The following is a 72,089-nucleotide window of genomic DNA, read 5'->3' as shown; positions in this document are numbered from 1 at the left end:
CCCACCTCATTCTTCTGGCCCGCCGTCCCACCGCATTTTTACGGCTGCTGCATGGGTCTCGGATCCCGCGCCCATCCATGGTCCTCCTCCGATTCTTCTGCTGTACCGAGGTGCGCGTGTGTTTAGGGCAGTGACAACTTGGGCTCAGGAGGGCTGGGAGTGTAAGGTGATGAGGCCTGTATGACGAGAGTGGTGTGCTGCAGGCAGTGGCAGGGGAGGAGGGTTGCAGTGACCGCACCTGCCGGGCTGTGTGTCTGTATACTGGGGTGATGCGTCCCGTTGGATACATGGTGCAGGGGCCTCTGATCATTTGTCACTGCTGTATGGGGACATAGGTGAGTGGCAGGCACTGATGTCACCCAGCGCCACTGTCCGTGCTGTATATGGTGGTCACTGCCTGGAGGCTGTACATGATCATGTAGGGAAGTGTAAACCCCCTGATCTCTGAGGAATGACCCCTGTCCCACCACCCCCAGCGTGTGTCCCCCGCCACCCCCAGCGTGTGTCCCGCTCCTCCCCGCCACCCCCAGGGTGCGTCTCGCTCCTCCCTGCCACCCCCAGAGTGCGCCCCGCTCCTCCCCGCCACCTCCAGCGTGCGTCCCGCTCCTCCCCGCCACCTCCAGCGTGCGTCCCACTCCTCCCCACCATCCCCAGTGTGCGTCCACCTCCTCCCCGCTACCCCCAGCGTGCGTCCCACTAATCCCCGCCACCCCAGCGTGCGTCTCCCTCCTTCCTGCCACCCCCAGCGTGCATCTCCCTCCTCCCCGCTACCCCCAGCGTGCGTCTCCCCCCTCCCCGCCACCCCCAGCTTGCATCTCCCACCTCCCCACCACCCCCACCACACATTGCCCCTCCGTGATACACTGAGATTCATCGGCCTGTGACATAATATAGGAACCATAATGCGCTGGACAGCGGGGTCCGATGCTGGTGTTTCTGTTTTTCATTTTTACCTGATAATTAACCTGCAGAGATTCCCTAATGATGAGCACTGTGACTGCAGGAGCTGTCAGCGGGGGGCGCCATCTGTATGGCCTGCACCTCAGCAGCCTGTGCGGCCAGGAACACTAGTGACACGTGAGGGGCGAGAATTGATCAGTGTCCTTGTACCTGGAGCCCTCATTATCATAGGAATATTTAACCCCTTAACGACCGCCGATATGCCTTTTAACGGCGGTAATTAAGGGTACTTAAATCACAGTGCTGTGAATTCATGGCGCTGTGGCGTAAGTAAATAGCGCCCCCTAGTGTCGAATTTTCTCCGGGATCTCGTCTGCAGGTGGTAGCCGAGACCCCAGAGAACATGTATCGGGTTGGTTATTACCGACCCCGCTATTGCGATCGCCGTTATTAACCCTATAACGGCGACCGCAAAAAAAGCCGCGATTTTGCATTTAATTTCTCTTTCCTCTGATATGATCGCGCAACAGAGTAGAGAGAAATAGGGTCCCTGATCCCCCCCGGTACCTCTCCGTGGTTCAGGGTCCCCTCCCAGTGGTCCTGCGTCCCCCCCGGCATCCTCCGGTGGGCACCACCAACTTGGATCTGGAAGAAAATGGCGGGCGCATGCGCAGTGCGCCCGCAAGGAATCTGCAGGCTCCGGCTGGCAGATTCCATTCATTCATTTTGATCATTATGATAAACTATCATAGTGATCAAAATAAAAAAATAGTAAATAACCCCCGCATTTATCACCCCCTCAGTTAGCAAACATAATGAAATAAAGAAAATATTTTTTTTCATTTTTCCATTAGGGTTACGGCTAGGGTTAGGGTTACGGCTAGGGTTAGGGCAAGGGTTAGGGCTAGGGTTAGGGCTAGAGCTAAGGTTAGGGCTAGGGTTAGAATTGAGGTTAGAATTAGGGTTAGGGCGAACTAAGATTAGGGTTAGAATAAGGATTAGGGATTAGGGTTGGGATTAGGGTTAGGGTTAAGGGTGTGTTGGGGTTAGGGGTGTGTTGAGGTTAGGGTTGGAGCAAGAATTGAGGCGTTTCCACTATTTACCAACTTTGGGGGTCTAAAAATTGTAGGCTAAAAAATCACTTTTGTGGAAATAAAAAAAGACTTTTTATTTTCACGGCTCTGGGTTATAAACTTCTGTGAAGTACTTGAAGGTTCAAAGTGATCACCACACATCTAGATAAGTTCCTTAAGGGGTCTAGTTTCCAAAATGGGGTCACTTGTGGGGAGTTTCCACTGTTTAGGAACATGAGGGGCTCTCCAAACGCAACATGGCATCCATCTCAATTCCAGCCAATTCTGCATTGAAAAAATCAAATGGTGCTCCTTCCCTTGCAGCTCTGCCGTGCGCTGAAAAAGTGGTTTACCCCCACATACGGGGTATCGGCATATTCAGGAGAAATTGCACAACAAATTTTTTGTTGATTTTCTCTTTTAACACTTGTGAAAATAAAAAAAATGGTTCTGAAGTAAATTTTTGGCAAAAAAAAGTTAAATGTTAATTTTTTCCTTCCACATTGCTTTGGTTCCTGTGAAGCACGTAAAGGGTTAATAATAGAGTTGAGCGACTTTTGGTTTTTTAGGGTCGCGTTTCGTTTCATGAAACCCGACTTTTCCAAAAGTCGGGTCGAGCAAGATCGTCCGATTATAGGGAAAAGTCGGGGTCGTCCCGAAACACGAAACCCAATGTAAGTCAATGGGGAATAAAAGTCGGCAGTGAGAGGAGGACAGGAAACACACCTACAGTGCCCATTTGAATGCCAAAAGCATCAATTCTTCTTACTTAAGCTTGTCAACCTTAATTAACTTCATAATACAAGTTACGCACTGAAAAATGGGGGTAAGGCTGGTTTCACATTTGCGTTTTTTAGCGCTGGAAAAAAACGCACACCTGCGCATGCGTTTTTTCCCCTATATTTAACATGGGTGCGCATACCTGCGCACTGGTCAGCGCATGTATGCGATTTTCATGCACTGCGTTTTTTTGGGGTGTGCGTTGGGATTTTCCAGACGCAGCATGTTGCATTTTTTGGCCCTGCAAAAAAGCGCATGCGCACATATGCGCACGTTTTGCGCTAAAAATGGCCATTATAGCCTATGGATGCGCATATGTGCGCACTGGCATGCTCATGTATGCGTTTTTTTGCATATGCGTTTTTTTTTTTAAACCATGGAATTTAGGGGTTTGGGTTAGAGTTAGGGTTAGTTAAGGGGGTTTAGGGTTAGGGTTATGGTCAGGGTTAGGGTTAGGGTCAGGGTTAGGGTTAAGTATGGTTTTGTTAAGGATTAGGGTCATGGTTAGGGTCAGGATTAGGGTTAAGTATGGTTTTGTTAAGGGTTAGGGTCAGGGTTAGGGTTAGGGTTAGGGTTAGGGTCAGGGTTAGGGTTAGGGTCAGGGTTAGGGTCAGGATTAGGGTTAAGTATGGTTTTGTTAAGGATTAGGGTCAGGGTTAGGGTCAGGATTAGGGTTAAGTATGGTTTTGTTAAGGGTTAGGGTCAGGGTTAGGGTTAGGGTTAGGGTTAGGGTCAGGGTTAGGGTTAGGGTTAGGGTCAGGGTTAGGGTCAGGATTAGGGTTAAGTATGGTTTTGTTAAGGATTAGGGTCAGGGTTAGGGTCAGGATTAGGGTTAAGTATGGTTTTGTTAAGGGTTAGGGTCAGGGTTAGGGTTAGGGTCAGGGTTAGGGTCAGGATTAGGGTTAAGTATGGTTTGGTTAAGGGTTAGGGTCAGGGTTAGGGTTAGGGTTAGGGTTAGGGTCAGGGTTAGGGTTAAGTATGGTTTTGTTAAGGGTTAGGGTCAGGGTTAGGGTTAGGGTTAGGGACAGGGTTAGGGTTAGGGTTAGGGTTAGGGTCAGGGTTAGGGTTAGGGTTAGGGTTAGGGTTAGTTAGGGTTTAGGGTTTGGGTTAGGGTTAAGTATGATTTGGTTAAGGGTTAGGGTCAGGGTTAGGGTTAGGGTTAGGGTCAGGGTTAGGGTTAGGGTTAGGGTCAGGGTTAGGGTTAGTAAAGTCATGGTTTGGGTAGTGTGAGGGGCCACCTAAAAATGTTGGAAAAAAACGCAAACGCGGTAAAAACGCGCTAAAAACGCATACAAACGCATAAAAACGCTGCGTTTTTTTCATGCATGCTCATAAAAATGCTTGAAAAAAACGCAGCAGTTGTATGCTTATGTATGCATTTTTTCAATGCGTTTTTTTGCGGGAAAAACGCGCTGCAAAAAAAAGCAAGTGTGAAACTAGCCTTATTTGGCTAAATTTGTGGGGGGGGAGGGCTGGCTGCAGGTTTTCATGTGCCCTGGGCGAAAGAGCGCCCCTTTAACACATACCACAACTCATCATGCTCCGATACGGCAGATAAATAGCGGTATAGTACAATGAAAAATACCTCACTTTTTACATCTCATGACGAGGCCCATCTATTTCTCCATACAAAATCATTGGTCCCATATAATGTTTGAAACAGTATATGATGAGATCCACATAATGCTACAGTATATGTTGGTCCCCATGGATGAAGCTCCACTGTCTTATGGGCCCAAATAATGCTCCAAACATAATGGGCCCCATTTCTAATGCTCTAGTGTATAATGGGCCCTGTAAATGCTGCTCCAGTGTCTGATGTCCACCTTTGGAATGTTCCAGTGTATGGTGGGCCCCATCTATCATTCTCCAGAGTATAGTGCTCCCCAAAAATTGCTGTCCCAACATTGAAAACAATCAAATAAGTCTCCTCGCTAGGGAATCCCTGTACTTGTCTGGACAGGTGCTGTAGCTTGCTTCACAGCTCGCCAGCCGTTCTCACGCCCAGTATGGATTGCACGTGATTGCACAAAGGTTAGAAAGGGTACCGTATCCCTGGATAACATGTATGGATAGCGTACACATTCAAAATATATGTCTATACAGCATGAGGCAGGCTCAGACGGTGTTAGGCCCAGTATGGATTGCACGTCATTGCACAAAGGTTAGAAAGGGTACCGTATCCCCGGATAACATGTATGGATAGCGTACACATTCAAAATATATGTCTATACAGCATGAGGCAGGCTCAGACGGTGTTAGGCCCAGTATGGATTGCACGTGATTGCACAAAGGTTAGAAAGGGTACCGTATCCCTGGATAACATGTATGGATAGCGTACACATTCAAAATATATGTCTATACAGCATGAGGCAGGCTCAGACGGTGTTAGGCCCAGTATTGATTGCACGTCATTGCACAAAGGTTAGAAAGGGTACCGTATCCCCGGATAACATGTATGGATAGCGTACACATTCAAAATATATGTCTATACAGCATGAGGCAGGCTCAGACGGTGTTAGGCCCAGTATGGATTGCACGTCATTGCACAAAGGTTAGAAGGGGTACCGTATCCCCGGATAACATGTATGGATAGCGTACACATTCAAAATATATGTCTATGCAGCATGAGGCAGGCTCAGACGGTGTTAGGCCCAGTATGGATTGCACGTCATTGCACAAAGGTTAGAAAGGGTACCGTATCCCTGGATAACATGTATGGATAGCGTACACATTCAAAATATATGTCTATACAGCATGAGGCAGGCTCAGACGGTATTAGGCCCAGTATGGATTGCACGTCATTGCACAAAGGTTAGAAAGGGTACCGTATCCCCGGATAACATGTATGGATAGCGTACACATTCAAAATATATGTCTATACAGCATGAGGCAGGCTCAGACGGTGTTAGGCCCAGTATGGATTGCACGTCATTGCACAAAGGTTAGAAGGGGTACCGTATCCCCGGATAACATGTATGGATAGCGTACACATTCAAAATATATGTCTATACAGCATGAGGCAGGCTCAGACGGTGTTAGGCCCAGTATGGATTGCACGTCATTGCACAAAGGTTAGAAAGGGTACCGTATCCCTGGATAACATGTATGGATAGCGTACACATTCAAAATATATGTCTATACAGCATGAGGCAGACTCAGACGGTGTTAGGCCCAGTATGGATTGCACGTCATTGCACAAAGGTTAGAAAGGGTACCGTATCCCCGGATAACATGTATGGATAGCGTACACATTCAAAATATATGTCTATACAGCATGAGGCAGGCTCAGACGGTGTTAGGCCCAGTATGGATTGCACGTGATTGCACAAAGGTTAGAAAGGGTACCGTATCCCTGGATAACATGTATGGATAGCGTACACATTCAAAATATATGTCTATACAGCATGAGGCAGGCTCAGACGGTGTTAGGCCCAGTATGGATTGCACGTCATTGCACAAAGGTTAGAAAGGGTACCGTATCCCCGGATAACATGTATGGATAGCGTACACATTCAAAATATATGTCTATACAGCATGAGGCAGGCTCAGACGGTGTTAGGCCCAGTATGGATTGCACGTCATTGCACAAAGGTTAGAAGGGGTACCGTATCCCCGGATAACATGTATGGATAGCGTACACATTCAAAATATATGTCTATACAGCATGAGGCAGGCTCAGACGGTGTTAGGCCCAGTATGGATTGCACGTCATTGCACAAAGGTTAGAAAGGGTACCGTATCCCTGGATAACATGTATGGATAGCGTACACATTCAAAATATATGTCTATACAGCATGAGGCAGGCTCAGACGGTGTTAGGCCCAGTATGGATTGCACGTCATTGCACAAAGGTTAGAAAGGGTACCGTATCCCCGGATAACATGTATGGATAGCGTACACATTCAAAATATATGTCTATACAGCATGAGGCAGGCTCAGACGGTGTTAGGCCCAGTATGGATTGCACGTCATTGCACAAAGGTTAGAAAGGGTACCGTGTCCCCGGATAACATGTATGGATAGCGTACACATTCAAAATATATGTTTATACAGCATGAGGCAGGCTCAGACGGTGTTAGGCCCAGTATGGATTGCACGTCATTGCACAAAGGTTAGAAAGGGTACCGTATCCCCGGATAACATGTATGGATAGCGTACACATTCAAAATATATGTCTATACAGCATGAGGCAGGCTCAGACGGTGTTAGGCCCAGTATGGATTGCACGTCATTGCACAAAGGTTAGAAGGGGTACCGTATCCCCGGATAACATGTATGGATAGCGTACACATTCAAAATATATGTCTATACAGCATGAGGCAGGCTCAGACGGTGTTAGGCCCAGTATGGATTGCACGTCATTGCACAAAGGTTAGAAAGGGTACCGTATCCCTGGATAACATATATGGATAGCGTACACATTCAAAATATCTCAGGAGGCAGGCTCAGACGGTGTCAGGCACAGTATGGATTTGACGGCCCAGATTACACAGCGGAGGAGCAGAGAGAGGTAAAGATTGCAAATGCTGGGGCCCTGGCCAAGCAAGGGGGGCCCACTCGTGGGCGTCGGTACTGGCACTGGGCCCCTCATAGTACAGCGGTGTGTCTGACAGCGGGTGTGCACCACCACCGTCAGAGACACTTGATTGCACTATGAGGGACCCTGTGCCAGTGCCCGCGCCCAAGAGTCGGCCTACCCACCTGTCCAGGGCAACGGCACTCGCACGGTGTCGTGCGGTAGGTGGTGACCCCGGCCATGGGGAGGGAGGCAGCACAGTTATGGAGTTTTAGAAAGTGGCATATGTTGATGTTGGACATTCAGCTGATGCAAAAGGAGAAATAGGTGAAGTACCAGGAAGAGGTGGACCAAAGCAAGCCATTTTTCTGTCACCCTATGTGTCATCAGGGGAAGGTGGGACAAAATCCTTGGAAACCCATGCGTGGTTCATTTTAATGAAGGTTAGATCATCCACATTTTGGGTTGACAGACGGGTCCTTTTTTCTGTCAGGATTGATCCAGCTGCACTGAAGACTCTTTCCGATAGCACACTTGCAGCTGGGCAAGCGAGCTCCTGTAAGGCATATTGGGCCAATTCAGGCCAGGTGTCCAGTTTAGCGGCCCAATAGTCAAAGGGGAATGACCTGTGTGGGAGAACATCGATATGGGAGGAAAAGTAGTTTGTAACCATAGTTGACAACTGCTGTCTCCTGTCACTTTCCATCGATGCAGTATTACCAGTTGTGTGAGCGGTATTTGAAAAATCAGTCCACAACATTGTCATGAAACCCCTGTCTCCAACGCCACTTCTGCTGTGTGCACCACAAACACCTCTGCCAAGCTGCCCCCGGCCCGTACGGCTCTTGTGAGAACCATCACCGCTGCTGTGTGCTGGGAATGCCTCAAGCAACCGATTTACCAGAGTTGCTTGTTTATTAGCCAATATTAGGTCAAGGTTCTCCTGTGGCATGATGTTTTGTAATTTGCCTTTATACCGTGGATCCAGGATGCTGGCCAACCAGTAGTCGTCATCGTTCATCATTTTGGCAATGCGGGGGTCCCTTTTTAGGATCCGCAAGGCATAATCTGACATGTGGGCCAATGTTCCCGGTGTCAATGATGCACTGCGAGTGCTGGGTGGAGGAGCACTTTCTGGCAAATCCACATCCCTCCAGTCACGCACAAACCCTGTACCAGACCTTGCCACGCCAACATTTTCACTTGCCCCACGAGATGCATCCTCCTCCCCTAAGTAATCATCCCCATCATCCTCCTCCTCCTCCTCCTCTTCTTCCTCCACCTCATCCAGGAGAGGTCCCTGAGCAGACAATGGCTGAATGTCATCAAGGATTCCCTCCTCCTCTTCCTCCTCATCAACATTGGCTGCAGACGCCTGCTCCTTAAGGTGCGTCAAAGTTTGCATGAGCAGACGCATAAGTGGGATGCTCATGCTTAGGATGGCGTTGTCTGCGCTTACCAGCCGTGTGCATTCCTCAAAACACTGAAGGACTTTACAAAGGTCTTTCAGCTTCGACCACTGCACGCCTGTCAACTCCATGTCTGCTCTCAAAGTGCCTGGCCGTGTATCCTCCCACAAATGCATTATGGCCTGCCTCTGCTCGCACAGCCGCTCCACCATGTGCAGGGTGGAGTTCCACCTTGTTGCAATGTCGATAATGAGGCGGTGGTTGGGAAGGTGGAGCAATCGCTGCAGCTTCTGCATACGAACGGAGTGTACAGGCGACCAGCGGATGTGCGCGCACAGTCTTCGCACCTTCTGGAGCAGGGCTGTTAACTCCGGATAATTTTTGAGGAAGCACTGCACCACCAGGTTCAAGGTGTGAGCCAAGCAAGGTATGTGGCTGAGTTTTGAAAGGGCTATGGCTGCCACAAAATTACGGCCGTTATCACTAACTACCTTGCCTGCCTCAAGATGTACACTGCCCAGCCATGACTCAGTTTGTCGCTTCAAGTACTCGGCCAGCACCTCGGCGGTGTGTCTGTCGAACAAACACATCATCTGCAACACAGCCTGCTGACGCTTTCCACTAGCTGCTCGATAGGGGGACACATCGTGTGCAACAGTGGCAGCTGCAGATGGAGTGCTCGTACGACTGCGCTCTGTGGACGAGCTTTCGCTTCTGGAGGAGGAGGAGGAGGAGGGTCGAACGCCTACAGCCAACTGTTTCCTATACCGTGGGCTAGGCAGCACTGTCCCACCACCGATGTCCCCTGTGGACCCTGCATCCACCACATTAACCCAGTGCGCAGTGATAGACACGTAACGGCCCTGGCCATGCCGACTGGACCATGCATCAGTTGTGAGGTGCACCTTTCCGCTCACTGACTGCTTGAGTGCATGGACAATGCGGTCTTTCACATGATGGTGGAGGGCTGGGATGGCTTTGCGAGAGAAGAAGTGGCGACTGGGTAGGTCATAGCGTGGTACTGCATAGGCCATGAGTTCGCGGAAAGCTGTGCTTTCCACCAACCGAAAGGGCATCATCTCAAACGAGATTAGTTTGGCAATGTGGGCGTTCAAACCCAGTGTACGCAGATGAGAGACTGAGTACTTTCTTGACCTACTCATAGTGTCTGGGAGGGTGAGCTGGACTTGAGAGCTGCATATGGTGGAAGTAGCGGTGGACAGGGCGGACTGAGAGAGGGTTGATGATGGTGATGGAGTTGGTGTTCTTTCTGATGGCCTAGAATCAGTCTTTCGTTGATATAACAGTGGGATTCCCTGACTGCTGTGGCCTTGCAACGACACCTCAACATTTGCTGCTGTGCTAACCAGTGGGCTTACAGTGGGGGAAACAATGTAGCGTTGCTGACTACCTTCGTTGTGATCAGTTGCACATGTGGCACTTGAGGTTTGGTGTTGTGTCCACGCTTGCAAGTGCATGCTGGTTAAGTGTCTAAGCATGCAACTGGTATTCAAATTTTTCAGATTTTTCCCTCGGCTAAAGGTCTTTGCGCACTTCTTACAGATAACCTTGGCCTGATCATGAGGATTTTGTTCAAAAAAGTGCCACACTGCACTCTTCCTACTTTGGCAGACATTTTGCGGCCTAGCACGCTGTGATCTTTTGACCCTCTGGACAAGCTGTCCAGCAACTCTTTTGATGTTTGGAACCTGTCTTTGCAGTGCTCCGGGCCTGCCAGATAACAGCTGTTGCGATGTCGATGTCTGCTGTGGATGCTCCTCATCTGAGCTATTGGAAGCAGCACCCTCTTCCCCCAATGGATGCCAATCTGGGTCAACAACTGGGTCATCCATCACCTCCTCTTCTATGTCATGTGCACCTTCCTCTGTGTCACCGTGTATGGTGGTATAGTGTGCGGGAAGGGGCACCTGAGTCTCATCAGGGTCAGAATCTGGCTCTGTACACTGCGAGGACAATGTAGTGCTCTGAGTGAATGTACCAGCAGAATCATCCATCAGCGGCTGTGCATCAGTGCACTCCATGTCAGATTCATCTTGGCCTGGGTAATTCACCATTTCACTTGATAATCCAGGCATGGTATGTGAAAACAGCTCCATGGAGTAATCAGTAGTATGGCCTGCGTCATCCTTCAATCTTGGTTGGGGTGAAGGACACAAGGAAAGGTGTGGTTCATGAACATGAGCCTCCAATGACGACTCAGTGCTTTTACTTTTTACAACTGAAGAAGAGGAGGCGATAGAGCTGGAGGCTGAGTCAGCAATGTAAGACAAAACTTTTTCCTGATGCTCTGCCTTTAAAAGCGGTTTGCCAACTCCTAGAAAACTAAGCGTTCGAGGCCTTATGTAGCCAGACGATGACGCAGGGTCTGCACCTCCTGCATTCGGTCCTATTTTGCTCTTGCCACTACCATCAGATCCACCACCAACACCATCATTACCAGCTGCCAACCCCCGCCCAATTCCAAGGCCTCTTCCACCAGCCTTCCTCATTTTTGGTAGAAATGTAGACAAAATCCAACAAACTATATAGTAATGTAAAACAAGGTACAAGGTGTCTATAGGACAGGGGAGTTTTAGAATTTCTGCACACACTTGTGGACAGTGGACACTTGTGGATTGTGTGAGGCCCACTGATATCTGAGCGCTATGTGACACGCTCGATGGCACAGCTGCCTGTGACCAAAGTGACGAGAGGATAATGGAGATTTTGAATCTCTGCGTACACTTTTGGACACTGGACACTTGTGGATGGTGTGAGGCCCACTGATATCTGAGCGCTATGTGACACGCTCGATGGCACAGCTGCCTGTGACCAAAGTGACGAGAGGATAATGGAGATTTTGAATCTCTGCGTACACTTTTGGACACTGGACACTTGTGGATTGTGTGAGGCCCACTGATATCTGAGCGCTATGTGACACGCTCGATGGCACAGCTGCCTGTGACCAAAGTGACGAGAGGATAATGGAGATTTTGAATCTCTGCGTACACTTTTGGACACTGGACACTTGTGGATGGTGTGAGGCCCACTGATATCTGAGCGCTATGTGACACGCTCGATGGCACAGCTGCCTGTGACCAAAGTGACGAGAGGATAATGGAGATTTTGAATCTCTGCGTACACTTTTGGACACTGGACACTTGTGGATGGTGTGAGGCCCACTGATATCTGAGCGCTATGTGACACGCTCGATGGCACAGCTGCCTGTGACCAAAGTGACGAGAGGATAATGGAGATTTTGAATCTCTGCGTACACTTTTGGACACTGGACACTTGTGGATGGTGTGAGGCCCACTGATATCTGAGCGCTATGTGACACGCTCGATGGCACAGCTGCCTGTGACCAAAGTGACGAGAGGATAAGGGAGATTGGATTGCTTTTAAAAAAGCATTTTGCGGAGCAGTGGGTAAACAGCAATGCCAGCGTGTCAGGAAGCCTTAAAAGGCAGCCCAACAACCAACACCACTGATACACCACAATATAGCCTCCCCTTGCACTGCACACACAGTGACTTGTGTGTTGTGCAGGCCAAATCGCTAGCAGCAGAAGCAGTTTTTTTGTCTTCTTCCCTGCCTAACGCTCTCCCTACAGAATCAGCAGCAACCTCTCCCTATACTAAGATCGGCAGAAGTAAGATGGCGGTCGGCGTGCACGCCCTTTTATACCCCCTGTGACGCCCACCAAAGCAAGCCAATCACTTGCATGCCCTTCTGAAAGATGGTGGTGACTAGAGTTGAGCGATACCGTCCGATACTTCAAAGTATCGGATCGGAATGGATCGGCCGATCTTAAAAAAAAGTATCGGTATCGCCGATTCCGATACCGGAAGTCCCATTCAAGTCTATGGGACTTCCGGTATCGGAATAAGAAAAATCCTGTTTTTCCCTTGTACAGCCTCTCTGGGGTCTGTACGGGCCTTTCGGGGGGCTGTGCCGGCCTGCCAGGGGGTCTGTGCAGGCTCCGGTGGTCTGTGCCGGCCTGCCGGGGGGCTGTGCAGGCTCCGGTGGGCTGTGCTGGCCTGCCGGGGGGCTGTGCCGGCCTGCCGGGGGGCTGTGCAGGCTCCGGGGGGCTGTGCCGGCCTGCCGGGGGGCTGTGCCGGCCTGCCGGGGGGCTGTGCAGGCATCGTCCGATGGGACTACAAGTCCCATCGGGCGATGCCTGCTACCATGACAGTGATTGACACATTAGCCAATGATGGGACAGTAGTAGTCCCATCATCCGGCTAATGTGTTGAATGTAAAAAAAAAAAAAAAATTACATGCTACATACATGCTACATACATACAACATGCATACTACATACATGCTACATTCATACTACATACTACATACATGCTACATTCATACTACATATATACTACATGCAACATACATACTACATATATACTACATGCATGCAACATGCATACTACATATATACTACATGCAACATACATACTACATATATACTACATGCAACATACATACTACATATATACTACATGCATGCAACATGCATACTACATATATACTACATGCTACATACATACTACATATATACTACATACATACTGCATGCTACATACATACTACATGCTACATACATACCACATATATACTACATACATAATACATGCATGCTACATGCTACATACATACCACATACATACTACATACATACATACTACATGATACATACATACTACATATATACTACATGCAACATACATACTACATATATACTACATGCATGCAACATGCATACTACATATATACTACATGCTACATACATACTACATATATGCTACATACATACTACATATATACTACATGCATGCTACATACATACTACATACATACTACATGCTACATACATACCACATATATACTACATACATACTACATACAATACATTCATACAATACATACATAGACATACAGTACATATAACATAGAGTAACATACTTACCAATACTTGTCACATTGTTCCCCGAAGCCATTGTCTTTTACGGAATAAATATTAACATAACAAACCACAAAAATACTCACCCACGATCCGAAGCAGTCCACGAGTGTGTCCCACGACGATCTTGGGTAGAGAACTGCAGCATCAGCTGTTGCTGCCGTTCTCTACGGGCTGCAGGAATCCAATGACGGAAGGTAGGTATCCTTCCGCACTGTATTCCTCCGCCACTTAAAAAAAAAAAGTCCCTAGTCTCACTTTATGCCATTGCTGTGTGGGAAATTCCCACGCAGCAATGGCATAAAGTGAGACTAGGGACTTTTTTTTTTTTAAGTGGCGGAGGAATACAGTGCGGAAGGATACCTACCTTCCGTCATTGGATTCCTGCAGCCCGTAGAGAACGGCAGCAACAGCTGATGCTGCAGTTCTCTACCCAAGATCGTCGTGGGACACACTCGTGGACTGCTTCGGATCGTGGGTGAGTATTTTTGTGGTTTGTTATGTTAATATTTATTCCGTAAAAGACAATGGCTTCGGGGAACAATGTGACAAGTATTGGTAAGTATGTTACTCTATGTTATATGTACTGTATGTCTATGTATGTATTGTATGAATGTATTGTATGTAGTATGTATGTAGTATATATGTGGTATGTATGTAGCATGTAGTATGTATGTAGTATGTATGTAGCATGCATGTAGCATGCAGTATGTATGTAGCATGCATGTAGTATATATGTAGTATGTATGTAGCATGTAGTATGTATGTAGTATGTATGTGGTATGTATGTAGCATGTAGTATGTATGTAGCATGCATGTAGTATGTATGTAGTATGTATGTAGTATATATGTAGTATGTATGTAGCATGTAGTATGTATGTAGCATGCATGTAGTATATATGTAGTATGTATGTATGTAGTATGTATGTAGTATATATGTAGCATGTAGTATGTATGTAGCATGCATGTAGTATATATGTGTTATGTATGTAGTATGTATGTAGTATGTATGTAGTATATATGTGGTATGTATGTGGTATGTATGTAGTATGTATGTGGTATGTATGTGGTATGTATGTAGTATGTATGTAGTATGTATGTAGCATGTAGTATGTATGTAGCATGCATGTAGTATGTATGTAGTATTTTTTTATTTTTTTTTAACATTTAACACATTAGCCGGATGATGGGACTACTACTGTCCCATCATTGGCTAATGTGTCAATCACTGTCATGGTAGCAGGCATCGCCAGATGGGACTTGTAGTCCCATCGGACGATGCTTGCACAGACCCGTGGACATCAGCACAGCCCCCCGGCAGGCCGGCACAGCCCCCCGGCAGGCCGGTACAGACCCCCACAGGGTGCACAGACCACCGGCAGGCCGGCACTGCCCCCCGGCAGGCCGGTACAGACCCCCACAGGGTGCACAGACCACCGGCAGGCCGGCACAGCCCCCCGGCAGGCCGGTACAGACCCCGGGCAGTCCACACAGCCCCCCGGCAGGCCGGCAGAGACCCCCGGAAGGCCCGAAATGACGGCGCATCATGATGCGCACACACCGCGCATCATGATGACGTCAGGCTGTCAATCAACTTTGAACTTCCGATTCCGATGCCGACTTCCGATATTGAAAAAATATCGGAAGTCGGTATCGGAATTCCGATACAGCCAGTATCGGCCGATATCCGATACTTGCGGTATCGGAATGCTCAACACTAGTGGTGACCCGTGCCTATGTCATCACGTTGCCCACAGTGTCCGTGGATCCTGATTGGCTGAAAAAGAGCGCAAAACAAACTTTTGAAACGCGACTTTGGCGCGTAAGTCGCCGACCTCGTGGCCGACCTCATCCTAGGGTCGGGTTTCGTTTCATGAAACCCGACTTTGCCAAAAGTCGGCGACTTTTGAATTTTTTAGACCCGTTTCGCTCAACTCTAGTTAATAAACTTCTTGAATGTGGTTTTGAGCACCTTGAGGGGTCTAGTTTTTAGAACAGTGTCAATTTTGGGTATTTTCTGTCATGCACACCCCTCAAAATGACTTTAAATATGATGTGGTCCCTTAAAAAAATGGTTTTGTAAATTTCTGTAAAAATGAGAAATCGCTGGTCAACTTTTAACCCTTATAACTTCCTAACAAAAAAAAATTTGTTCCAAAATTGTGCTGATGTAAAGTAGACATGTGGGAAATGTTATTTATTAAGAAAGTTGTGCGACACATCTCTCTGATTTAAGGGCATAAAAAGTTAAAGTTTTAAAATTGCAAAATTTTAAAAATTTTCGCCATATTTCCGTTTTTTTCATAAATAAACACAAGACATATTGAAGAAATTTTACCACTACCATGAAGTACAATATGTCATGAAAAAACGATCTCACAATCAGCAGGATCCATTAAAGCGTTCCAGAGTTATAACCTCATAAAGGGACAGTGGTCAGAATTGTAAAAATTGGCCTGGTCATTAAACTGCAAACTGGCTCTGTCACTAAGGGGTTAAGTTAATAAATTGTTTTTGTAAAGCTTAAAGGTAAGTTCACACAGGGCGCTTTTGCAGAGTTTTTTTGCTGCGTTTTTTATGCTATTTTTCAGCTGCTTTTTCCATTACCAGCAAAGCCTATGAGATTTCATAAATCTCATACACACATAGTTTTTTTGTCATCAGGATTTTATGCTTTGCTCTGTGTTTTTTGACATAGAGCATGTCACTTCTTTCAGTGTTTTTCCAGCGTGTTTCACCCATTGACTTGAATAGATGGTGAAAAATGCTTCAAATACGCTGGTTGTCTTTTTTTGCAGCGTATTTGAAAAACGCGATGAAAAACGCACCAAAAACGTACCTAAACCTGCGTTTTTGCTGCAGCTTCTTTCCTGTCAATACACTCTATAGTGTAGTTTTAGGTCAGAGAGGGAAGGTTAGGGATGAGCTAGCAAGGTGCAGGGACAGGTAGTGATGGCTACTTGCCGACATGTGCGGCACTCAGAGGCGTATCTGGGGGGGCAGCCGGCAGGGGGTCGCAGTCGGGCCGCCTAATGCTGTAGCCCGCAGTGTCACCCCTGGCGGCTGTGTTCTGCCGCCCCCCCCCCGGACTGGGAGTCGGCCGTTCTCTGCGCCGGCTGTCAAGAGAGTGAGGGGGTAAATATATGAGGAGACAGTATGGTGAACAGGTGGGATGTTAGAGGAGACAGTATGAGGAGGGAGGGGAATAGTGTGAGGTGACAGTATATTGCAGATATTATTATTTAGGGGCATTATAATGAGACTTCTATCTTTAAGGACATCATGTGGAGAGTTGGTGCAGAAGACCGGAGAAGATGGAAATCTGCAGAAACGAGATGTGGATGAGAAAACTCATCATGGGGTCTGGACAAGAAGAAGAAAGAAAGGAGGACGACTACAGAGACAACGTCATCTATAAGGTAACTAGATGTAAATATTATTTGTGATACTGACTTATTCTCTTGTTTTTATTTAGATTAGGAACATTAAAGAGGTTGTCTAGGTCTGTGATGAGTCTGCAGACATTCTATGTGACTGCAGACTTCTGAATTCTCACAGTGCTCACTGAACGCTGTTAGGATTCTCTCGTACCAATAATTTACATACATGCGGTCACATGCTGACTAGACATGTGTGGCTTCACTCAATGAAAATGAACGGAGCGAGGCCGGGCACATCTAGTAGGAATGTGGCCAGAAGTATATAAATCACACGCTTGTGCTGACATGACCGTGTACTTTTGCCACCGGTATGGGAGAATCCTAAAAGTGTGCAGTGCATTCATTGTGAGAATTCAGAAGCCTGCAATGTCAGGATTCAGCTCTGCAGGTTCCAGTAGTCATCACATGGACACCACCCATATGCGATTTTCATACTTATGGTCCTGTGACAACGAGCTTCTCTTCCTGCTTCTTTCAGTTTCTCACTGGATATTGAGAGCATTAGGGAGAGCAGCTCGTCGGTACATGACAAAGTGTGCAAATTGCATGTGTGCGGGGGGGGGCGCCGAACCGAGTTCTTGCCCCTGGTGCCAGAAGGCCTAGATACACCTCTGACGGCACTTGCAGTTTTGCACTTCCAATGAGACAAAAAAATACTGCTAGCAGCATTTTTTTTCGTTGCTGCAAGTACTGCATTTGCCAAATCGCAGCAAGTGCCGCACATGTCCGCAAGTCCCTTAGGGAATGAATGAGGACGAACGCAGTGTTGCCGTAAGTGATTCATTACGCGGCAGATGCGGAAAAACTGCCGGATCTGCCGCAAATGGCAAAAATCGCTGATGTGAAAGTAGCCTAAGTCACTGCTGACATTGTCTGCATTAGTCATGCTCGCCAATGGGGGGAGGCAGCACGAAAGGTGCCTAGGGCAGCACAAACTCTAAATATGGCCCTGCTGGTTGCATAAATATGTACAACTTTAAACTAATACTTTGTTGAAGTACTCTTTGAATTTATGACAGCATTCAGTCTTTTTGGCTAGAAGTAGAGATGAGTGAATATGTTTGGAACATGATCACCAATCATAAATTCAGCACGAATACGGTACATTCGGATTCGTGATCTGTAACACGAACATTTTTCTTAAAATCGGAAAAAGTCGGTAACATTCAGTAAAAGATGCAAAAAAAAATCCAGTAATTCATGTGCCGCATTCAGTAAAATCTCAGCGTGACAGGTTAGAATAGAAGAGATAGAATAGATGTACATTCGGATTCGTGATCTGTAACACGAACATTTTTCTTAAAATCGGAAAAAGTCGGTAACATTCAGTAAAAGATGCAAAAAAAAATCCAGTAATTCATGTGCCGCATTCAGTAAAATCTCAGCGTGACAGGTTAGAATAGAAGAGATAGAATAGATGTATATACATATGTATATTATGGGCGGACATATCGCCTGTGCAGCCTGTGCGGCTGCACCGGGGCCCAGAGGCTTCAGGGAGGGCAATCTGGCCAGATTGCCCTCATGTGAGGCGAGCAGGGAGTGATCCCAGCAGCTCCGCTGCCTACAAGAGAAAATAGCAGTGGAGTGGAGCTGCAGGGATTCCTCCTGCTTCCTGCTCGGTGCCAACGATTCCTGTCTCTGACACAGACAGCAGAGCCACTGGATGATGTCGCTGGATGACATCATCATTCAGCGGCCGGCTGTGCCAGAGAGAGGAAGCAGCCAGAGGCGGTGATGCTGTGGCTGCGGGAGAGCATTCAGACAGGTGAGAGGTGCTGTGTGTGTGTATTTTTTTGTATGTACGTGTGTTGTGTGTGTATGTAGAGATGAGTGGTGGTGGTGTGTGTGTGTGTGTGTGTGTGTGTGTGTGCATGCGTAGCCCTGTGGGAGGATGGGGCAGAAAGGTGAATGGTGCTGTGTGAGTCTGTGTAAGTGGAGGAGAAGGCAATGATGGGGGTGATGAGGAGAAAGAAATAATAGGGTTGATGGGGAGAAGACAATAATGGGGGTGATGGGGAGAAAGCAATGATGGGGTGATGTAGAAGGCAATGATGGGGGTGATGGGGAGATGGCAATGATGGGGTGATGGAGAAGGCAATGATGAGGGTGATGGGAAGAAGGCAATGATGGGGGTGATGGAGAGAAGGCAATGATGGGGATGGTGGTGGAGGAGGAAATGATGGAAGTGGTGGAATGGGCAATGATGGGGGTGGGGGAGAAGGCAATGATGGAGATGGGGAGAAGGGAATGACAGTGGTAGTGGAAAAAAGACAATGATGGAAGTGGTGGGGAAGGAGGCAATGATGGAGTGGTGGGGAGAAGGCGATGATGGAGGTGGTGGAAAGGGCAATGATAGGGTGGTAGGGGAGAATGCGATCATGGAGGTGGTGGAAAGGGCAATAATGGGGGTGGTGGGGGAGGAGAAAATGATGGAGGTGGTGGAATGGGCAATGATGGGAGTGGTGGGTGAAGAGACAGATGGTGGTGGGGAGGAGGAAATGATGGAGGTGGTGGAATGGGCAATGATGGGGTGGCAGGGGAGAAAGCAATGATAGTAGTGGGGGAAGGCAATGATGGAGATGGTTAAGAGGGCAATGATGGGGTGGAGGAGAGGACAATATTGGGATGCAGGGGGAAGAGGGCAATGAGGGGTGTGGGGGATTGGGATGGGAGGAAGGGGGAATTATAATTGACTTAGGAACAGGGGGAGGTGGAGGAAGACATTATTATCGCTTAATATGTCTAACACAGTCCCTTAGTATATAGTGTACGTACTTATGTATAACATAGTCCCTTAGTATATAGTGTACTCACTTATTATGTCTAACACAGTCCCTTAGTATATAGTGTACATACTTATTATGTATAAAACTGTCCCTTAGTATATAGTGTACTCACTAATTCTGTAGTCACAGTTTCCTCTTTTATTATGTATAGCACCATCCCTTGTTACGTACCATCCTCTCTAGTTATATATGGTGCCGTCCCTTATTATATAGCTTCCTCTGCTATTATGCACAGTGCTTTCTCTTACATAGTGTATTCTTGTTAATTTTGTTATTCACAGCGCCAAGTTTTATTACATAGTCCCCTCTCTTTTTAGATATAAAATGACTGCTGATGGAGCAGCCGGTGACTAGACTACCAGTCTATCAGCTCCTATATTAGAAAGGAAGCTTTCCCATGCTCCATCAGCCATCATTGCATTATACAGCTAACAAGAAAGTATGGTATGTAATAAAAAACAGGGCTCTATATAATCCAATATGTAAGGGAGGGTACTGTACACAACATGAGAGGCACTGTATAAGGGACAGCAATATACATAATAAAGGAAACTAGTATATATACATGTATGTGGCTATACTGTATATATATATACACAGTATATATATACGGTATATATACCGTATATACTCACGTATAAGCCTAGATTTTCAGCCCATTTTTTGGGGCTGGAAGTCCCCCTCTCGGCTTATACGCGAGTCATGTCAGTGACATTCAGTCAGCAGAGGGCGTGATGACATGGTTAGTGTGCGCTGCACTCTCTGCTGCGTGAGCATCACTGACAGAGGATGCGGCAGACAGCGGCGAGCAACGATGTGCCAAGGATAGGTGAATATCTCAGGTGCTGGGTCCTGAGCCAGCGGTGACACCGGCACCTGTCCCCCATAGCGCCGGTGCCGCCGCCTGCTCAGGACCTGACACACCGCCCCCAGTGACGAGAGGTGAGTATGTCATTTTTTTATTTGCAGCAGCAGCATGTGGGGTATAATCTATGGAGCAGCATATGGGGGCATAATATATGGAGCATCTTATGGGGGCAGCATATGGAGGTATAATATAAGGAGCATCTTATGGGGGCATAATCTATGGAGCACCTTATGGGGCAGCATATGGGGGCATAATATATGGAGCATCTTATGGGGGCAACAAATGGGGGTATAATCTATGAAGCATCTTATGGGGGCAGCATATGGGGGCATAATCTATGGAGCATCTTATGGGGGCAGCATATGGGGGCATAATGTATGGAGCATCTTATGGGGGCAGCATATGGGGGCATAATCTATGGAGCATCTTATGGGGGCAGCATATGGGGGCATAATCTATGGAGCATCTTATGGGGGCAGCATATGGGGGCATAATGTATGGAGCATCTTATGGGGGCAACATATGGGGCATAATCTATGGAACATCTTAATGGGCCATAACCTTTATGGAGTAGCATATGGGGCATATTCGATGGAGCATCATATGGGGCTATCAACCTTTATGGAGCAGCATATGGGGCATATTATTATATGGAGCATCTTATGGGGCCATTATTAACCTTTGTGCAGCATTATATGGGGACTGTACATTAACTGTATGGAGCAATACATGGGGCTCCTGATTCAATATGGATATTCAAAAACATTTAACCTACTGATGTCTCAATTAATTTTACTTTTATTGGTATCTATTTTTATTTTTGAAATTTACCAGTAGCTACTGCATTTTCCACCCTAGGCTTATACGCGAGTCAATTAGTTTTCCCAGTTTTTTTGTGGCAAAATTAGGGGGGTCGGCTTATACACTGGTCGGCTTATACACGAGTATATACGGGATATAAATATATATATATATATATATATATATACAGTATATATATAGCTTTGTCACCATAAAAGGAAGGGGGCCCAGACACATTTCTTGCACAGGGGCCCCAAGCTGTCAGTGACCGCCCCTGATGTGTGTGTATATATATATATATGTATATATATACAGTGTATATATATATATATATCAGTGACACACACAAATATATACATATATATGTATCACAAAACTCAAGATAAAAAGCGGACGGCACCGCTGTTACCGTGTGACTTCAAATGATGTGCAGCGTACAAAAGCCCAGCAGCTGGGAATCTCGGGTGCCAGACCTGGAAACAGACCTGGGAATCCATGCAAAGAGAAAAGGTCGCACTCATCGAGATGAAAGTTTCACTGATTTATTGACATATAATGAACATGTCAAGTCGGGGAGTGACATAAGGAGTGCAAGGAAGGCTGACAACGGCCGTTTCGCGCTGCTCGAGCGCTTCTATGTATATATACTACATACATAGAAAGAAGAAAAGCCAGCAATTCAGCAGGCGTGGTAGTGTAAAATCACAGCAGGGACTGACAGGATAGAAGAGATGGATTACATACTGTAAATACACATACTGTAGAATAGGTAGATATACAGATGTCTCTGATACATACAATTAGTACAGTGTGTGTGCAGCTTACTGTACATGTATTTAATTAATGAAAGATTATTTTTCTGAAATAATGAGAAAGTCGCATGGTGCAGAGATGAGTTCACTGGGAGAATTTCACTGCGGTGAACTCACCTCTGCACAGTGCGACTTTCTAACGGTGCTAGAGGGGTCTCTCCAAAGGTCACCACATTTCAGCCCGGCTGGGAACGCAGTCTCAGTGACGTCTCCCCTAGCCACTGATGCTGTGCTCGCAGCCTCTCAGTCACCAGTGGTTTTCAGCCTCGACGGTCTCATTTTGGCACCATCTAGGTTGAAAACTATTTCTCCCTCAGACAAAGATTATGGCATGGGACAGAATGACAGACAGGTATGGTATATTGTTATTTTATTATTTTTGGTTTATTACAAGAGAACGAGAGCTTCGGTGGAATTAGGCGAAGTTGTAAGTATGGTTTAATTAGGATTATTAAAGGAGTCTGTGTTATTTTTTCAATTGAAGGACTTTATTCTTGGTGTGTGTGTTTTTATACATTGTGACTATGGGGTTAGTAATGGAGGCATTTAATTGACGCCTCTCCATTACTAACCTCGGGGCTTGATGTCACCTAACAATACAAAGGTGACATCAACCCCACAAATATGAACCCCACTTGCCACCGCTATAGGGCATGTGGGAAGTGCCGGGCATCTAATAGATGTGCCTTTTCTGGGCAGCTGCGAACTGCTATTTTTAGGCTGGGGGGGTCAATATCCATGGCCCCTTACCAGCCTGAGAATACCATCCCCAGCTTTAGCAAGGCTGGTTGTCAAAAATGGGGGAGACCCATGCCGTTTAAGTTATTTATTTAAATAATTTAAAAAACTGCGTGGGGACCCCTCTATTCTTGGTAATCAACCTTGCTAACACTGACAGCTGAGGGTTGCAGCCCACAGCTGTGAGTTTTGCCTTGCTAGTTAACAAAAATAGGGGTGAGCCCACGCAGGTTTTTTCTTTAATCATTTATTTACAGCGAAGGAGCAGCTGATGAATATTCCCATCATCTGCTCCTTCTCTCACTGTTATTAGTGGCAGCAGGTGATGGATGATGGGAGTGGTTGTCCCATCACCTGACAACAGTGACCAGAGGTAAGCTTTATACCGCCGATCACAGCTGTACGCCCATGCTGTCTTTTGACAGTGTTGGAACCGCAGCTCTCTGACTGGCAGGGATGGATTCAACACCGATCAGAAGTGGTGTTTGCCGTGCTGTTATGCATATGACAGCGTGTCAAACACTGTATTGTTGGGCTCCCCATTCAAGTGAATGGGGTTCGGGTCTGCTCTCCTGTTATTTTTTTTTTAATTATTAATTTACAGCACTGGAGCAACTGATAATTACTCCCATCTGCCGTTCCAGCTCTCACTGTTATTAACGACAGCAAGTTTCAGCTGATTGGAGCTGTTATCCCATCAGCTGACACCAGTGACCAGAGGTAAACTTTATACCTTCGATCACAGTTGCGGGCTCACGCTGTCTGCTGTCACATAGCTTGGGAAACACCAGCTTTTGTGCTGTGTATGTTCAGGTATATTCGGCGATTTAATCAATGATTAAATTGGTGAATATTGCTAATTCGGCGATCGTGAGCTGAACCAAATATTGAAATATTCACAAATCTCTAGTTAGGAGTAGCGATGGGTGAACCCATGGATGTTTAAGTCAGCGGGATTCAGATGAACATCTAAAAAAAAGTTCGTTTCAAACCCGGACCCCGTTCAGATGAATGGAGGGCCTGAACATCCGTTGTGCACCAAGCTGCCATCTGCATGACAGCATGGCAAGCACGGGCTCTGATTGGTGGTAAGCTCATTACCGCAGGTCAGAGAGCTGCGGTTCCCATGCTGTCTGATGACAGTGTGTGAACCAACTGCTGTAACCAGCAGAAAAAAGGCTACTGCTGGTCACAGACATCTGCCGATGAGTGAGTGATACTTTCATCAGTATATGCCTGCTTTAACTCTTAACAGTGAGAGCAGGCTTTGCTGATGGGAGTATTCATCAGCTCGCTCCTGTGCTATAAATAAACGTTTGTTTTTTTTTAAATGACATGGGGTCTCTTCTATTTTTGACAACCAGTGTGTAACATCCATACCTCCGCGGGGTCCCAGCTCTCAGTCTACTCCCCTCTGCCCAATTTTGGTCTCTGGCTCCCCCCCATGCTCCTGCTTCCTGGCGCATGACCAGCAGGTCTCCAGGTATGACACTAAGGTCGCGCACGCACGCTCTCGGTCTCTTAAAGAGACAGCGCTCATTTTTCTAATGTGATCCTAACCAACGGAATGATAACTACTGCTATTTCTGGCTCTTCTGCCATAGAGGGGGCACTGGAGCTTCTCAGACTACCAGCATCTCTCTACTCCGTACCTGGGACGATACCAGTGCTGCCTGTGCAAGTTCCATTCCGCTCAGTCGTCTGTCACTACGTTTCCCTGGACGATGTCAGTACTGTCTGTGCCAGCTCCATCCCATGCTGTCGCTTTCCTTCTGTCAAGTTCAATTCTTCCTGTTCCCCTGGGACAGCTTCCACGTGTCCAGGGTCTAACTGGAGGTAGCACCTGCGTCCCCTGAACACTCCAATCTGATTCTGTTCGAGGGATATTACCTTTGGTGTCTGGGGTTCACATAGTTACGCCCCCTTCAGAGCCCCCTGGTCCATGGTCCCGTGGTTCCACAAAAAAAGCAATAAACGAATGTGCACTACAACATCTGTGCCTCTGCTTCCATTAGTTACAGATTGCTCGGGCCATGGAACCCGCTGCGTCCCAAGCACCTCCAGCTCCAGAGTTGTGTCAAGAGGTTACTCGACTGAGAGACCAGCAGGACAAGATCACGACCTATCTGCTCAACTTGTCTACACATATGGACTTCCTCGGTTTCCTCGGTTTCTCCCGTCTCGACCACCGGCTTCCAGGCTCCCTGTTGTACAGCAGGTAAAAGACTTCGTCTGGAGGCCCCCACTCGGTTTGATGTCGATCCCGCTCAGTGTTGGGGGTTCATTAATAAATGCACACTGCACTTTGAACTCCTGGGGCATATGTTTGCTTAGGAATGGGCCAAGGTGAGCTTCATTATGTCGCACCTCACCGGAGAGGCTCTCGCTTGGCTGAATCCGTTGTGGGAGAGAGGGGATCCTCTGTTTAATAATCTCCAGTCTTTCTTTGAGGCTACCACAGGACCTTCGATTAGCCTGGCCGTTCCTCTTCGACAGCTTCTTTGCTTCTCTGTTTATGCCAGAGGAATCTCACAGTGGCCCAGTATGCAGTTCATTTCTGTAACCTTTCCTCAGAGTTATCCTGAAATGAAGAGGCCTTGGTGGCTACCTTCTGGGAGCGTTTGTCCGGGAGAATAAAGACTACTCCTGCAACTCTGAATGACCTGATATCCTTAGCTACTCAGATCGATCTTCGCTTTCAAGAACGTTCCAGGGAATCCAAGCGGGAAAGGAGACCTTATCGCCTGGATCCTAGTTTCCAGAAACTGCCTGCTTCTCCGTCTCCAGCCTCTCTTCCTGAAGCTATGCAAGTGGATCAAGTGAGCTTGGCTAGCCAGCACCACGAGGCATGCCGCATGGAAGGGAAATGTTTCTACTGTGGTAGTTCGGAGCATCGGATTCGCTTCTGTCCAGAGAGATCAGGAAACTACAGAGCCTATGGTCAGTAGGAGAGGCTTCCCTGGGGAAGGATCATCTCTCTCCATCTCTGCAAATGACTGTCTGTGTCCTTTGGCATGGTCAGATTTTTGGAACTTTGTTACCTGGATTCCGGAGCCGCCGGGAATCTCATCCAGCAAGCGGTAGTGGACCGTTACTAGATTCCAGCGTCTTCCAAATCCATTGCAGGTGACTTCCGTGGATGGTAAATCCTTGACCAAGCCCATTTGGTTCCAGACTGAGCCAGTGGAACTTCGGGTAGGTCTAACGCATTCTGCAAGAATCTGTTTTTATGTGTTGCCCGGTTTGTCTCACCCTTTGCTTCTAGGTTTACCTTGGCTCCAAGTACATGAGCCTGTCCTAAACTGGAGTACTAGAGAAGTCCTGCGCTGGGGAGATTCTTGATCTATTGCTCCCATCAGCCCTGTTCGTACTCCAGTGGAGCCAACTACTCTACTGGGTTTACCATCCTCTTACTGGGTCTTCTCAGATGTCTTCAGGAAAAAGGAAGTAGAGATGCTGCCACCACACAGGTCATATGACTGTTCCATTGATCTGCTTCCTGTAGCGTCTCCCCCTCAGGGGTGAATCTATCCTCTTTCCCATGCAGAGACCCAGACCATGTGACAGTAAATCCAGGAGAACCTGACTAGAGGATCTATCTGGAAATCATGTTCTCCGGCGGAGGCAGGTTTCTTCTTCGTCAAGAGAAAGGATGGATCTCTACGGCCCTGTATCGATTACCGGGGGTTAAACCAGATCACAGTAAAAAATAGATACCCATTACCACTTTTTTCAGAGCTGTTTGATCGTCTCAGAGGGGCCAAGTATATGTATGTATCTATGTTGTATGAATGTAGTATATATGTAGTATGCATGTATTATGTAGTATGTATGCTGTATGAATGTAGTATATATGTAGTATGTATGTATTTTGTATGAATGTAGTATATATGAAGTATGTATGTAGTATGTTGTATAAATGTAGTATATATGTAGTATATACAGTATGTAGTATTTATGTATGTTGTATGTATGTTGTATGAATGTAGTATATATGTAGTATATACAGTATGTAGTATTTATGTATGTTGTATGTATGTTGTATGAATGTAGTATATATGAAGTATTTATGTAGTATGTATGTTGTATGAATGTAGTATATATGAAGTATTTATGTAGTATGTATGTATGTTGTATGAATGTAGTATATATGAAGTATGTATGTAGTATGTATGTATGTTGTTTGAATGTAGTGTATATGTAGTATATATGTAGTATGTATGTATGTTGTATGAATGTAGTATATATGAAGTACGTATGTAGTATGTATGTATGTTGTATGAATGTAGTATATATGAAGTATGTATGTATTATGTAGTATGTATGTTGTATGAATGTAGTATATATGTAGTATGTATGTAGTATGTATGTATGTTGTATGTATGTAGTATGTATGTATGTTGTATGAATGTAGTATATATGAAGTACGTATGTAGTATGTATGTATGTTGTATGAATGTAGTATATATGTAGTATATATGTAGTATGTATGTAGTATGTATATATGTAGTATGTATGTAGCATGTATGTATGTTGTATGAATGTAGCATATATGAAGTACGTATGTAGTATGTATGTATGTTGTATAAATGTAGTATATATGAAGCATGTATGTAGTATGTAGTATGTATGTTGTATGAATGTAGTATATATGTAGTATGTATGTAGTATGTATGGGGTTTTTTTTTTTTTTTACATTCAACACATTAGCCGGATGATGGGACTACTACTGTCCCATCATTGGCTAATGTGTCAATCACTGTCATTGTAGAAGGCATAGCCCGATGGGGCTTGTAGTCCCATCGGACGATGCCTGCACTCACACACAGCCCTCGGCATGCCCGCACAGACCCCCGGCAGCCCGCACAGACCCCTGGCAGGCCCGTACAGACCCCCGGCAGGCCCGCACAGACCCCCGGCAGGCCCATACAGACCCCGGAGAGGCCCGCACAGACCCCCGAGAGGCCCGCACAGACCCCGCCCACACACACAGACACGCACAGTGTCCAGCCACGCACCGCCCACACTCTTCCCCCCTCCCGAACTGGATGTACAAGTAAAGAAAGAGTTTTTTTAATTCCGGTATTTCTGTCCCATTGACTTGAATGGGGTTTCCGGTATCGGAATCGGCGATACCCGATACTTTTTGGGTATTGGTCCAATCCAATCCGATAATTCACAGTATCGGATGGTATCACTCAACACTAGTAGTCAGTCATTTTAGCTCATACAGGGTCACTCGGTCACATAAGTACAGTTTTTCTTTTAGGGTCTCCTTGATAGTTAATCACAGTGAGAGAAGCCTCTCCCACCCCTGTGGATGAGTACAAACTTAATTCAATTGCTTAATTTTCAGTAGGAAATACAATAAATTGTCAAAAGTGCAATAAGTTATCGCCTTATGTCAAAGATTTGTGAAAGTCTCATTGATCATGCTTAAGAAAGCCAACAGCTTACCACACCTTTAATGGCTTCATACAAGCTATGAGCTATGAATAAGGAAGGTTACATCTGAAACGCATGTTTTTCAGAATCTGTGTTCAGTGGTTTTAGCACATCTATATATATAAAAATGAATGTGTGTGTGTGTTTCACCAACCAATCACGAAGCATCTTTCATTTCACCAGAGCTGTTCAAAAGAAGCTGAGCTGTGATTGGTTGCTATGAGCAACAGTTTTCCTTGCAAACAATCACTAAGCATCTCTCATTTCACCAGAGCTGGTTAAAAGAAGCTGAGCTGTGATTGGTTGCTATGACCAATAGTTTTCCCACTTGACAACAACGCAGCAGACACTGACATGGTGGGAGAAATATACCATCCCTGGGAACATAAGCTCCCAGCCACTGTCTGCCTCCCTGAAAGGAGCAGAGAGCACATGACAGAAATGAATCCCCCCTCCCTGCCCATATCCACATCACACATCCTCCATCCCGTAGGCACAGCTTCCCTCTTAAAGGGATCATTGGTATGGAAGTCAGAGCAAATCCATCCAGCGCTTTGGTTTTGACCCCAGGCCTCTCTTAAAGGGATCCCCGGTATGGAAGTTAGGACAGTTCCACTCAGCTCTGTGGTTCTGACCCCATGGTCTCTTAAAGGGATATGTCACGCTGCCTCCGCATACTCACCCGGCCTCTGCTCCCATGCCGCAGCCCCCAGCCGTCCGACAGCCACGGCTGTCCCTTCTGACAGGCTCGCGGCCGACGGGGTCTCTGCATGCAGTGCGCATGCGCCATAAGCCGCGGCCGCGCCTCCCTCCTGTTACTTGTTTTCCGGCAATGCCCTGACCCGGAAGCACCTACGGACCAATGGCAGACCTGACAGGGCCATATCAGGCCGTTCTCCCCTGAGGGAGGCTCCTGATCATTGTGTTTGTTAGCACACTGGGCCTTGCTTCCTCGTGTGCTCTCTGTAGTCTCGCAGTCCTGTCTTCAGTGATTCCTGCAGTAGCCTCGCAGTCCTGCCTTCCGTGGTCCCTGCCTTAGCCCCGCAGTCTGGTACTCTATGGGTCCAGCTATCTATACTCCAGTCCTGCCTCCGGTGTTCCTCCTCCATCCTGCTATCCACACTCCAGTCCTACAGTCCTACTCCAGTCCTGCCTCCCGTGTTCTTGCTCCGTCCTGTTGTCTATGCTCCTGTCCTGCAGTTCTACTCCGGTCCAGTCTCCAGTGATCCCGCTCTGTTGTCTACGCTTCAGTCTCGCACTCCTACTCCAGTCTGTCCTGAGCCGCCCCTCTCAGTACCGGCTGTGACAACGACGGCCGTGGCCGCCGCCGTCCCACGGGCACCCGCTCCCTCCGCAGCTCTCACTCACCCGGCGGTGCGCGCGCTCCCTCCTTCCTCCTGCTCACGTGCTTCTCTTCCTGGCCGCCGGGCAGCTTCCCGCCTTCACATGCACACTAGGGCGCGGGCGCGCGCCCGTCCTGATTGTTAACCCTGCGGTGGGTGGCGGCCGATTAGCGGTTAGCCAATCACCTGCCAGCAGGGGATATATCAGGCGTCTCCCATAAGGGGATGACGCCTGGTTATTGTGGGAAGACCATACTTTGATTTGGCTGCCTATAGGGTTTCTATAAGTTTTCCTCCTGTCCTATACTCTTCCTAGTCTTTTCGTCTGTGCCTGTCCTGGTTACCCTGTCCGCCCTTCGCCCTGCTGGTCCATGTCTCCTAGTCATCCGTCTGTCCCACTCCCTGTGTCTGGTTCTGTTCCTGTCCAGTCTCTTAGCCTGTGGTCCCCCTGTCTTCTCTATCTTCTCGGTTACTGTTGCTTTGTCCGTCTCCTCATCTCGCACCTTGGTCACGGTGCGGTCTCCCAGTCCTGCCTGTGGTCACTCCGGTCCTTTGAGCCGGCCCTCTTGGCTTCAGCTGTCGTGGTGTCTGATCCCCCACGGGCCTGCCCCAAACGGTCCCTGTATAGTGGTCGGTTCCACCTGGTGCGCTCGCCCCGGGGGCCTCAGTACCGCGACCCAGAGGGTCCACTCTCGGGACCTACCCAAACCCCGAAGCGTCACAGTGGCTATCATGGCACCCGAACCCATGGCCCCTAACTATCCCTGTATAGGGGTCGGCTCAACCTGGCAGCTCGCCCGAGGCCCCTCGGTGCCACGGTCCAGAGGGTCCACTCCTGGAGATTTGTCTCCTGACCAGCCGCGGTAACAGGATCAATGGTGTGGAATTTAGGGCAAACCCACTTTGCACTTTGGTACTGACTCCAGGCCCTTCTTAAAGGGATCTCCGGTATTGAAGTCAGGGCAAATCCATCCAGCGCTTTAATTCTTACCCCAGGCCTCTCTTAAAGGGATCCCCAGTATGGAAGTCAGGGCAATTGCCTTCAAATGCTGATGTACTGACCCCAGGCTCTCTTAAAGGGATCTCCTGTATGTAAGTAAGGGCAAATCCCTCGGCACTCTGATTCTGACCCCAGGGTTCTATTAAAGGGATCTGTTATGAATGAGTCACCGAAGGAGGAAAAAACAAAAATACAAGCTAAGTCCAGAAAACCGGAGAGGTTGGTAGCTATCGGATTGCAGACCCCTGATCCTATCCACAACAACTAACAGTAGCCGTGGGGGGTTCCTACGATGCCCTAGACCCCTCAATCACAGCCGGAGAACTAAATAGGCCTAAAGAAAGAAAGGGGAAATCTAAACTGCCCCAGAGCAGACCCCAAAGCAATAGACAGCCCCCAACATATAATGACGGTGAAGCAAGATGAAAACACTAACACAGATAGAAAGATAGGTTGAGAAAACGATGGGGCCCAAGCTAACTAAAAAGGACAGGATAGAAAAACTGCTGTCTGCAATCCGCAAAAAACCCTACCAAAAAATGACCCAACCGTCTGATAGGAAAAACAGGCCCTGAAGTCGCTAGGACTTCAAAATGACTATATCAGCACTCAGGTAAATTCTGAAGACAGAGCAAAGAGAGAAACTGATCAGAGACAAAAATGGAACTCAGCACACTCCCAACCGGGGATGGCTGAACTCCAAAAAACAAGGTAAATAAAACAAAACTAATAAGTTCAATAGCAGAGCAAAAACTTATCTTTGGGAAGCAGGAATCAGACTGGTCTCCAAGAATCCAGCAGAGAAATCACCAGCGACTCAGAAGGGCGTCGGCTGCCTTATATCCAGTCAGCAGTTCCTGTTATCCAGTCATCATCTACCAGATCAGGTGTTTGGTAATCAGCCTCACTACCTTCCTTCACCAGAAGAGGGAGTTCATCAGACATCGACGGTGAAGGGGAAAATGAACTCACAACAGGGATCATTGGTATGCAAGTCAGGGCAAATCCACTCAGCACTCTGGTTCTGATCCCAGGCTCTCTTAAAGGGATCCCCGGTATGGAAGTTAGGGCAAATCCAGTCAGTGCTCAGGTTCTGACCCAAGTCCCCTCTTAAAGGGATCCTCAGTACGGAAGTGAGGGAAAATCCACTCTACGCTTTGGTACTGACCCCAGGCCTCTCTTAAAGGGATCTCCGGTATGGAAGTTAGGGTAAATTCCTCAGCGCTCTGATTCTCACCCCAGACTTCTATTAAAGGGATCATTGGTATGGAAGTCAGGGCAAATCCACTCAGCGCTCTGGTTCTGATGCCAGGCCTCTCTTAAAGGGATCCCTAGTATGGAAGTTAGGACCGTTCCACTCAGCACTCTGGTTCTGACTCCAGGCTGACGGAATGATGTGGGATATTAGTGGTAGTTGTCCGGTGGCTCTGGCTGACAGGATGATGTGGGATATTATGGGTAGTAGTCCGGTAGCTCTGGCTGACGGGATGATGTGGGATATTATGGGTAGTAGTCCGGTGGCTCTGGCTGATGGGACGATGTGGGATATTATGGGTAGTAGTCCGGTAGCTCTGACTGACGGGAAGATGTGGGATATTATGGGTAGTAGTCCGGTAGCTCTGGCTGACGGGATGATGTGGGATGTTATAGTGAATGTGGCTATGCGGAAAGGGCGGGGCTCTACACTCAGCTTCATAATTTGTTATAACTAACCGAAGTTAGTTACTATGCCCGGGCAACGCCGGGCTCTTCAGCTAGTTTGAAATAAAAATAAAAAGGCAAAGTTATCCTCACCTTTACTCCTAATCCATTGAAGCCCATGTCACATGGTAAAAACACAAAACATTAAACAACCGTAATACTCACCTTTTTGCCGAATCCACCAATGCCCATGTACCTTGGAAAAGAGGAAAAATAATTAACAACCACATCCCTCACCTGTCCGACATTAAGATAATCCATAATGTCCCACAATGATAGAGATGATTTTGAGAACAGTCACATAAGTGCGCTGTCATCGCCAGTCGGCTCACACTCAGACAGGAGCGTAATCATGCTCCTGCAGTGTGTAGCACTGAGCTTCCGTGAGAAAGGTCAAAGGAGTTCATAGCTGGTGAACCCTGGTAACTTCACTTACAGCACCGCTCTCTGCATGGGAACTTTCCCACCAAGCGAGCGGTGCAGTAAGTGAAGTCACCCGGGTTCTGAGAAGGAGCAAATAGCCATAAAGGTTTCCAGATTATGGAGTGGAGTCCTCCCTATACTCAATAAACAGCAAAGGCTATGGCAGACAGCTGTTGGCTTAATATCCACTGTATATTCTATTGTACAGTACTGACATGAAAACATATTGAGAGAAATTTGATAAATTCTAGATTTGGATCTGCTACAAGGAATAAAATCCATTGCTCATTGATATTTGTTTAATGGAGAATCTCACAACTCAAAAACACAATAGACAAGTTTTTGAGGTGTAGTCTATATGGATTTTTTTGCTCGTGATTCTTCTTGAGACCTTACTTCATGACTCTGTTTGCCTTCAAAGGTGACGCTGTCAATTCCTTCCTTTTCCCTACCTAGACACCTCCCAGTTTATTTCTCAAAGATTAAACTTTAGACAACCCACTCTTTATTGCTTTAGTGCTAGCATCCTTGGACTTACAGCCATGTTGGTTGTGGCATTACAGTGATTGGTTAGATGCACAGTGTCATCAGGTCTATATCAGACCTGGCACTGCCATGCTCGTCACAGTCTACTCCGGAATTAGGCAGAGTAAGGAGAGGTGTTGCTGAACTAGGGAGAGATTTGCTTGTTTCTTAGCTAGTGTAGGTATACCACAATATATTATACAAATATCCATCTCAACTAACAGTCCTTTTGAGGACTAATCCAGCTGCATAGATATCAGTGCTATGCAGGTAGGCAGTATATGTGGCAGACTGCAGTGCATATAGAAAGAGGGTCTGTACCAGTTCTGTCTGCTGCTGCTGCTTTGACAGATATTTCTAGACATAGCCCCAGGTATCAGGGGCATGGAATTTTTTTTTTAATCTTAATCCTGATTATTTGCTTAAAATGCAATCTAGAGAACACCGTTTTTCTGCTCCATTTGCTTGCTGGCACTGCAGAATACAGCCAGATCCATTTCATATTACAGTGCTAAAAATCCATCTATTTAAAACTGTGGTTTGTCCGTCACATGGATCCATTTAAATTTTGTTGCAGTGTGTTAGCAAAGTTATAGACACCAGTTTGCTGTTAATAATAGTTACCTACAGGCAAACTATTTAAAACTGTGATTTTCCTTCACACGAATCACATATAAGTTCGCTCCAAATTCAGCAATTTGTAGTGAACATGGAAAATATTGTCCTCTGTTTAAAATGGGCAAGGCGCGTGGCAATAGACGGGGAACTGGACGTGATGGTGATGCTGCATGCAGACGCCGAGGCAGTGGGCTGTACCACAACAAACACCCACATCTTTTCGCCCTGGCCATCCTGTCCCAAATACTAGGGGACCACAGCACATCACTATTGAACCCAGAGCAGTGTCAAAAGGTTGTTGGTTGGATAGTGGATATTTCTTCCAGTCACTTTGGCACCACCACCACCCTATCTTCCACATCGTCAAGTCTCGGTAGCCATGAGTCTGGACCCCATATTCCACAGCCTGATCCTCCTTCCTTCCACAATGCCCAGAGACAACTGATCCCACACTTGGACACTCTGAAGAGCTCTTTACTTTTCCATTTATAGATTCGGGCCTCTCGCCTGGTCCAATTGAAATGGGGCAAAAGGAGATCGCATGTAGCAATGCCCAAATATTTGAACAGACATGGTCACACGAAGATGACGGTGGGAAAGTGTCACAAGAGGTGGACTATGATGAGACATAATTGCCAGAAAGTCAGGAGGAGGACCAGGGTGCGGAAGTGGAAGACGAAGTGGTGAATGATATAGTAACTGACCCAACCTGGAAGGAGGACATGCAGATCAAGGACAGCAGCACACAGTGGGAGGGAGCTGTAGCACCCCAACAGGCAGGAAGAAGCAGTGTGGTGGCTGCAGACAGAAGGCAAACTACTGTTCCCCGTAACACCAACACGACCTAAACTGCTAGTACAACTGTTAGGTCTTCCCCAGTCTAATTGGTTTTTAAAGGCTGCCAATAACCCCAAAAAGGCCATTTGCACCACCTGCCAAGCCAGCATCAGCAGGGGTGGCAAAACTACCAGCCTGACCACCACCAGCATGATTAGGCACTTGGCAGCAAAGCACCTGACTTTGTCGACAGAACTCCAGAGTCCAGGAACAGTGCTTGCGGGTGTCACCACTGCTTCTTCCGCTGTTGTGCATGCGAGCCAATCCCCTGTTTATGGTGCATGCGAAGATGCCACCTGCCCTGCACCTGCTGTTTCACACACTCAACTAGCATCATCAGCAAGCACGTCCACCTTCTTGTTCCAGCACAGTACCCAGTCCTTGGAATGCAAGCGTAAATACACAGCCAACGCCCCACAGGCCACACTATTAAATTCCCACATTCTTGCATTTGCTTGCTCTCAAAATGTTGCCTTTTAGGCTAAAGAAGCTTTCCGCAACCTGATGGTGGCGGCCGTCCCTCGGTACTCGGTCCCAAGCCGCCAGTATTTCTCCCGGTGTGCCATCCCCGCATTACACAAACACGTGTCCCACAACATTAGCCGTGCCCTCAACAATGCAGTTACTGGGAAATTCCACCTAACCACGGACACGTGGACAAGTGCTTATGAGCAGGGACGGTACATATCGCTGACGGCTCACTGGGTTAACATAGTGGAAGCCAGGACCCAGTTGGACTTTGGGATGGGCAATCAGGGTTGCCCCCACAATCTACAGCTCCTGCAATTCATCCTCCTCCTCTTCAGCCTCCATCTCCGAAATGACCACATCAATCACAAGCTGGAAGCACTGTAGCACTGCCTCAGCCAATGGGTAACAGGCTGTGCTGAAGATAATGTGCTTAGGTGACAAACCGCACAATGCTGAAGAGTTGTGGACAGCTCTGAAAGAGCAGGCAGATCTGTGGCTGACACCGCTGAACCTACAGCCAGGCATGGTTATGTGTGACAATGGCAGGAACCTGGTGGAGGCTCTGTGGTGAGCTCATGCCTGCCCCATGTGCTTATCCTCATGGTTCAGCGGTTTCTCAAAACCTACCCGGAGCTGCTGGATCTGCTTGTCAAGGTATGCTGCCTGTGTGACCATTTTAGAAAGTCATCTACAGCTTCCGCCGCCCTTGCCGTGCTTCAGCAGCGTTTGCAGCTTCTGGCTCACTGGAAGACTGAGAGGAGACTTAGCTGTCTACAAATATCTCAAGGGCTGTCACATTGTAGAATGATCATCTTTATTCTAATTTGCACAAGGAAAGACTAGAAGCAATGGGATGACTGAATGGGAGGAGACATAGATTAGATATTAGAAATAACTTTTTAACAGTTAGGGTGATCTATGAGAGGAACAGTCTTCCATGAGAGGTGGTGAGTTCTCCTTCCATGGAAGTCTTCAAACAGAGGCTGTACAGACATCTGTCTGGGATGATTTATTGAATCCTGCTTTGAGCAGGGGGTTGGACCAGATGACACAGGAGGTCCCTTCCAACTCTACCATTCTATGATTCTATGACTGTTGTGAGATGTCCCCACATGTTGGAACTCTACACTGCAGATGTTGGGAAGGATTTGTGAGCAGAAAAGGACAGTTGTTGGCTACCAGCATCAACAAGGCCATCAGTATTCAGTTCAGACTCTACACATCAGACCTCAGGAGTGGATATGGATGTCAGACATATCCTCCAAAACTTTGAGGACTCCACCAAGATGGCATCACAATCCCACTTCTCTGTGTTCTGAAACACTCTCACAATCAAAGAGGATGCATTGCAGGTTAAGCATGATTAGATGGAGCAAGGAACCATATAGGGTGATTACACACAGCCCGGCCTGATTTAATCCCAATATGGATTGGGTGACAATGAGGAAGAGTAGGAGGAGGAGGAGGAAGAACAGGAGCTAGTTTCATGTGCTATAGAAGATACTACCTGCACAACTGTCATACCTTCTGTTCAGCGTGGAAGGCCTGAAGACAGAGAGGAGGATGAGGAGAGCATGGTAAGTCGTCTTCTTGGTGAGGACACGAAGTCTTGTTAGCAGTCTGGCATGCATGGCTGAGTTTATGTTACGCTGCCTTTCCCGTGACCCCCGTGTTCTCAAAATTTTGAGTGACAGTCTGTTAGGCGTCGAGTTCCCGCCAATGCACAGGGGGAATCTCAAGCCATGTCCTCTGCGGTCTCCCATTCTTCTTCAGCTGCAGAGGTTCCTGCTCAGCAGTGACATATGTCCCAGGGTCTTGCTCAGGCTAATGCTATGCACTTGGTTGGTGCTGCCGCCCCAGGTTCATCTATAGCATCCAGCATTAGTCAGCGGCAAGCAGACGCCCCTGGGACTAAGCCCGGCTTTTCTCCATCTGAGCATGCCTGTGAAAAGACCGCTCATTGGTGGTTGGAGATCACATGCTCAGGTCTTCACGCAGTTCAGATTGGGCCATCAGCAAGGTCCTGGAAGGCTGCAGTTATAAAAGTATCACATGGCTGCATAGCCGTGCACTAGTATAGACCATGTGGAGTGAGTGTTGTATGCACGTATGAATGTCTCTGTTGAATGACTCATTATGAAACCCCTACCCTTAGTACGCATGTGTTGTTCAGCCTTGCCAGTTCATGCCTAGGCTGATAGTGCAGGTAGGAGGCAGAGTCAGGGACTAGCGTCAGCGCCAAGTAGTGACTTTGCCTGTACGTCACTGTGCACTTGGTCTGCACTCCACAGTAGCCAGCGTCTATTAGTGGTGTTCCCAGGTGCGACGCCACGCGCTTAGTGGGTCAAGAGAGACTTTAACCCTGCGTCTTTGGGGCAGAGTTCTGTGACTGTACACTAGCGCTCACTTTGCTGAGCTCTGTGAGCTTTAACAGGCTACGGCATTTATATTCCGCAGTAGTGCGGTTATGTGAAGCAACAGAGTCCACCTCTGTACACACCGGGTGACGTTAAGCCGCGTGTGTTCTTCTATTATACCGCCATATAGCGTCCGCCATTACCGGGCAGCAGGCAGCATCTCTGCAAGGTGGACCCCGGGCTGCAAACGCACCTTATTACAACCTTCTTATTATTTCCACCAGCCCTAACACAGTCATTACTGCTTGGTGACACTTCTATTACCATTCTTCAAGGAGAACTTTCTATCTCTTATTCCCGAGGTGGACAGGTCTACTATAATGGGGCAGTACCAGAAAGACCTTGTTGCAGACTTATTAAAAGTTCCCATCTGAAAACGCTGGCGGCAGAGGTCACAGGTTGTTGGACAATCAAGGAGTATAAGCAAGAGAGACACAACTCCAATCCCTTATGTTGTGCACATAATATCAATATATAGGTCTAATATCAAAAGATCGCCCGCATATTAAATGTGATATGGTATAGTTACCTGAAAACACCCAGGAACCCACCACACCAGATACGCCTTTAACTCAGAAATGCTTCACTCCTGGACGAAGCATTTCTGAGCGAAATGCGTGTTGGGTGTGGTGGGTTCCCGGGTGTTTCAGGTAACTATACCATATCACATTTAATATGCGGGCAATCTTTTGATATTAGAACTATACAGTATATTGATACTATGTGCACAACATAAGGGCAATTTTTGATGGCATGACCATATTGGCATTAGGTGCATATTGCATTTTGCTTTGGCATCATTGAATACGTTTATATACATACTTTATATTATTTTAGATGCACTTGCATTGTGTCCTATTAAGGATTAACTTTTTTGAGGACTTTATGCCTTAATGCCAGCATCATTGAATATATGTGAAAAATAGGATTATGGAATGTGATTATTCAATTGTGGTTTGTATTGCTTACCTATGTTACAAATATTACGTATTAATTTATGGTAATTCCTGTATTACCCACCCATTTTTACTGTACCTGTGGTATTTTTCTATTTTTTAAAGTTTTTCATGAGTTGTTAATAAAAATGAATTTTTTTATCAATATATAGTGGTATCAAAGCCTGTTTTTTTGGTGCTATATGAAATAACTTGGCTTTTTGAGTTGTAGTTACAAGGGATATAAAATTGGTCCCTTTAAGAATAGTAAAGGCCGCCTGATGACCCTAAAAAAATAGGCTTTGTGAATTTCAGAGTCCCTCCTTCATAAATTAAACAGGATGTGTCTGATGTGTCACACACCACATGGCCAGATAAGGTTGTAAAATGTTAAAATGACGAGTGATGAGCGAGTATACTCGTTGCTCAGGTGAGCTTTGAGTATTTTGGCGTGATCGGAAATTTAGTATTTGTCGACGCAGCTGCATGATTTGAGGCTGCTAGACAGCCTGAATACAGTACATGTGGAGATTGCCTGTTTGTTAGGAATTACTAACCTACTAACCTACCTATGCCCGACATTGCCATTTCCATGTGTGGTTCTATCATTACTCCCCATCAACATGCCCACTGTCTTGGGGTCATACTTGATTCAGAGCTTTCATTCACTCCGCACATCCGATCACTGGCTCGCTCTTGTTCTCTGCACGTTCAAAACTTTTCTAGAATTTGACCATTTCTTACTTTTCACTCTGCAAAAACTCTTATTGTTGCTCTTATTCATTCTCGTCTGGACTATTGTAACTCTCTATTATTCGGTCTCCCTCTGACCAAACTCTCCCCTCTCCAATCTGTCTTGAATGCTGCAGCCAGTATCATATTCCTCAGCAACCGTTACACTGATGCCTCTACCTTGTGCCAGTTATTGCACTGGTTACCCATCCACTCCAGAATTAACTTATCACTCTCACCCACAAAGCACTTCACAGTTCAGCACCACCCTATATCTTCTCCCTCATCTCAGTCTACCACCCTACCCGTGCCCTCCGTTCTGCTGATGACCTGAGGTTAACATCCTCAATAATCAGAACCTCCCACTCCCATCTCCAAGACTTCTCACTTGCTGCGCCAATTCTTTGGCATGCACTACCAAGGATAATTTTATTAATTCCCAATACCCACAGTTTTAAGCATGCCCTAAAAACACATTTCTTCAGACTGGCCTACGGCCTTGACATACGATATTTATTTAACTATCGCTGTGTTGCCCATTCAAAATTTTCACTATAAACAGGTTCCTCATATCATGTTCTCACATGCTTTATGCATTTAATAGCCCTCTGTATCTGTACTGTTACATATTCTGGCTGATAACCGGTTCATACAGCATTACATGAACACTCGATTTCTTACATTATGGCTGGGCAGAACAATGAAAGCAATTGTTACCATTCACCTCTCGTGTCTACACTATTTCCTCATAGATTGTAAGCTTGCGAGCAGGGCTTTCACTCCTCTTGGTATGTGTTGATTTATGTGATTATTGTTATGCTGTAATGTCTTTTATTGTCTGTACAAGTCCCCTCTAAAATGTAAAGTGCTGCGGAATATGTTGGCTCTATAGCAATAAATTTGTTATTATTATTATTATTATTATTATTATTATTATTATTTTGTGTGGAGCATGCATACCAAGATAGCGATGAGGAGGCCATGCATACCAGGATAGGGATGAGGGAACCATGCATAGCAGGATAGGGATGAAGGAACCATGCATACCAGGATAGGGATGAGGGGGCCATGAATACCAGGGAAACAGATGAGGCAACCATGCATAACAGGATAGGGATGAGGGAACCATGAATACCAAGATAGAGATGAGGGGGCTATGCATACCGGAATAGAGATGAGGGGACCACTAATACCAGGATGTAGATGAGGGGACCATGAATACCAGGATGGGGATGAGGGGGCCATGCACACCAGGATGGGTATAAAGGAACCATGCATACCAGAATGAGGATGAGGGGACCACTCATACCAGGATGTAGATGAGGGGACCATGCATACCAGGATGGGGAGGGGTGCCATGCATACCAGGATAGGGAAGGGGATCGGTGCCATGCATACCAAGATAGGGATGAGGATGGGCGCCATGCATACCAGGGTAGGGATGAGGGTGCCATGTATAACAGGATAGGGATGAGAGAGCCATCCATATCAGGATAGGGATGAGGGGGCCATGCATACCAGGATGAGGATGGGCACCATGCATACCAGGATACGGATGAGGATGGGCACCATGCACACCAGGATAGGGATGAGGGGGCCATGCATGCCAGGATAGGGATGAGGGGGCCATGCATACCAGGATAGGGATGAGTGGGCCATGCATACCTGGATTTGGGACATATATATAACAGGATCGGTGATATAGGTACAGAATAGACCACATTTTTTGCTTCACTTTTTTCTATTTTACGCCTCTAAAACCTACTGTGACGGCATAAATACAATATGGGAACCTGGATGGGGACATAAGTACAATATGTCGACATATTTACAAAATGGGGACCTGGATATGGGAACATGGATATGGGGGCATGACTACAATATGAGAACCTGGAAGGGGACATAACTACAATATGGAGATCTGGATATGGGAACATAACCACAATATGAGAACCTGGGACCTGGATGGAGACATACCTACAATATGGGGACCTAGATATGAGAACCTGGATGGGGATAACTACAATATGGGGATCTGGATGGGGACATATATACAATATGGGGACCTGGAGGGAGACATACCTATAATATGAGTGTTACGCTGCGGACGCAGGTGACGAGAGTGGACCCACTGGGCCGTGACGCCGAGCCCTCCCCGAGCGAGCGCACAAAGTGGACCGACCCCTATACAGGGACCATTAGGGAACAGACTCGGGAAGTTCTAGCGCCACGGCAGCCAGGACCAGGGGTCGGCTCAGGAGGGTGAACGGATGATGAGGAACAGAGGAAGATCCGGAGAGGAACCAGGATGACCAGGGTCCAGAGGCTGAGGAAGAAGGAGCAGGGTGGAGGAGGATGGCGGGGGTCTAGGAAGAGGCGAACTGAAAAGGAAAGGAGACACAGGGGTTAGCAGGAGGCACAGACCGGAGAGTCAGAGGAACACTGGGGACACAGGCGGAAGACACAGGGGTTAGCAGGAGGCACAAGACACATGGGGTTAACTAGCGCGCAGCTTGCAAGGAACTAGCAGCAGAGAGCGCGGCCTAGACAACCTATCAGAGGTGGTGGCCTCTGATAGGTTGGGAGGCCGGTCCGGGTCAGGTCACGCCAGGCAGGTGGCTGACGACAGAGGCGTGCGGCTTATCCCTCCGGCGTGTGCGCAGAGGCACAGTGCGCGTGGCCGAGGGAAGTGGATGAGAGCGTCGGGACGCCGGCCGCCGGAAAACGAGGGGAGCGGAGGCGCGAGTCCAGGACGCGTCAGAGGAGCGAGTCGGGCCAGAAGCGGGAGCGGTGAGTATGGCAGCGGGAGCTGGAGCGGCGAAACGGGGAGCGGTGCTAACAGTACCCCCTCTCTTACACTCCCCTCCACAGCGTCTGGCTAAAAACCTCTTAAGAATGCGTGGGGCATTGATATTCTCCTGCGCCTCCCAAGATCTCTCCTCGGGACCAAAACCTTTCCAGTCGACCAAAAAAAATGTTTTACCCCTAACCTTTTTCGAGGCCAGAATGTCTTTTACTTCAAAGACGTCATCAGACGTGACAGGAAGAGGAGAAAGGTTCGGGGGCCGGGTGAAACCGATTCAGGACAACCGGTTTAAGGAGAGAGACGTGGAAGGAGTTGGGAACCCGAAGCGACGCAGGCAACTCCAGTTTGTAAGATACGTTGTTAAGACGTTTGAGAATCTTGAAAGGCCCAATGTAGTGCGGTCCCAGCTTGTAGGAAGGGAGCTTTAGCCTAATGTACTTGGCCGACAGCCAAACTTGTTGACCTGGGAGGTAGGTTGGAGCATCCAAGCGTCTTTTGTCAGAGTGCCTCTTCATGCGCTCCCCAGACTTCCGGAGGGCCTCCTTAGTTTCGGACCAAATCCTAGAGAACTCTTGGGTCAGGGAATCGGCTGCAGGCACACCGGAGGAACCGGACAAAGGTAGAGGGACACCAGGGTGCATGCCAAAGACCACGAAAAATGGAGACTTGGCTGATGACTCGCTGGGATGGTTATTGTAGGAGAATTATGCCCAGGGAAGTAGATGGACCCAGTTGTCTTTATGAGCGTTAGAGAACTGCCGTAAGTAGGACGCTAGTACCTGATTAACGCGTTCAACCTGACCATTGGACTGGGGATGGTACGCGGATGAAAAGTCCAGTCTTATCTCCAGAAGTTTACACAAGGCCCTCCAAAATCGAGAGGTGAACTGTACACCTCGATCGGAAACAATATGCTGTGGAAAGCCGTGGAGGCGGAAGATGTGCTGGATAAAAATCTTCGCCAGCTCTGGAGCGGAGGGCAGCGCAGGTAGAGGAACAAAATGGGCCATCTTGGAGAAGCGGTCGACCGCTACCAGGATAGTCGTAGATCCGGAAGAGTTAGGCAGATCCGTGATGAAATCCAAACCTATATGTTGCCATGGAACCGAGGGAATCGGGAGAGGAAGCAGAAGGCCGGCGGGTGGTCGCCTAGGAATCTTGACCTTGGCGCATGAGGGACAGGAGGCCGTGACGTCTGTCACATCCTGGCGGAGTGAGGGCCACCAATAAAAACGAGCGATGAGCTCAAATGTCTTCTTGACTCCGACATGTCCGGAAATTTTAGAGGAATGTCCCCAATGCAGCACCTTTTTTCTTTCTGAGTCAGGGGCGTAGGTCTTGCCGGGAGGAGGAGTAATCAGTCTCACCGGGGCCACAGTGATGATCTTAGCGGGATCGATGATGTGAGTTGGTTCCTCCATCAGATCAGGGGACTGCAGAGACCGGGACAATGCGTCCGCCTTGATGTTCTTTGGCCCGGGACGGAAACGCAATTCAAAATCGAACCGACTAGAGTTGAGCGACTTTTGGTTTTTTAGGGTCGCGTTTCGTTTCGTGAAACCCGACTTTTCCAAAAGTCGGGTCGAGCAAGATCGTCCGATTATAGGGAAAAGTCGGGGTCGTCCCGAAACACGAAACCCAATGTAAGTCAATGGGGAATAAAAGTCGGCAGTGAGAGGAGGACAGGAAACACACCAACAGTGCCCATTTGAATGCCAAAAGCATCAATTCTTCTTACTTAAGCTTGTCAACCTTAATTAACTTCATAATACAAGTTACGCACTGAAAAATGGGGGTTATTTGGCTACAGACTGTGGGGGGGGAGGGCTGGCTCCAGGTTTTCATGTGCCCTGGGCGAAAGAGCCCCCCTTTAACACATACCACAACTCATCATGCTCCGATACGGCAGAGAAATAGCGGTATAGTACAATGAAAAATACCTCACTTTTTACATCTCATGACGAGGCCCATCTATTTCTCCATACAGAATCATTGGTCCCATATAATGTTTGAAACAGTATATGATGAGCTCCACATAATGCTACAGTATATGTTGGTCCCCATGGATGAAGCTCCACTGTCTTATGGGCCCAAATAATGCTCCAAACATAATGGGCCCCATTTCTAATGCTCTAGTGTATAATGGGCCCTGTAAATGCTGCTCCAGTGTCTGATGTCCACCTTTGGAATGTTCCAGTGTATGGTGGGCCACATCTATCATTCTCCAGAGTATAGTGCTCCCCAAAAATTGCTGTCCCAACATTGAAAACAATCAAATAAGTCTCCTCGCTAGGGAATCCCTGTACTTGTCTGGACTCCTCGTCGTCCCCATCTTCCATCTCACTGCACAGTATTTCAACTTTGCAAGTGCTGTGATCCTGGGCAAGCAGGGGGGCCCACTCATTGGCGACGGCACTGGCACAGGGCCCCTGATAGTACGGTGGTGTGTCTGGTGGCGGGTGGGCCGAACCTGCACTTTCATCTGCAGCTTCCTCTTTGTCACCGTGTAAGATGGAACTGTATATGGGAAGGGTAACCTGAGTTTCATCAGGGTCAGATTCAGGTTGTGTAGCGTGCGAGGGGAATGTAGTGGTCTGGGTCAATGTACCAGCAGATTCATCGAGCAGTGGCTGGGCATCAGTGCACTTGTGTCGCCCCCAGGAGTACGGTCGCCACAGTGGCATTACCTTCTTCCTAGGGAGTGTGATGTCATGCTTGGGAGCAACGAACGATCTCTCTAGCAGGTTAACTGATTGGGCGGCGTTATTCCCAAGAGTTATGACCCTCCAAACAGCGTTCATGAAGGCAAAGTGTTTGTTTTACGTGGGCAGTATGGTTGCAAAGCTGAACCTTAAAGGAATGTCCAGAAGGGCACCACCAGGAGTGGAGCCTACGGTTAAATTCGACTCCACCTGGGAAACCTCAACCATGCCAGCTACAGAACAGATGCACACATTGCAAGCTTAATTCCGTTAACGAACGAGACTCCGTCATGCCCCGCGGTCCGAGTCCGGCTTACTAGAGGGACACGTGAGGCTCTGGCACATGAGATTGGCCAATAACTGGTGTGTCATGCCCTTACATGTCCGTGGCTGCATGTGCGCTACACTGAAAAGGCCAGCGTTTGTTGCTTACAGGTGCAGATAACCCGCTGAACAACGTTAGTGATGGGGATCACTGATTACAATTATTACCCGCGAACAATGATTTCCCAGTAAGTGCAGGTCAACCGCAGTTCCGGAATTAGGCCTAACTGTCATTCCTGAAAAAATGAAAAACTTACGTGTGCAAACCACAGGGTGCTGTAGCTTGCTTAACAGCTCGCCAGCCGTTCTCACGCCCAGTATGGATTGCACGTGATTGCACAAAGGTTAGAAAGGGTACCGTATCCCCAGATAACATGTATGGATAGCGTACACATTCAAAATATATGTCTCAGGAGGCAGGCTCAGACGGTGTTAGGCCCAGTATGGATTGCACGTGATTGCACAAAGGTTAGAAAGGGTACCGTATCCCCAGATAACATGTATGGATAGCGTACACATTCAAAATATATGTCTCAGGAGGCAGGCTCAGACGGTGTTAGGCCCAGTATGGATTGCACGTGATTGCACAAAGGTTAGAAAGGGTACCGTATCCCCGGATAACATGTATGGATAGCGTACACATTCAAAATATATGTCTCAGGAGGCAGGCTCAGACGGTGTTAGGCCCAGTATGGATTGCACGTGATTGCACAAAGGTTAGAAAGGGTACCGTATCCCCGGATAACATGTATGGATAGCGTACACATTCAAAATATATGTCTCAGGAGGCAGGCTCAGACGGTGTTAGGCCCAGTATGGATTGCACGTGATTGCACAAAGGTTAGAAAGGGTACCGTATCCCCGGATAACATGTATGGATAGCGTGCACATTCAAAATATATGTCTCAGGAGGCAGGCTCAGACGGTGTTAGGCCCAGTATGGATTGCACGTGATTGCACAAAGGTTAGAAAGGGTACCGTATCCCCGGATAACATGTATGGATAGCGTACACATTCAAAATATATGTCTCACGAGGCAGGCTCAGACGGTGTTAGGCCCAGTATGGATTGCACGTGATTGCACAAAGGTTAGAAAGGGTACCGCATCCCCGGATAACATGTATGGATAGCGTACACATTCAAAATATATGTCTCAGGAGGCAGGCTCAGACGGTGTTAGGCCCAGTATGGATTGCACGTGATTGCACAAAGGTTAGAAAGGGTACCGTATCCCCAGATAACATGTATGGATAGAGTACACATTCAAAACATATATGTCTCAGGAGGCAGGCTCAGACGGTGTTAGGCCCAGTATGGATTGCACGTGATTGCACAAAGGATAGAAAGGGTACCGTATCCCCAGATAACATGTATGGATAGCGTACACATTCAAAATATATGTCTATACATCAGGAGGCAGGCTCAGACGGTGTCAGGCACAGTATGGATTTGATGGCCCAGATTACACAGCGGAGGAGCAGGGAGAGGTAAAGATTGCAAATGCTGGGGCCCTGCCCAAGCAAGGGGGGCCCACTCATGGGCGTCGGTACTGGCACTGGGCCCCTCATAGTACAGCGGTGTGTCTGACGGCGGGTGTGCACCACCACCGTCAGAGACACTTGATTGCACTATGAGGGACCCTGTGCCAGTGCCCGCGCCCAAGAATCAGCCTACCCACCTGTCCAGGGCAACGGCACTCGCACGGTGTCGTGCGCTAGGTGGTGACCCCGGCCATGGGGGGGGAGGCAGCACAGTTAGGGAGTTTTAGAAAGTGGCATATGTTGATGTTGGACATTCAGCTGATGCAAAAGGCGAAATAGGTGAAGTACCAGGAAGAGGTGGACCAAAGCAAGCCATTTTTCTGTCACCCTATGTGTCATCAGGGGAAGGTGGGACAAAATCCTTGGAAACCCATGCGTGGTTCATTTTAATGAAGGTTAGATCATCCACATTTTGGGTTGACAGACGGGTCCTTTTTTCTGTCAGGATTGATCCAGCTGCACTGAAGACTCTTTCCGATAGCACACTTGCAGCTGGGCAAGCGAGCTCCTGTAAGGCATATTGGGCCAATTCAGGCCAGGTGTCCAGTTTAGCGGCCCAATAGTCAAAGGGGAATGACCTGTGTGGGAGAACATCGATATGGGAGGAAAAGTAGTTTGTAACCATAGTTGACAACTGCTGTCTCCTGTCACTTTCCATCGATGCAGTATTACCAGTTGTGTGAGCGGTATTTGAAAAATCAGTCCACAACATTGTCATGAAACCCCTGTCTCCAACGCCACTTCTGCTGTGTGCACCACGAACACCTCTGCCAAGCTGCCCCCGGCCCGTACGGCTCGTGTGAGAACCATCACCGCTGCTGTGTGCTGGGAATGCCTCAAGCAACCGATTTACCAGAGTTGCTTGTTTATTAGCCAATATTAGGTCAAGGTTCTCCTGTGGCATGATGTTTTGTAATTTGCCTTTATAGCGTGGATCCAGGATGCTGGCCAACCAGTAGTCGTCATCGTTCATCATTTTGGCAATGCGGGGGTCCCTTTTTAGGATCCGCAAGGCATAATCTGACATGTGGGCCAATGTTCCCGGTGTCAATGATGCACTGCGAGTGCTGGGTGGAGGAGCACTTTCTGGCAAATCCACATCCCTCCAGTCACGCACAAACCCTGTACCAGACCTTGCCACGCCAACATTTTCACTTGCCCCACGAGATGCATCCTCCTCCCCTAAGTAATCATCCCCATCATCATCCTCCTCCTCCTCTTCTTCCTCCACCTCGTCCAGGAGAGGTCCCTGAGCAGACAATGGCTGTATGTCATCAAGGATTCCCTCCTCCTCTTCCTCCTCATCAACATTGGCTGCAGACATCTGCTCCTTAAGGTGCGTCAAAGTTTGCATGAGCAGACGCATAAGTGGGATGCTCATGCTTAGGATGGCGTCGTCTGCGCTTACCAGCCGTGTGCATTCCTCAAAACACTGAAGGACTTTACAAAGGTCTTTCAGCTTCGACCACTGCACACCTGTCAACTCCATGTCTGCTCTCAAAGTGCCTGGCCGTGTATCCTCCCACAAATGCATTATGGCCTGCCTCTGCTCGCACAGCCGCTCCACCATGTGCAGGGTGGAGTTCCACCTTGTTGCAATGTCGATAATGAGGCGGTGGTTGGGAAGGTGGAGCAATCGCTGCAGCTTCTGCATACGAACGGAGTGTACAGGAGACCGGCGGATGTGCGTGCACAGTCTTCGCACCTTCTGGAGCAGGGCTGTTAACTCCGGATAATTTTTGAGGAAGCACTGCACCACCAGGTTCAAGGTATGAGCCAAGCAAGGTATGTGGCTGAGTTTTGAAAGGGCTATGGCTGCCACAAAATTACGGCCGTTATCACTAACTACCTTGCCTGCCTCAAGATGTACACTGCCCAGCCATGACTCAGTTTGTCGCTTCAAGTACTCGGCCAGCACCTCGGCGGTGTGTCTGTCGCCCAAACACATCATCTGCAACACAGCCTGCTGACGCTTTCCACTAGCTGCTTGATAGGGGGACACATCGTGTGCAACAGTGGCAGCTGCAGATGGGGTGCTCGTACGACTGCGCTCTGTGGACGAGCTTTCGCTTCTGGAGGAGGAGGAGGGTCGAACGCCTACAGCCAACTGTTTCCTATACCGTGGGCTAGGCAGCACTGTCCCACCACCGCTGTCCCCTGTGGACCCTGCATCCACCACATTAACCCAGTGCGCAGTGATGGACACGTAACGGCCCTGGCCATGCCGACTGGACCATGCATCAGTTGTGAGGTGCACCTTTCCGCTCACTGACTGCTTGAGTGCATGGACAATGCGGTCTTTCACATGATGGTGGAGGGCTGGGATGGCTTTGCGAGAGAAGAAGTGGCGACTGGGTAGGTCATAGCGTGGTACTGCATAGGCCATGAGTTCGCGGAAAGCGGTGCTTTCCACCAACCGAAAGGGCATCATCTCAAACGAGATTAGTTTGGCAATGTGGGCGTTCAAACCCAGTGTACGCGGATGAGAGACTGAGTACTTTCTTGACCTACTCATAGTGTCTGGGAGGGTGAGCTGGACTTGAGAGCTGCATATGGTGGAAGTAGCGGTGGACAGGGTGGACTGAGAGAGGGTTGATGATGGTGATGGAGTTGGTGTTCTTTCTGATGGCCTAGAATCAGTCTTTCGTTGATATAACAGTGGGATTCCCTGACTGCTGTGGTCTTGCAACGACACCTCAACATTTGCTGCTGTGCTAACCGGTGGGCTTACAGTGGGGGAAACAATGTAGCGTTGCTGACTACCTTCGTTGTGATCAGTTGCACATGTGGCACTTGAGGTTTGGTGTTGTGTCCACGCTTGCAAGTGTATGCTGGTTAAATGTCTAAGCATGCAACTGGTATTCAAATTTTTCAGATTTTTCCCTCGGCTAAAGGTCTTTGCGCACTTCTTACAGATAACCTTGGCCTGATCATGAGGATTTTGGTCAAAAAGTGCCACACTGCACTCTTCCTACTTTGGCAGACATTTTGCGGCCTAGCACGCTGTGATCTTTTGACCCTCTGGACAAGCTGTCCAGCAACTCTTTTGATGTTTGGAACCTGTCTTTGGAGTGCTCCGGGCCTGCCAGATAACAGCTGTTGCGATGTCGATGTCTGCTGTGGATGCTCCTCATCTGAGCTATTGGAAGCAGCTCCCTCTTCCCCCAATGGATGCCAATCTGGGTCAACAACTGGGTCATCCATCACCTCCTCTTCTATGTCATGTGCACCTTCCTCTGTGTCACCGTGTATGGTGGTATAGTGTGCGGGAAGGGGCACCTGAGTCTCATCAGGGTCAGAATCTGGCTCTGTACACTGCGAGGACAATGTAGTGCTCTGAGTGAATGTACCAGCAGAATCATCCATCAGCGGCTGTGCATCAGTGCACTCCATGTCAGATTCATCTTGGCCTGGGTAATTCACCATTTCACTTGATAATCCAGGCATGGTATGTGAAAACAGCTCCATGGAGTAATCAGTAGTATGGCCTGCGTCATCCTTCAATCTTGGTTGGGGTGAAGGACACAAGGAAAGGTGTGGTTCATGAACATGAGCCTCCAATGACGACTCAGTGCTTATACTTTTTACAACTGAAGAAGAGGAGGCGATAGAGCTGGAGGCTAAGTCAGCAATGTAAGACAAAACTTTTTCCTGATGCTCTGGCTTTAAAAGCGGTTTGCCAACTCCTAGAAAACTAAGCGTTCGAGGCCTTATGTAGCCAGAAGATGACGCAGGGTCAGCACCTCCTGCATTCGGTCCTATTTTGCTCTTGCCACTACCATCAGATCCACCACCAACACCATCATTACCAGCTGCCAACCCCCGCCCAATTCCACGGCCTCTTCCACCAGCCTTCCTCATTTTGGGTAGAAATGTAGACAAAATCCAACAAACTATATAGTAATGTAAAACAAGGTACAAGGTGTCTATAGGACAGGGGAGATTTTGAATTTCTGCAGACACTTGTGGACACTGAACACTTTTGGATTGTGTGAGGCCCACTGATATCTGAGTGCTATGTGACAGGCTCGATGGCACAGCTGTGACCAAAGTGACTAGAGGATAAGGGAGATTTTGAATCTCTGCACACACTTTTGGACACTGGATGGACACTTTTGGATTGTGTGAGGCCCACTGATATCTGAGCGCTATGTGACAGGCTCGATGGCACAGCTGTGACCAAAGTGACTAGAGGATAAGGGAGATTTTGAATCTCTGCACACACTTTTGGACACTGGACACTTTTGGATTGTGTGAGGCCCACTGATATCTGAGCGCTATGTGACAGGCTCGATGGCACAGCTGTGACCAAAGTGACTAGAGGAAAAGGGAGATTTTGAATCTCTGCACACACTTTTGGACACTGGATGGACACTTTTGGATTGTGTGAGGCCCACTGATATCTGAGCGCTATGTGACAGGCTCGATGGCACAGCTGTGACCAGAGTGACTAGAGGATAAGGGAGATTTTGAATCTCTGCACACACTTTTGGACACTGGACACTTTTGGATTGTGTGAGGCCCACTGATCTGAGCGCTATGTGACAGGCTCGATGGCACAGCTGTGACCAATGTGACTAGAGGATAAGGGAGATTTTGAATCTCTGCACACACTTTTGGACACTGGATGGACACTTTTGGATTGTGTGAGGCCCACTGATATCTGAGCGCTATGTGACAGGCTCGATGGCACAGCTGTGACCAAAGTGACTAGAGGATAAGGGAGATTTTGAATCTCTGCACACACTTTTGGACACTGGATGGACTCTTTTGGATTGTGTGAGGCCCACTGATATCTGAGCGCTATGTGACAGGCTCGATGGCACAGCTGTGACCAAAGTGACTAGAGGATAAGGGAGATTTTGAATCTCTGCACACACTTTTGGACACTGGACACTTTTGGATTGTGTGAGGCCCACTGATATCTGAGCGCTATGTGACAGGCTCGATGGCACAGCTGTGACCAAAGTGACTAGAGGATAAGGGAGATTTTGAATCTCTGCACACACTTTTGGACACTGGACACTTTTGGATTGTGTGAGGCCCACTGATATCTGAGCGCTATGTGACAGGCTCGATGGCACAGCTGTGACCAAAGTGACTAGAGGATAAGGGAGATTGGATTTCTTTTAAAAAAGCAGTTTGCGGAGCAGTGGGTAAACAGCAATGCAGGAATGTCAGGAAGCCTTAGAAGGCAGCCCAACAACCAACACCACTGATACACCACTATATAGCCTCCCCTTGCACTGCACACACAGTGACTGGTGTGTTGTGCAGGCCAAATTGCTAGCAGCAGAAGCAGTTTTTTTTTCTTCTCAGCAGGACAAAAAAAAAAAAATTGGGATTGCTTTTAAAAAAGCAGTTTGCGGAGCAGTGGGTAAACAGCAATGCAGGAATGTCAGGAAGCCTTAGAAGGCAGCCCAACAACCAACACCACTGATACACCACTATATAGCCTCCCCTTGCACTGCACACACAGTGACTGGTGTGTTGTGCAGGTCAAATTGCTAGCAGCAGAAGCAGTTTTTTTTTCTTCTCAGCAGGACAAAAAAAAAAATTGGGATTGCTTTTAAAAAAGCAGTTTGCGGAGCAGTGGGTAAACAGCAATGCAGGAATGTCAGGAAGCCTAAGGCTGGTTTCACATTAGCGCTTTTTAAGCGCACGCACGGCCGGGGGTAGCTCCGCCCCCGAGCCGGCTCTCTGCCCGGCGTGCCCGCCCCTTGCTTGTAGCGCCGCCTCCTAGCGCACAGCGGCGCCTGCGATCGGCGCACCCTATCTTTAGCATAGGGTGCGCAGATCGTGCGCAGGCCGTGCGCTAGTTGCGCTTTGACTTGCGCTGCGCACTTTTGACGGTGCGCCGAGCACACCGAAATCCGAAAAGTTTGATTTTGGTGCGTACGGCGCACCGTCAAAAGTGCGCAGCGCAGGTCAAAGCGCAACTAGCGCACGGCCTGCGCACGATCTGCGCACCCTATGCTAAAGATAGGGTGCGCCGATCGCAGCCACCGCTGTGCGCTAGGAGGCGGCGCTACAAGCAAGGGGCGGGCACGCCGGGCAGAGAGCCGGCTCGGGGGCGGAGCTACCCCCGGCCGTGCGTGCGCTTAAAAAGCGCTAATGTGAAACCAGCCTTAGAAGGCAGCCCAACAACCAACACCACTGATACACCACTATATAGCCTCCCCTTGCACTGCACACACAGTGACTGGTGTGTTGTGCAGGCCAAATCGCTAGCAGCAGAAGCAGTTTTTTTGTCTTCTTCCCTGCCTAACGCTCTCCCTACAGAATCAGCAGCAACCTCTCCCTATACTAAGATCGGCAGAAGTAAGATGGCGGTCGGCGTGCACGCCCTTTTATACCCCCTGTGACGCCCACCAAAGCAAGCCAATCACTTGCATGCCCTTCTGAAAGATGGTGGTGACCCGTGCCTATGTCATCACGTTGCCCACAGTGTCTGTGGATCCTGATTGGCTGAAAAAGAGCGCAAAACAAACTTTTGAAACGCGACTTTGGCGCGTAAGTCGCCGACCTCGTGGCCGACCTCATCCTAGGGTCGGCTTTCTTTCATGATACCCAACTTTGCCAAAAGTCGGTGACTTTTGAATTTTTTCGACCCGTTTCGCTCAACTCTAGAACCGACCAAAGAAGAGGGACCATCTGGCCTGCCGAGGGTTAAGCCTCTGGGCTGACTGGAGATATGCAAGGTTTTTGTGGTCGGTAAAGATGGTAAACGGATGGACCGACCCTTCAAGAAGGTAATGCCACTCCTGCAGTGCCAAGTTTATGGCCAACAGCTCGCGATCCCCGATGGCGTAGTTACATTCAGCCGGCGAGAAGGCCTTTGAAAAGAATCCGCAGGTAATCAGTCAGCCGGACAGGGACCTCTGTGAGAGCACTGCACCTGCTCCGGTGGAAGAGGAGTCTACCTCCAGGATGAATGGCTTATTAGCCTCGGGTCGGTGTAAGACAGGTGCAGTCGCGAAGGCTTGCTTCAGGCAGGAAAAGGCCTCTTCAGCCTCCGGGGGCCAGGACGAGGAGTTGACGCTCTTGCGAGTGAGACTGGAGATGGGTTTGATGATGGACGAAAAATGTGGCACAAATTGACGGTAATAGTTGGCGAAGCCGAGGAACCTTTGAATCGCCTTGACCCCCACTGGGCGGGGCCATCGAAGAATAGCCGACAGTTTCTCAGGATCCATCTCCAGCCCAGAATCTGAAACGATGTAGCCCAAGAAAGGCAAGGAAGACTGCTCAAAGTGACACTTCTCAAGCTTCGCGTAGAGGCGATTCTCCCACAGACGTTGTAGGACCAGACGAACACTCCTCCTATGGGACGCCAGATCCGGGGAAAAAATAAGGATGTCGTCCAGACACACCACCACGCAGGAGTATAACAAGTCTCGGAAGATATCATTGACGAACTCCTGAAAGACCGCGGGAGCATTGCAGAGACCGAAGGGCATAACCAGGTATTCGTAATGCCCGTCCCGGGTGTTAAAGGCGGTCTTCCATTCGTCACCAGGGCGAATGCGGATGAGGTTGTAAGCCCCGCGTAGATCCAACTTTGAGAAGATGCGGGCTCCCCGCAACCGGTCAAAGAGTTCAGGAATGAGAGGCAACGGATACTTGTTCTTCACAGTAATGTCGTTCAGGCCCCGGAAATCAATACAAGGACGGAGAGAACCGTCTTTCTTCTTTACAAAGAAAAACCCGGCTCCGGCCGGGGAGGAAGATTTCCGTATGAACCCTCGAGCTAAATTCTCACGAATATACTCGGACATGGCCGTAGTCTCTGCAGGGGACAAGGGATAAATTCGCCCTCGGGGCGGAGTGGTCCCGGGTCGCAGGTCAATAGGGCAGTCATACGGGCGATGCGGGGGAAGAACCTCTGCCTCCTTCTTATCAAATACGTCAGAGAATGCCCAGTATGCGGCTGGTAGAGCCTCGGGACCCGAGGAGGCTGGTGGGGGTTTGGCCGGGCGGACAGACCCCAGGCACTTCTCTTAGCAGGGATGCCCCCAGCGGAGGACCTCACCAGAACACCAGTCCAAGGCAGGTTCATGTGTCCTAAGCCACGGAAGACCTAGCAGCACAGCATGGGAAAGGTTGGGAAGGACGTAGAAAGCGATCCGCTCCTGGTGCAAGGCCCCAATTTGCAGACACACCTCCTCCGTTACCAGGAACACAGATTCTCGTAGGGGTCTTCCATCTACTGAGGCGATGACACGTGGAGTCTTCAGGGAGATCACGGAAATCTGATACTTCTTCACCTCCTTCAACCTAATGAAGTTCCCTGCCGCGCCCGAGTCCACATAGGCCAACTCCGAACCACGTCTCTGACCCAAAACCAACTGAACCGAAAGGGTAAGGGGGTGAGAGGAGTGAGACACACCTAGATCGGCCTCTCTTACCTGCCCTAGGTGGAGGAGTTTCCCGGTCTCTCAGGACAGGAGCGTAGGAAGTGAGACGCGCTGCCGCAATACAGGCACAGACCCTCCATCAGTCTCTTCTTACGGCGCTGTTCTGCCAGCTTGACCCGATCCACCTGCATCGGCTCTGGCACCGGACTGGAGGATGCCCCAGGGGGACGTGGGCTGGACGGCCTGTGAAAAGAAGCAGATGGCCTAAGCGGTCTCCTATCCCTAGCAGTCTCCCTAGCGCGTTCCTGGAACCGAAGGTCGATGCGTGTGGCCAACAAAATTAAATCCTCCAAGGAGGTTGGGGTGTCTCGCCCTGCCAGCTCATCTTTAATTTTGCCAGAGAGACCACGCCAGAAGGCCCCAACCAAAGCCTCGTTATTCCACCCCACCTCAGAGGCCAAGGTACGGAACCGGATGGCGTATTGTCCGACCGTCAGAGTGCCCTGGGTGAGGCAAAAAAGAGACTCCGTGGCGGAAGCCAACCGTCCGGGTTCGTCAAAGACCCTACGGAAAGTGTCAGTGAAGGTCGGGAGACTGGAGACTATGGGATCGTCCCGCTCCCACAGGGGATTTACCCAGGAGAGTGCCTCTCCCTCCAAATGGGAGACAATGAAGGCAACTTTGGCCCGGTCGGTGGGGTACTGTTGGGGCAGGAGTTCGAAGTGCAACCTGCACTGATTCAAGAAGCCTCTGCACAACTTGGGGTCGCCGCCATACCGAGGCGGTCTACCAAGCCTGGGAGGCGGAGAGGGTCCGGGATCAGAACTGCGGGACGAATCGCGTCCGGCAGCCGACTGAAGGGAAAGCAGCCGATCGTCGACCGAAGCCATGTACGAAAGAATATGGGATTGGGTGTCCCATTGTTGAACCAGCTCCTGCTGGAGGCTGGCCAGTTGGGAGGCGTTACCAGGGTCAGCGGCCTGCAAGGCCGACAAGCGGGAATCCATGGTCTTCATGAAAGACATAATACGGGTCTGTTTCTCCCTTAGGAAAACCAACTCCTTTTGGGCAGCGGCCCCAGCGGGGTCCATGGCCTGACTATACTGTTACGCTGCGGACGCAGGTGACGAGAGTGGACCCACTGGGCCGTGACACCGAGCCCTCCCCGAGCGAGCGCACCAAGTGGACCGACCCCTATACAGGGACCGTTAGGGAACAGACTCGGGAAGTTCTAGCGCCACGGCAGCCAGGACCAGGGGTCGGCTCAGGAGGGTGAACGGATGATGAGGAACAGAGGAAGATCCGAAGAGGAACCAGGATGACCAGGGTCCAGAGGCTGAGGAAGAAGGAGCAGGGTGGAGGAGGATGGCGGGGGTCCAGGAAGAGGCGAACTGAAAAGGGAAGGAGACACAGGGGTTAGCAGGAGGCACGGACCGGAGAGTCAGAGGAACACTGGGGACACAGGCGGAAGACACAGGGGTTAGCAGGAGGCACAAGACACAAGGGGTTAACTAGCGCGCAGCTTGCAAGGAACTAGCAGCAGAGAGCGCGGCCTAGACAACCAAGAGGTAACTCAATAGTCAGGCGCCTCCACTACGGGAGGGCGGCCTGAAATACCTGGTGGTGGCCTCTGATAGGTCGGGAGGCCGGTCCGGGTCAGGTCACGCCAGGCAGGTGGCTGACGACAGAGGCGTGCGGCTTATCCCTCCAGCGCGTGCGCAGAGGCACAGTGCGCGCGGCCGAGGGAAGTGGAGGAGAGCGCCGGGACGCCGGCCGCCGGAAAGCGAGGGGAGCGGAGGCGCGCGTCCAGGACGCGTCAGAGGAGCGAGTCGGGCCAGAAGCGGGAGCGGTGAGTATGGCAGCGGGAGTGGGAGCGGCGAAACGGGGAGCGGTGCTAACAATGAGGACTTCGATGGGGACATATCTACAACATGGGGAGATAAACACGATATGAGAACCTAGATGGGGATATACAGTATCTACAATATGGCAATCTGGATGGGGACCTAACTACAATATGAGTGCACATTTGTTATCACCACATCCATAACGTCCCAAGCTCTAAAAAAACTTAATAAGCAAAAAATGTTCAAAAGGTGTATAGAAAAAAAAATGATATCACTAAAAATTTCACTTTGTCCTTCAAAGAATGCAGCCCCCCAAATTCAATTTTTTTTTTTTATCTGCGGTCCATATACCCAGCTGAGTTTGAGACTCCTAGCCTAGGACTTCATCATCCCCCACTACATCATCACACCTCTCCAGTCTATTCGTAACTCTGCTGCCCCACTAATCCACTGCTGCCCTCGCTGCTCCTCTGCTTCTCCCCTCAGCAAATCCCTTTATTATATTGTTCATTGTAATTTCTATTTGGGTTTTGAATGTAACCCCCCCTCATGTACAGTGCCATGAAATCAATAGTCCTCTAAAAAAATAAATAATAATAATCCTCCGCATGAGGTTCCACCCAGTGCTCACCGCTGCCCTACTTTCTGGACTACACACAGCAGAAAACTGCAATCAGTTGCACTGTGTTTCATCATCATCAGATATGTGCTACAGTGGTCCGCTGACCATTTGCACTATCCCTCCTGCATTCTCATCATCCAACAGAACAAGTGGTTGGGCATCAGTACACTTAATCTTTTCGAATTATGGGGCAGGGCCAGGTGGATGGCCCACGGAACCACAGCCAGCAGAGTCGTCAAAAAGTAAAACTACTGCATGACTTGGGGCTCAGACTGCTTGCCTGATTTGCAGGGGGTGAGGTGGAAGACATATGCCCATGGGCCGCAGGTGAAAAATCTGCACTTTCAGCAGGGGACTGGGTGGAAGACAAAGCGAATGAACTCTCAGCCAACCCATCTAAAACCACCTCTACGTGTTCTGGCCTCGCCATTTATCCAGCAGTACTCGGGCCTATGAAATTACACAGAACGCGGTTTCATTTGGGCGCGTAGCAGGCACAGATAGGCCACTCTATCCCTGCAGCAGCTATATCACCACCACCAGCAACATGGCCACGTGCCCTATTTGATGCATTCCTCATTGTTTATGCAGAGTATTACATGGCCTGTATATATAGAGTGGTTAGCAGATAATTACACTGCCTGTTTTCAGAGTACCCACCAAAAAACAAAAACAGTGTTGGCCACTCCTACGTCTTTTCCACCTGCACCACCACCTCCACTTTGACCTCTCCATTTCTCATACATACAGTGTTACTTTGTCTGTCTGTGAATGTTTCTGTGATCTCTAAAAGTGAACAAAAGCTTTTAAAACTTTTGTAGGCTTCCATTTCTCAGACATAGTGTTACGTGGTCCTCTTCCATTTTTGAGATACTCCTGCATCATTCTCTCCAGTTGTTCACAACGTGTCAGACTTGTACTCCATTCTGCTAGAGTACAGGCTGATCTATGCATCACCTCTTCCCCCTCATTTTCCTTAATTTGTTCCTTGGCTCCTGCCCCTTCACAAACAGTTTTTCTGGTACTATGAGCCCCCTTGTTTGCTGTAATCTACCCTCCCATGGCACCCGCCTGTGCGACGACAGTCTGGAACTTACAGATATTGTTATCTATTCCGCATCTTCTGCTTTCTCCTTTTCATCTGGGACCCCCACGTCCTCCCACGTCCGTCCAAGTATGCTCCAGCATGTATATGACCGGAATAGTGATGCTGATGATGTCATCGTCAGCGTTAGCCATCTTAGTAGTCATTTCGAAATTGTGCAGAAGGGTGCACAGGTCTTTCATCTGTGCCCACTCCACAAGCGTGATTTGCACCACATCCATACTGCTTTTGCCCAGGCTATCCAAAAGGACAACTGCACGAGGGCTCGTTATTGCTGCCATAGTCACTGCAAGATGTGCAGAGTGGAATTCCACTGTGTCAGAACATTGCAAATAAAATGGTTAACCGGTAGGCCAAAATACCTCTGTAGCAAGGCAACTCAATGACCTGATGGGTGCGATCGTCAGAATTGAGCATACAGTGACCGTGCTTTCTACAGCAGCGCATCCGGCCAGGATTGTGGCAGAGAATTTGGTTGAGGATGTAAGCCATGCAAAGCACATGTGTGAGGTTGCCCTGGTGTAGGGCCGCTACCAAGTTTGAAGTGAACATGCGCCAGGTTCAGTGGAGACAGCCATAGCTCTAACTCAGCCTGGTTAGCTGTCCACAACTCTTGTGCTTTGTGACTGTGGAGCGCCCTCACTCACCAGGGCCGTGGGGTACTCGGTAGCGGGCCAGTTGATCATCTTAATGGGAGTTGTGACGGCAGCAGTAACCTGGTCGGTGGCCCTGGGGCTCCATTACAAAAGGGGTTGTTTCAGTGTGCTTATGGTGGTTAAAGTTTATAAGTGATTCGTGACGCCACCTGTGGTGTTCGGAAATTGTTAAGCTGACGCTGCAGACAGATTCTCTGGGACAGATGGTGTAGTGCAGCAATGATGTTATAGCCCTCCACAGGCAGGGCTGTAGTCCCAGGGCAGTGTAGGTGAAGTGACACGTAGATGGTATAGTGTCGAGCGCAGAAGGGATGTAGCGGTGTCGGACAGGCTGACGCAGGAATAAGTGGAGGACACCGGTGCATGTAGTTCCAAAGCTTTACTCACAGTCTGTTGTGGTACAGGTGCCCGCATCCGTGCCATGTTCTCTGGGTCAGGAGCTCAGCCAACTTCCAGGCAAGATGAAGTTCTCCTTTCCAACACTCCGCCAACATATGTGCCTTTTCTGAACATCTCCCTCTTAGCGCCTTTGAGTGAAGTACTCACAGTACTGAGTTACACTGGAGTTCCTCCTGTCAGATGTTCCTAAGAATTCTACTTGTACGGCAGACAGCTGTAGCCTGCTTCGGGGACTCCTTCTACCTAGTCCCGGCTTACTATCGTTGCTGTTGTGCCCCCAAGTCTGGTGTGGGAATAAAGTGGTCACTCGAGATGAGCGACTTTGCCTTTTTTCGGGTTGAGTCGGGTTTCGCAAAAGTCGGGTAGAACGAAATCAGCCGACTATAGGGAAAAGTCGGGGGTCCGACTGAAACACAAAACCCAATGCAAGTCAATGGGGAATAAAAGTCGGCAGTGAGAGGAAGACAGGAAACACACCTACAATGCCCATTTTAATGCCAAAAACATCAATTCTTATTACTTAAGCTTGGCAACCTTACCTTAATTTACTTCCTAATAATAGTTAGGCATTGAAACCTGGGGGCTATTTGGCTAAAGTTGTGGGGGGGGTATGGCTGGCTCCAGATTTTCGTGGGCCCTGGGCCAAAGAGTGTCAATGATACATAAGGAAAAAATAAAAAGAGAGGCGCAATGAGTGTACCTGTATTAAAATTGATTTCCCTAACTAAATGAACAGGGTGCTCACCTTAGAGGGTTGTTCCACCCTTGCACAACCACGGTGTGAATGTTAGTAGTGGGTGGGGAGCGTGTCCTCTCACCCCAGGAGGGCACTGCACGTGGCTGTCGGCAACCTCCGCTCTCCTGTTCGGTCCAGCTCTCACCGTCTTCCAGATGTATCTTGTAGCCGGTCACAGCCGTAAGTGTGATACCAAAGGTCCTGGAGCTTCTCAGCGTCGCCAAAAAAACCGCAGGCCCTCCCGCAAGCGACTGCCCTCCAAGCTGCTCCTGCCGCTAGTCCTCAAGGAGAGGAAAATAAGTGAAAATCTGCAGCAAGGTGGTCTATAGGAGCGCTAAAGGAGAGGCAGAAACCATAAAAAAGGTTTTAAAAATCAGCTTTATTTCTTCCTCCAATACCCACTAATGGGTATTGGAGGAAGAAATAAAGCTGATTTTTAAAACCTTTTTTATGGTTTCTGCCTCTCCTTTAGCGCTCCTATAGACCGCTTTGCTGCAGCTTTTCAAAGAGTGTCAATGGGCTCCTTTAACACATGCCACAATTCATGATCCTCTGATACGGCAGAGAAATAGCAGTATAGTACAATGAAAAATACTTCACTTCTTACATCTCATGACTGATATCCATTTTAAATTCTCCAATAGCTCCAAAAACAGACAGTATATTCCTCCAAACAGTATTATGGCCACCGCATAGTGCGCCATACAGAGTAATGAGGCCCATATATTTCTCCATGCAGAATCATTGGTCTCATATAATGTTCCATACAGTATATGATGAGCTCCACATAATGCTACAGTATATGTTGGTCCCCATGGATGAAGCTCCACTGTCTTATGGGCCCAAATAATGCTCCATATATAATGGGCCCCATATCTAATGCTCCAGTGTATAATGGGCCCTGTCAATGAAGCTCCAGTGACTGGTGTCCACCTTTGGAATGCTCCAGTGTATGTTGGGCCCCAGATATCATTCTCTAGAGTATCATGCTCCCCTAAAATTGCTCCCAACCTTTAAAACAATAAAATAAGTCTCCTCACTAGGGAATCCCTGTACTAGTCTGGACTCCTCGTCGTCCCCATATTCCCTCTCTCTGCACTTGGACTGTTTAGGCAGAGGGCATACAGACGTGATGTCATCGCGCTCTTTGACCAGAATGTCACTGTCAGGAAACGCACAAGACGTCACGGCGGTGGAGCAAGGAGAGGTAAGTATTTCAACTTTGTAAGTGCTGTGATCCTTACCAAGCAGGGGGGGCCCACTCGTTGGTGACGGCACTGGCACAGGGCACCTCATAGTATGGTGGTGTGTCTGATGGTGGGTGGGCCAAACCTGAACTTTCATCTGCACCTTCCTCTTTGTCACCGTGTAAGGTGGTATAGTATGTGGGAAGGGTAACCTGAGTTTCATCAGGGTCAGATTCTGGCTGTGTAGCGTGCGAGGGGAATGTAGTGGTCTGGGTCAATGTTCCAGCAGAATCATCTAGCATTGGCTGGGCATCTGTGCACTTGTGGCACCCCAAGGAGTACGTTCGCCACAGTGGCATTAGCTTCCTCCTAGGGAGTGTGATGTCATGCTTGTGAGCAACAAAGGATCTCTCTAGCAGGTAAACCGATTGGGCGGCGATATTCCCACGAGTCACGACCCTCCAAACAGCGTCCATGAAGGCAAAGTGTTTGTTTTCCAGGGGCAGTATGGTTGCAAAGCTGAACCTTAAAGGAATGTCCAGAATGGCACCACCAGGAGTGGAGCCTGCGGCTTAATTTGACTCAACACGGGCAACCTCAACCATCCAGCCACAGAAAAGATGCCCACATTGCAAGCTTAATTCCGTTAACGAACGAGACTCCGTCATGCCCCCGTGGTCCGCGTCCAGCATACTAGAGGGACCCGCGAGGCTCTGGCACGCGAGATCGGCCAATAACAGGTCTGTCATGCCGTTACCTGTCCGTGGCTGCATGCGCGCTACACTGAAAGGACCAGCGTGTGTCGCTTACAGGTGCAGATAACCCGCTGAACAATGTTAGTGATGGGGATCTGTGATTACAATTCTTCCCCGCGAACGAGGATTTCCCAGTAAGTGCAGGTCAACCAGAATTCCAGAAAAAAGGAAAAAATTAAGTGTCCAAACCAGAGGTGCTGTAGCTTGCTTAACAGCTGGGCTCTTCTGCTGAGTAGCACACAGTTCTTACCTAAACAAGCGGCATAGCTTTGTGGCTAACTCTGCTGAGTAGCATACACAGTTACTAGGCCCAAAGTATTAAGTGGTGTAAATGCTGTCAAAAACTGGTTCTTTTATAAACAGGTGGCATAGCACGGTTCACGGGTGGGCTCCTCTGCTGAGTAGCAGACACAGTTACTAGGCCAAAAAGGATTTTCATGACAATATGCGCTATAAAATTATTAGGAGCACACATGGTGTAGCTCCTTCACAGGTGTACTACACCGCTGGCTACCAGACACCGCTACTATGGCCTGAAACTGTCTATTATCTTTGAAAACCATTATTAATGTGAAAATATAGTTACGCGTTTGATGAAACTTTCTGGAACGTAAACTCAAACAGCGGAATTGTGATCAAAGTTTTGTTGTTCGACGAACGGATCTAACACCGCCCAAAACAGCTAGAATTTGAACTTTGCTAATAGTTCCACTCAAACACCACTCAGCTGTAATCAGGAGGCAGACTCAGATGGTCTCAGGCACAGTATGGATTTGACAAGATTGCAGAAAGTAGAGAAAGGGTACAGTATCACCGGATTACAGGTATATATAGCATAGTTTACACATTATAAATATATGTCTATAGATCAGGAGGCAGACTCAGATGGTCTCAGGCCCAGTATGAATTTGACCAGATAGTACAAAGTTGAGAAACGGTACATTATCACTGGATAACATATATATGTAGCATAGTTTAAACATTTAAAATCTCCGTGTTCTCAGTATGGATTAGACAACAATCTAAAAAGTAGGAAAAAGGAAATGTATTTGTAGCGTACACCAGTATACACTTTTAGTGGTATTTTTAAATCTTCATATATATTTCTGTCTCAGTAAGACAGTCCAGACTCTCCGCAATAGGAAAATGAGATGCATAAAAGTACAGACATAAAGTCTAGTGATTGCAGAAAGGTAGTAATTACTAATCACGGGAAAAACTTCCGGGAGAATTCTCAGAGGCGATGCTGACCTTCAATTACTTTTTGTGTGTGGAGACAGCGAAAACAGTTCTTTGTGAAGAAAGGGTTGCTGTATCGCAGTACCGTTGATCCCATCACCGATACTCATCTCCATCAAATTTTGAACACAGGGAGAGATGTAGACATGGTGCTCACTGCCTATCATGATCTGTCACGTAACTTTGGAGTGAAAAAGACAGAAGCCACAGGCCGTAGGCGATTCTAGTGGATTGGCATGAGAGGGCACATTTAAAAATGTGCACAGGAATGTCACACGTCTGTGAGTAGGAAAACTGTGAAAGTTGATGATAAACCACCACTGCATCTCATTGTGAGTCAACGTCCATAAGAAATGGAAGCCATTGATCATCTGAAGCTAGAGCCTGGCCAGCAGGACAGGGCATAGCTACATCTTAACCATCATGTATCAGTTCACCAAATTTGTAGTGGCAGTCCCAGTGAAGGATTTGACAGGCCAGACTACACAGCGGAGGAGCAGGGAGAGGTAAACATTGCAAATGCTGGGGCCCTGCCCAAGCAAGGGGGGCCCACTCGTGGGCGTCGGTACTGGCATTGGGCCCCTCATAGTACGGCGGTGTGTCTGGCGGCGGGTGTGCACCATCAGAGACACTTGATTGCACTATGAGGGACCCTGTGCCAGTGCCCGCACCTAAGAGTCGGCCCACCCACCTGTCCAGGGCAACGGCACTCGCACGGTTGGGTGCGCTAGGTGGTGACCCTGGCCATGGGTGGGGGGTGGAGCCCAGTTAGGGAGGTTTACAAAATGGCATATGTTGATGTTGGACATTCAGCTGCTGCAAAAGGTGAAATTGGGCAAGTGCGAGGAAGAGGAGGACCAAAGCAAGTCATTTTTCTGGCAACCAAGGTGTCATCAGGGGAAGGTGGGACAAAATCCTTGGAAACCCATGCATGGTTCATTTTAATGAAGGTTAGATAATCCACATTTTGGGTCGACAGACGGGTCCTTTATTCTGTCAGGATTGATCCAGCAGCACTGAAGACTCTTTCCGATAGCACACTTGCAGCTGGGCACGGGAGCTCCTGTAAGGCATATTGTGCCAATTCAGGCCAGGTGTCAAGTTTAGCGGCCCAATAGTCAAAGGGGAATGACCTGTGAGGGAGAACACCGATATGGGAGGAAAAGTAGTTTGTAACCATAGTTGACAACTGCTGTCTCCTGTTACTTTCAATCGATACAGTATTACCTGTCATGTGAGCGGTACTTGAAAAGTCAGTCCACAAGATGGTCATGAAACCCCTGTCTCCAACGCCACTTCTGATGTGTGCACCACGAACACCTCTTCCAATTTGCCCCCGGCCACTACTGCTCGTGTGAGAACCATCACCACTGCTGTGTGCTGGGAATGCCTCAACCAACCGGTTTACCAGAGTTGCTTGTTTGTTAGCCAATATTAGGTCAAGGTTCTCCTGTGGCATGATGTTTTGGAATTTGCCTTTATAGTGTGGATCCAGGATGCTGGCCAACCAGTAGTCGTCATCGTTCATCATTTTGGCAATGCGGGGGTCCCTTTTTAGTATCTGCAAGGCATAATCTGACATGTGGGCCAATGTTCCCCGTGTCAATGATGCACTGTGAGTGCTGGGTGGAGGAGCACTTTCTGGCAAATCCACATCCCTCCAGTCATGCAGAAAGCCTGTACCAGACCTTGCCACGCCAACATTTTCTCTTGCCCCACGAGAAGCATCCTCCTCCCCTAAATAATCATCCCCATCATCATCCTCCTCCTCCTCTTCCTCCACCTCGTCCAGGAGAGGTCCCTGAGAAGACAATGGCTGACTGTCATCAAGGCTTCCCTCCTCCTCTTCCTCCTCATCCTCGGCTGCAGACGCCTGCTCCTTAATGTGCGTCATGGTTTGCATGAGCAGACGCATAAGTGGGATGCTCATGCTTATGATGGCTTCGTCAGCACTTACCAGCCGTGTGCATTCCTCGAAACACAGAAGGATTTTACAGAGGTCTTTCAGCTTCGACCACTGCACACCTGACAACTCCATGTCTGCCCTCAAAGTGCCTGCCCGTGTATCCTCCCACAAATGCATTACAGCCTGCCTCTGTTCGCACAGCCGCTCCACCATGTGGAGGGTGGAGTTCCACCTTGCTGCAACGTCGATAATTAGGCGGTGGTTGGGAAGGTGGAGCAATCGCTGCAGCTTCTGCATACGATTGGAGTGTACGGGCGACCGGCGGATGTGCGAGCACAGTCTTTGAACCTTATGGAGCAGGCCTGTTAACTCTGGATAATTATTGAGGATGCACTGCACCACAAGGTTCAAGGTGTGAGCCAAGCAAGGTATGTGTCTGAGTTTTGAAAGGGCTATGGCTGCCACAAAATTCCGTCCGTTATCACTAACTACCTTGCCTGCCTCAAGATGTAGACTGCCCAGCCATGACTCAGTTTGTCGCTGAAAGTAGTCGGCCAGTACCTCCGCGGTGTGTCTGTCGCCCAAGCTCATTATCTTCAACACAGCCTGCTGATGCTTTCCACTAGCTGATCGATAGGGGGACACCTCGTGTGCAACACTGGCAGCTGCGGATGGAGTGCTCGTGCGACTGTGCTCTGTGGACGAGCTTTCGCTGCTGGAGGAGGAGGGTCGAACGACTACAGCCAACTGTTTCCTATACCGTGGGCTAGGCAGCACTGTCCCACCACCGCTGTCCCCTGTGGACCCTGCATCCACAACATTATCCCAGTGCGCAGTGATGGACACTTAACGGCCCTGGCCATGCCTGCTGGACCATGCATCAGATGTGAGGTGCACCTTTCCACTCACTGATTGCTTGAGTGCATGGACAATGTGGTCTTTCACATGAAGGTGGAGGGCTGGGATGGCTTTGCGCGAAAAGAAGTGGCGACTGGGTATGTCATAGCGTGGTACTGCGTAGGCCATGAGTTCGTGGAAAGCTGCGCTTTCAACCAAGCAATAGGGCATCATCTCTAACGAGATTAGTTTGGCAATATGGGCGTTCAAACCCAGTGTACGCAGATGAGAGGATGAGTACTTTCTTGTCCTACTCATAGTCTCTGGTAGGGTGAGCTGGACTTGAGAGCTGCATATGATGGAACTAGCGGTGGACATGGCGGACTGAGAGAGGGTTGATGATGGCGATGGAGTAGATGTTCTTTCTGATGGCCTAGATTCAGTCTTTCGTTGCAATAACAGTGTGATTCCCTGACTGATTTGCCCTTGCGACGACAACTCAACATTTGCTGCTTGGGGTGTGCTAACCAGTGGGCTTACAGTGGGGGAAACAATGTAGTGTTGCTGACTACCGTCTTTGGGAGCAGTTGCACATGTGGTACGTGAGTTTTGGTAGTCCGTCCACGCTTGCAAGTGCATGGTGGTTAAATGTCTTAGCATGCAAGTGGTATTCAAATTTCTCAGAATTTTCCCTCGGCTAAAAGTCTTTGCGCACTTCTTACAGATAACCTTTGCCTGATCATTTGGATTTTGTTCAAAAAAGTGCCACACTGCACTCTTCCTACTAGGGAAGACATTTTGAGGCCTTGCACGCTGTGCTATTTTGACCGTCTGGCCAAGCTGTCCTGCATCTCTTTTGGCTATTGTAACCTGTTTTTGGACTGCTCTGGGCCTGCCAGATAACAGCTGTTGTGATGTTGATGCCCACTGCAGATGCTCCTCCTCCTCTTCTGAGCTATTGGCAGTGGCACCCTCTTCCCCCAATGGATGCCAATCTGGGTCAACAACTGGGTCATCCATCACCACCTCTTCAATGTCATGTGCACCTTCCTCTGTGTCACCGTGTACGGTGGTATAGTATGCGGGCAGGGGCACCTGAGTTTCATCAGGGTCAGATTCTGGTTCAGTACACTGCGAGGACAATGTAGTGCTCTGAGTGAATGTACCAGCAGAATCATCTATCAGTGGCTGTGCTTCAGTGCACTCCATGTCAGATTCATCTTGGCCTGGGTAATTCACGATTTGACTTGATAACCCAGGCATGGTATGTGAAAACAGCTACATGGAGTAATCTGTAGTGTGGCCTGCCGCATCCTTCGATTTTGGTTGGGGTGAAGGACACAAGGAAAGGTGTGGTTCATGACCATGAGCCTCCAATGACGACTCAGTGCTTTTATTTTTTAAAATTTCAGAAGAGGAGGCAATAGAGCTGGAGGCTAAGTCAGCAATGTAAGCCAAAACTTGTTCTTGAAGCTCCGGCTTTAAAAGCGGTTTACCTACTCCCAGAAAAGGGAGCCTTCGAGGCCTCATGGAGGCAGACGATGACGCAGGCTCAACACCTACTGCATTATGTGCTATTTTGCTTTTGCCACTACCAGAAGATCCACCACCAACACCATCATTACCAGCTGCCAACCCCCGCCCACTTCCACGGACTCTTCCACCACACTTCCTCATTTTTGGGGAAAATGTCCCCAAAAAACCAACAACTCTATGGTCCTGTAAAACAAGGTACAAGGTTTATATAGTAGTGGGGAGAATTGGAATCTCTGTAGACTTCAGGACACAGTTGGATACTGTCAGGCCCTGTTTATATTACACTGCAATGTGACAGTCAGATTCTGGATGGTCTTAGAAAGGTGTATAGAGGACAGGTGAGAATTGGAATCTCTCTAGACTTCAGGACACAGTTGGATACTGTCAGGCCTTGTTTATATTACACCGCAATGTGACAGGCAGATTCTGGATGGTCTTAGAAAGGTGTATAGAGGACTGGTGAGAATTGGAATCTCTCTAGACTTCAGGACACAGTTGAATACTGTCAGGTCCTGTTTATATTACACCGCAATGTGACAGGCAGATTCTGGATGGTGTAAGAAAGGTGTATAGAGGACTGGTGAGAATTGGAATCTCTTTAGACTTCAGGACACAGTTGGATTCTGTCAGGCCCTGTGTATATTACACCACAATGTGACAGGCAGAAATTGCCTAGTGTATGACAAACTACAAGGTGTATATAGAATTGGGCAGAATTTGAATCTCCCTAGAGTGTAGGTCTGTAAGAAAGGACAAACTCCTTGGCTTTTCCTTACAGAGTCACACAGGTATATAGCTTCAATTTGGCAGTGATAACAGCCGTTACACGGTACTGAGAGAGGAGCGTACACGTACGCTGTATGGTGTATGTAAAAGTGTCAAGCTCTGTGTTTTTGTATACGGACTGATGCACGCTGTCGCTCTCTAGTTTTGAATGTAATCAAACAGCAAATATGCTAAACTGTTTGAAAAACGGACAAAACTATAAGGTGTAGATCAGTAAGAATGGACAAACTCCTCGACTTTTCCTTACAGAGTCACACACGTATATAGCTTCAATTTGGCCGTGATAAAAGCCGTTACACGGTACTGTGTGAGGAGCGTACACCGCTGTACGGTGTGTGAAAAAATGAACGCTCACTACCTCACCAGGACAAAACAATACAATTTGGATTGCTTTTAAAAAAGCAGTTTGAACACCAGTGTGCACACAGCAATGCAGCTAGCCATAAAAGGCAGGCTAATCACCACCAGCACTGCTGCACAAAAGCAAAAATCTTCACCTTTCACTGCACAATAACTACAGTGAAAAGTGCTATCAGCAGAAGCAGTTTTTTTTTTCTTTTTGCCTCCCTAACGCTCTCCCTACAGAATCAGCAGCAGCAGCTCTCCCTATTCTGAGATCAGCATGAGTAACATGGTGGTCGGCATTTACGCCCTTTTATACCCCCTGTGACGCCCCACAAAGAAAGCCAATCACTTGCATGCACTTCTCCAAGATGGTGGTGACTGCTGCCTATGTCATCACGTTGCCCACAGTGTCCGTTTTTCCTGATTGTCTGCAAAAGGGCGCTAAAGCATCTTTTGAAACGCGACTTTGGCGCTAAAGTCGCCGACCTCGTGGCCGACCTCACGCTAAGGTCGGGTTTCGTTTCATGAAACACGACTTTGGCGAAAGTCAGCGACTTTTGAATTTGTTCGACCCGTTTCGCTCAACTCTAGTGATCACTACTTCTATTTCTCCGGTGTCTGCTGCAGGACCATTAGTATCCATACAACCTCGGGGACTGGACCCCAGCCTTGCGCTTAGAACTTGGGAAGGGTTCTTCTCTAACCCTGGTCCTTGTTCTCTTATTCTCCTCACGTTGCGTACTAATCCTTTCCTTCTTATGGAGAGTCAGGCTTTCATTCAATGTTCTTTCTTGTGCCAGCGGACCCAGATCACTGAGGTCGGCTGCAGCACTTCCTTCCTCCATCCCACTCAGGGGATCTCCTTTCACAGACTGACCTCGTCAGACTCCTGTGACTAACTAACTAAATCCTATCCTCTTCCCGTTCTTTTTATTTAAACTCAGCTCCACCCACCTCCCAGCACGTTTCGTGTTCCAAGCAGGGAGCCACCAAGGGGTGCTATGCTATACTCCAAACAGGGAGCCGCCGAAGGTGCTTTGCTACACTACTTTGTTGTGTGGGGTGCAGGTGTTGTGTGGTCAGGTGTCTCCACCTTACCTGGAAGGCGGGGTACCACACCTCACGAGGAGGTGCAGTACCTCTGTGGCGACTGGACCCTCAGGGGCACCACAACTGCGATCTGCAAGGCATATTAATTTTAACACTGCCTCCTTGCTGTGAGCCGTGGCTGTGCAGTACGGAAGTGGTGAGGATTCTCTCTGCACTGTTGGAATGCGTGTCTCATTAAGGGAGAAGTTGAGGGCACAGGTGGAGGTCCTAGAGGAGGCGGAGGAGCCAAAGGCAGTGGAGGATAAGTTTAGATACAGAGGTTAGTCCAGCAAGCCTTGAGGATTCCAAGACTTGTGGAGCAGCCCTTTAACCGTCTGCTCCCACAGCCACCAGAGTCACCCAGTGTCCAGTCAGCATGATGTAACACCCCTGCCCATGTTTGCTCATTCAGATGTCAGTGGTGAAATGCACCCTGGCAGACATAGATTTTTTCAGGAATCAGCAATGTTGTCTGAGACATGCTGGTGTAGAGCAGGCACAGCTTTCTTAGAGAAGTAATGACGACTGGGCAACTGGTACTGTGGGACTGCAACATGTATCAACTTTAGGAAAACGTCTGTATCCACCAGGGGGAAAGGCAGCAATTTTCATGGCCAACAGATTGGAGATGGTGGAAGTCAAGCTTTTAGCTTTGCCATTTGTAGAAGGAAACATTCTTTTATGTGACCACAACTGCGGGACTGTGAAGGAGGTGCAGGCAGAGATGTTATGGTGAATTGAGAAAGATGTGCTGTGCTAGGTGACACAAAAACAGCAGACATCTCCACTTCCATAACAGCTGATGGGCTCTCACTCACCCAGACTGTATGGGGTAAACAGGTGGAGTTTCAGCGCCGAGATCTGTGTGAGAACACTTGGCAAGGTGACGGAGGAGGAGGAAGAAGCAGCAGATGTGGTTAAAGGGATGGTGGGTGGTTGGCGAAGCCCATCATTCAGCATTTAAGTGCAGTGAAATTCCCAGACTATGGCATGTTGATCACGCATGTGCCGTTTCATGAATGTAGTGTTCAGATTATTACAATATTTGCCACGACTCTGTGTTTTTGCAAACTTGGCAGATAGCGTGAGTTGGGTCATCTTTTACTGTCTCAAAAAATTCCCAGGCTAGGCAACCCTTGTTGCCCCTTGGAACTTCAGACTCGCGACCAGTGCTGGACACAGCCAGAGTTGTGGCTGAGGATGCAGTGCTTGTCATGGTTGCATGACTCTGTGTCTGTGTGGGATGCTGCAATGGAACCTTCTCGTCTTCCTCCTCCACCTCCTCTGCTGAGCTACTCAGCTGTATACCTCTGGTTTTACATCAAGTAGGATGAACAACCTTATCATCTACCTCTCTGTTCTGCCATTCCTCACCCTGAGACAACCTCTTCCTGCTTGACTCCACAGTACAGTCCACTTGCGCCTCTGGTATCTTAATCTCATCAGGATCACCTCCACCCCCTGGATGTTGTCAGTGGTCTTTAGATAGGAGGAGACGGGGTTTGTTCAGTTGAGCTTTCATTAACATTCACACCTAGCTCACGTACGTTTCAAACAACAAGCCTATTGCCTCTTTCACCACAACCTTGCTTTTTCCCACTCATGTTGTATGTACCCTTACCCTCTTTTAACCTGCTGTTTCACAACTTTAGGCCCACACCTCTCAGTCACCTGTCACTAAATGAACAATCACTATTTATTTTCTTAGATAGTGTGCTTAAACAACACTCTTATATCAAACAATTTTGATGAACAAATGGGGCCTCCTGATTCCT

Source organism: Dendrobates tinctorius, unplaced genomic scaffold (assembly GCF_039654945.1).
Source record: "Dendrobates tinctorius isolate UK_male_01 unplaced genomic scaffold, ASM3965494v1 ptg000083l, whole genome shotgun sequence".
Taxonomy (NCBI): domain Eukaryota; kingdom Metazoa; phylum Chordata; class Amphibia; order Anura; family Dendrobatidae; genus Dendrobates; species Dendrobates tinctorius.
Note: the sequence above shows the minus strand (reverse complement) of the source record.